Below are 72089 nucleotides of genomic sequence, written 5' to 3' on the forward strand. Positions count from 1 at the left end.
ACCAAGGGGAACACTGTTCTATTAGTCCCTGCACTCTCCCTATAATGTGTAAATAGTCTCACTATGATCTCCATACACTATCCCTGCACTCTCCGTATCCAATATTTCACAGTTAAAGGCTTTCTTAATCACTGTCCCTAGCGCCTGTCACGTCTGTCCCTGCACTCAGTTCACAGTAAAATTGGTTTTATAGGGCTGTGATATCACAGGGGCTGTCTAGCTGCTGATTGTCTGGCTGCACTGCATTATGGGTGATCTCTTGTTCCTGAGCTTCTTACTTTCACTTTGTAACTCATGTTGTGGCCATTTTAAGAAAAAATCGATTCGCTACCACGAAGTGCGAGGAAATTCGCATTAATTGCAAATCGAATATTTCCGAAACTTCTGGTCGAATTCCACTTCGTCAGCTTCAATTCACTTAACACTAATTTTAACGTTCTCAGTCTTCAGGGCTTTTTTCCAAAATGGAAGCTTGTTTAGATGTTCTTCTGCAAACTTCTGATGTTGAATTTTGTGTTGAGGATGCAGGAGAAGTTTTCCTCTGATGATGAAGGCTATATTTAAGCAGGTGTCTCTGAACAGTAGAACAATATATCACAACTCCAGAGTCTGCTTGAGTAAATATTACTGAAGGTCCTGATTTGCCTTTCTAGCAATCCTATGAGCAGCTGACCTCCACTTTTGACTGCCATTTCTTATTTTCAGAGTGTTAGGCAGTTGCTTAGAAAAGCCAATGGCTGCTGTTTTTTGGGACAAGGTTAGAGGAGTCTAGGTATTTATTAAGCTTTGAAATTTGCATCACCTGTACAGTCGTGGCCAAAAGTTTTTAGAATGACATAAATATTGGAAATTGGAAAAGTTGCTACTTAAGTTTTTATAATAGCAATTTGCATATACTCCAGAATGTTATGAAGAGTGATCAGATGAATTGCATAGTCCTTCTTTGCCATGAAAATTAACTTAATCCCCCAAAAAATATTTCCACTGCATTTCATTGCTGTCATTAAAGGACCTGCTGAGATCATTTCAGTAATCGTCTTGTTAACTCAGGTGAGAATGTTGACGAGCACAAGGCTGGAGATCATTATGTCAGGCTGATTGGGTTAAAATGGCAGACTTGACATGTTAAAAGGAGGGTGATGCTTGAAATCATTGTTTTGCTATTGTTAACCATGGAGACCTGCAAAGAAACGCGTGCAGCCATCATTGCATTGCATAAAAATGGCTTCACAGGCAAGGATATTGTGGCTACTAAGATTGCACCTCAATCAACAATTTATAGGATCATCAAGAACTTCAAGGAAAGAGGTTCAATTCTTGTTAAGAAGACTTCAGGGCGTCCAAGAAAGTCCAGCAAGCGCCAGGATCGTCTCCTAAAGAGGATTCAGCTGCGGGATCGGAGTGCCACCAGTGCAGAGCTTGCTCAGGAATGGCAGCAGGCAGGTGTGAGCGCATCTGCACGCACAGTGAGGCGAAGACTTTTGGAAGATGGCCTGGTGTCAAGAAGGGCAGCAAAGAAGCCACTTCTCTCCAAAAAAAACATCAGGGACAGATTGATCTTCTGCAGAAAGTATGGTGAATGGACTGCTGAGGACTGGGGCAAAGTCATATTCTCAGATGAAGACTCTTTCCAATTGTTTGGGGCACCTGGAAAAAGGCTTGTCCGGAGAAGTAAAGGTGAGCGCTACCATCAGTCCTGTGTCATGCCAACAGTAAAGCATCCTGAGACCATTCATGTGTGGGGTTGCTTCTCATCCAAGGGAGTGGGCTCACTCACAATTTTGCCCCAAAACACAGCCATGAATAAAGAATGGTACCAAAACACCCTCCAACAGCAACTTCTTCCAACAATCCAACAACAGTTTGGAGAAGAACAATGCATTTTCCAGCACGATGGAGCACCGTGCCATAAGGCAAAAGTGATAACTAAGTGGCTCGGGGACCAAAACGTTGACATTTTGGGTCCATGGCCTGGAAACTCCCCAGATCTTAATCCCATTGAGAACTCGTGGTAAATCCTCAAGAGGCGTGTGGACAAACAAAAACCCACTAATTCTGACAAACTCCAAGAATGGGTTGCTATCAGTCAGGAATTGGCCCAGAAGTTGATTGAGAGCATGCCCAGTCGAATTGCAGAGGTCCTGAAAAAGAAGGGCCAACACTGCAAATACTGACTCTTTGCATAAATGTCATATAATTGTCGATAAAAGCCTTTGAAACGTATGAAGTGCGTGTAATTATATTTCACTACATCACAGAAACAACTGAAACAAAGATCTAAAAGCAATATATAAGGTACAGGGCATTTAAGAGACCGTGACCATGTGGTTAACAAATATATTTTTATTTAGATTAAGTCAAATAAAATAAATGCAATAAAATACACAATAGATAAATGCTTCTATAATAATATCATTATATTCATGCTATTCAAAAGTCCGCTAACATATAGATTGTCATCAAAGCGGACCTCAGTAGTATGACCAGCAAAAAAATGGTATCAAAATATCTAAAAGTTCATCCAATATTATGTGCAGTCTTTAAAAATAGATACCTGAGTATAGTTGATATGGACCAAGAAATCAAATGTCCCGTATTTAGTAGCAGCGGCGTCCCGCCGAAAACAAGTGAATTACTTGCAAGTAAAATAAATTGTAATCGACCAAACCTTGACTTTTGACCACTCTCCGAAATGTGCCTCTGATTTGTGCAGCACTTGTAGAATCAGGAGATTGCAGGCGGCTCTGTAAATCGCTATCCAAGCCTATAGACCTCCGCTTTTAAATCGAAATTGCGCAATAGTTTAATGACGGGAAATTTCGTCGGTAAAGGTCCACTTCTGCTTCTGTATGTTGGTCAGTCTCCGGTACTTCGGTCTTTCAGTACAAAATTTGGGGGGTGTCGCACCAGACGCGTTTCGGGGTCTAGCTATTTGCCCCTTCCTCAGTGGTATGCTTCACCCCTTCCAAAGCCCCTCTTTTATACTCAAACTTGTGTGATTTCATTGGTCTCTGTTTCAACATCAGGTCTGGTTCATTAATTGCTCAGGTGTGCATTGTTAGTATTCAGTCTTTCGCAATGCCTTGCTGGATAAACTCAAGCAGATATTTTGTAAAACACAAACATTAACTCAAAGTTCTACGTTTATATGTGTTGATGTGTACATCTCATAGGAAAAGATCCAATATGTATCTATTGATGTATTATAAATCTATAAATCTCATGGAAAATGAAGGAAAAGAAAAAGAAAAAGAACGCACTCAAGCACTGTGCGTTACTAATGCGGCTTTTTTCAAATATTATACAATTCACATAGACCTAAAAACGATTTCCCACCAATCAAACATTACTATTATGATAAAACATTAGTAATATCAATTGACATGTTATAAGAAATGTTTAAAATATAAAAATATAAATATAAAAATATAAAAATAGATAAAAAATGGAAACATATGTACAGTGGGGGAAATAATTATTTGACCCCTCACTGATTTTGTAAGTTTGTCCAATGACAAAGAAATGAAAAGTCTCAGAACAGTATCATTTCAATGGTAGGTTTATTGTAACAGTGGCAGATAGCACATCAAAAGGAAAATCGAAAAAATAACTTTAAATAAAAGATAGCAACTGGAGGGGCGTGGCTTGGCCGCTGAGAGGAATGGCCGCTTGATCTCACAGCTCCTGCACCTCAGCGTGTTCAGATAAGCTTCCCAGAGCTACGGACTCTGCCTCCTCTGTGCCTGCATAGGCGATAAAAGCTGGACACCTTCCAGGACAACATGGGCAAGTCGAAAAGGCAGCTTCCCAGGCTGCAAAGCGGAAACCTTGATGGCTTCTTTGAGCGGGGCCCAGCTAAAGATGGCGCGGGCTCCCGCACCGGAATGCATACCTCATCTCCTCATGGCAGTGCGTCGCCGAGAAGCCCTTCTGGATCCGCCTCACCTCCGCTAGAGCCCGACATCCTCTCTTTAACAGAGACTGAGTTTCCTTCGCTCCCACCGACGCCTAGTGACCTGGGAACCCCAGGGGCTACAGCTACTCAGAGCGGCGCTACTGCTGACCTGGCAGGGCTCTCTCCATCTTGCAGCCCCCAGAAACAAAAACCGCGTTTGGACACATCATGCCCTCCTGAGGTCAGTACGGCATCATGGGCACAAGTTGTGATGTCCCCAGCAGTGGTTCCTTTTAATGCATATCAGGCCTCAGATAAGCCCTTAGGTGAAGATTCCATGAAAAATATGCTGATGGCCTTGCACCAGTCCCTGCGTGCAGACATGGCAGGGCTGATTAACCCCCTGGCGTCCAAAGTCAAAGAGACTTCAGATAAGCTTTTGCATGTGGAGAACAAAATGGCAGATTTTGCTACTTCACAGAACAACATTATAGATGCTCACAATGATTTAGCTGATGAACTGGAGACTGTTAAGAGCAAGCTAGCAGATTTGGAGGACCGTTCCAGAAGGAACAATGTGAAATTCCGGGGTATTCCAGAAGAAATAGCGCCCCGAGATTTACAAGCATATCTCAAGAGCCTCATAAAAGCGTTGTTACCTAAAATACCGGTCCCTGACATGATCATCGATAGGGCACACAGACTTCCAAAACCACCACACCTTAGCGCTGATGTTCCAAGAGATACGATTGCTCGGATCCATTTCTTCCACACTAAGGAAGCCTTAATGTTAGCAGCTAGAAACTGCAACAAACTGCCTGCTCCTTTTCAAACAGTCAGACTTTTTGCTGATCTTTCCATGGCGACATTGAGACAAAGGAGAGAATTGCAACCGATCACTCTGGCTCTCAGGGATAATAATATTCCGTATAAGTGGGGCTACCCGCAGAAATTGCTGATCCGTAAAGATGAAAAAACTCACGTGGTGAAATCTGTCTCAGATGGACGAGAACTACTATTGTCATGGGACATTTCTCCCCAGATGGAAAGAAGAGGGAATCGTACCCGGGATGATCGAATATCCGCATTTGGTACTCGAGAGGACTGACTTCCATACACGGAACTTACAAGGTTTCTGATAAAACACAAGGAAGCTGTTACCAATATAGTGCCACAGTCGACAGAGGTTTATTGACATGGAGACCAGATTGCATTCTTCACAACGGGTCTGTTGTCTAACCTTTTATTTTAGGTGCGGTCTCTATGCTGAAGGACTCCGTGTATTTGAGGCTCCTCTCAGCCTCATTAGTGGACTTACGCCACCTTTGTCGCACAGACGGGCTCTGCTGTCTGGTGTTTAACTTCTTCCTTTTGTTTTCCCTAACCCAATTATTTCTCTTCACCAATTGCCACTTTAACCATCTCTCTGTGGCTACTTGTCATTTCTGCTTATTGTTAGGCAGTTGCCTACTGTTATTGGAGTTGGTTTGATAATCTGTTATTGTCTGTCAGACCGTACTAAACTTGGTTCCTCCTTCCACTCATATGGGTCTTAAAATCCTATCACTGAACGTTAAAGGACTTAACTGTCCACAGAAGAGATCATATGTCTGGAAAGAGGCAACCAAAGCTGGAGCGGACCTCATTTGCATCCAGGAGACTCACTTACTACAGGCGGATGCTAAACGTGTGCATAATCGATCTTTTCCTCATGTATTGCATTCTCATTTTAGCAAGAAGTCTAGAGGGGTATTCATAGCTGTCAAGAACTCAGTGGCCTTTACTATCATCTCCTCAAAAGTGGACTCCAACGGCCGATACATCATCCTGGTATGTTCCATCAATAACATCACCTACACAATAGTCAATGTATATGCGCCTAACAATCGCCAAATTACTTTCCTGAGAAAATTACTGAAACAACTAAACTCATTGAAACAGGGAAAGGTAATTGTCTGTGGGGATTTTAACTCGGTGATGGATCGGTCGTTGGACACTTCCAACTTAACCAGGCGTTCTGGAGGGGACTTAGCCTCTCTCTTTCATGCAGAGGGACTCATTGATGTGTGGAGAGCTCAACATAGCGTGGAAAGAGATTACACATTTTTCTCTGCTCCTCATCTCTCATACTCACGTATTGATATGTTTCTTGTAGATCAAGCCACCTTATTGCATACAATTTCATCCGACATTGGGCTCATTCAATGGTCCGACCATGCCCCTATAATATTGACCTTAGAGGATTTATATCAGTTTCCACGTGCTCCCATATGGCGTAACGACACGTATTTATTTTCCAACCCTGATATAATTAAGGAGTTGTCTGCTGAGTTGCAGGAATTTTTCAACTTCAATGTTGGCTCGGTCGCGGATGAATATATCCTGTGGCAGTCCCATAAGGCTTTTATTAGAGGCTCCCTGATTAGATTAAAATGCAAATTGCGGAAAATTAGAGAAAGAGAGATATCTCAACTGCTTAAATCTATTGCAGATCTTGAAAATCGTAATAAGATATTACCGACAACTCAAGTGTCCTCCTTACTGAAGGCAGAGAGAGATAAATTAGGAAGTCTGTTATCTCGTGACTATTCTAGATCCCTGCTCAGGTTGAGGTCGAGATATTATGCCCAGGGGAACAGGGCTGGCAAGCTACTGGCCAGTCAACTCAAGGCCCAGCAAACCAAATCAAAAATCCCATTCCTCATACATCCGACATCTAAAGCGAAGCTTCTAGATCCTAGAGATATTGCTGAACAATTCCGTAGCTATTATCACAGCCTTTATAACCTTAAAGAAACAGTTACTCTACCCGATAACTACTCTGAATTGGTGGAGAATTTTCTGAATCAATCTGATTTACCTACCCTTTCTCCCAACCAGCTTCTTTTGTTAAATGCCCCCCTCACGTCCCTTGAACTCCAAAAAATAGTAGTCACTCTCCCATCCGGTAAATCCCCAGGCCCAGACGGGTTGTCTAATGAGTACTACAAACATTTTTTTCCTGTACTGTCCCCTTATTTACTGGATATTTTCAATCGAGCTCTTGAGGGAACCCCATTCCCATCTGAGATGCTCACAGCCCTTATAGTTACCTTACCAAAACCTGGTAAACCCCCGGACACTGCTCAAAATTTCAGGCCAATCTCATTGCTGAATTCAGATATCAAACTTTTCGCCAAGTTGACTGCCAGTAGATTGTCAGCTATTCTCCCTTCCTTGATCAAAGACGACCAGGCAGGATTTGTTAAGGGTCGTATTTCATCAGATAATACTAGGAGATTGATTAATCTGTTTGACCATGCTGAGTGTAATAATATCCAAATGTTGGCGGTGACGCTAGACGCTGAGAAAGCGTTCGACCGTTTACATAGGTCGTTCGCGTTCTCAGTCCTCCGCAAGATGGGTTTTCAGGGTTGCATATTAAACGCTTTCTCTAGTTTATACGCCTCCCCTATGGCCAAAGTATGGGTTAATGGGGTGTTATCGGTCCCTTTCCAGATCACCAATGGGTCCCGTCAAGGGTGTCCCCTGTCACCCCTATTGTTCATCTTGGCTCTGGAGCCTTTAGCTCAGCGTATTAGAAGAGCTCCCCTTGTTCAAGGAATAAATGTTGGTGGAAGAGACCATAGAATCTCGCTATATGCTGACGACATCATCCTCACATTATCGAGCCCCCTCCAGTCGTTAAGATCCGCTTTTGACTTAATAGCACATTTTGGCACACTTTCATATTACAAGATCAATAATTCCAAGTCACAAGCTCTTTTACTTAATATTCCTCAGATAGATGCCAGGGAGCTAAAATCCCGTTTTTCACTAGACTGGCAGTATATGGAACTCCCATATTTGGGGATCAAGTTGACGTACCCCTGCTCTCTCCTATATAAACAGAATTACGAGCCTCTCCTTGAAACTATGTCATCTGATTTTTCCCTTTACAACATGAAAGATGTATCATGGGTTGGCAGGGTGGCAGCGTTTCAAATGATGACGCTCCCTAAATTGGTTTATATATTTAGAGCTCTCCCTATCCCAGTTCCTGACCAGTTTTTTCGAAAGGCGCAGGCAATATTATCCAAATATATTTGGAAATCATCTAAATCCAGAATTGCCCAAAGACAGCTTTTCCTAAGGAAAAAGGCCGGTGGTCTAGGACTGCCCTGTATAGGGGACTATTACAAGGCTATTGGCTTATCACTTGCCAGGGAATGGTGGGACAGAGACTGCGATAAAGCATGGCATCAAATTGAATCCCATTCACTTAAGGAGGGCTCGTTGAGGGATCTACTCATCAGTATATTGTGGAAGGGGAAAATTCCTGATCTTTCTCTCCGGACAATGAAACATGTAGGGAAGCTCTGGTTACACTTTCATAATACGTGTGCAGACTCTACCGACACCTTGTTTTCACACTTGGATACCCGTTCACTGGAATGGATTTTGAAAGATATCAATCTTAGCAGATGGCGGGATCAGGGCTTCGAGAGAGTTTCTCAGCTTATTGGTCCTGAGGGTGTTCTCTCGTTTAACAAAGCTCAGCAGATGTTTCAGCTTTCAGCTGGAGAGATATTTAACTACCTTAGGGTAAAGCACCTACTGGAGTCTATTATTTCTAAGCCTCCCTCCGTACACGCGGGGATCATTCAGCTTTATTATTCCCGAAACTTACTAAGGAAAGGAGCAACAGGAAATATATACGAATATATGGGAGACAAATCTAAGTTTGCTAAATCCAAACCATTCCTGAAATGGGAGCGAGACCTGGGTCGTACGTTCTCTGGAGAGGACTGGACCTGTGCAATAAGTTTCTTGACCTCTAACTTTAAATGTGTTACACATTATGAAGCTGGGGTTAAGACACTCCTAAATTGGTACTTTACACCCAAGAGGCTACATATAATATACCCTACTTCTTCTCCTCTGTGCTGGAGGGGATGTGGAGTCGTGGGCTCATTGCTCCATATTTTGTGGGCATGCCCAATTATCACTGGTTTCTGGAAACAGGTGTTTGTACTGCTGAGGGAATTATCTGGCCATGACATTTCCCCTTCTCCGGATCTCGCTCTTTTATTTTTGGGTATCCAACGCATTCATCCACCATATAGACCCATCACGGGGCGTGTTTTACTTGGAGCTAAATTAGTCATAACCCGCCATTGGAAAAAAGTGATCTCTCCTGATATTTCAGAGGTGGTAGCGGAGTTGAATAACACTTGTCGTTATGAGAGAATGATTCCCCCCTCAATGCTCCCTCCTGCTAAGTATAGATATACCTGGAGTCCCTGGATTGCACACTCGAAATTCTCCCAATGAGTGACCTTTACAGAACGTGTTTATATAGAGGAAGGTGCATAGACTCACTCTCAGATATCTTTCTATTTGGGTCCCTCCTGTAGTTTAGCCTACTGATATGACAGATACGTTACTGTACGAATTGGTTGTGATACCATGGTGTTTATGTAAAAACACTTCACTGACATGCCTTTGTCCGTTTGGTAATATCATTGCAATATAATATTGTTTTACTTGATCTTGTTTGTGGTTTCTAACTGTCAATGTTATGCCATACTTTCCATGATAATGGAAATTTTGTTACTGGATCTACCTCTTTGGTGGCTGCACCCACCTTAACATGTCTATGTTTAGCCATGATATGCTGATACTTTTGTTGAAACAAATATCAATAAAAATGTTGAAATCAAAAGATAGCAACTGATTTGCATTTCATTGAGTGAAATAAGTATTTGAACCCTCTAACAAAAAAAGACTTAATACTTGGTGGAAAAACCCTTGTTTGCAAGCACAGAGGTCAAACGTTTCTTGTAATTGATGACCAAGTTTGCGCACATTTTAGGAGGAATGTTGGTCCACTCCTCTTTGCAGATCATCTCTAAATCCCTAAGGTTTCGAGGCTGTCTCTGTGCAACTCTGAGCTTGAGCTCCCTCCATAGGTTTTCGATTGGATTAAGGTCCGGAGACTGACTAGGCCACTCCATGACCTTAATGTGCTTCTTCTTGAGCCACTCCTTTGTTGCCTTTGCTGTATGTTTTGGGTCATCGTCGTGCTGGAACACCCATCCACGACCCATTTTCAGTTTCCTGGCAGAGGGAAGGAGGTTGTCGCTCAGGATTTCACGATACATGGCTCCGTCCATTTTCCCGTTTATGCGAATAAGTTGTCCTGTGCCCTTAGCAGAAAAACACCCCCAAAGCAAAATGTTTCCACCCCCATGCTTGACGGTGGGGACGGTGTTTTGGGGGTCATAGGCAGCATTTTTCTTCCTCCAAACACAGCGAGTTGAGTTAATGCCAAAGAGCTCTATTTTGGTCTCATCAGACCACAGCACCTTCTCCCAGTCACTCTCTGAATCATTCAGGTGTTCATTGGCAAACTTCAGACGGGCCTGCACATGTGCCTTCCTGAGCAGGGGGACCTTGCGAGCCCTGCAGGATTTTAATCCATTGCGGTGTAATGTGTTTCCAATGGTTTTCTTGGTGACTGTGGTCCCTGCAAATTTGAGGTCATTAACTAACTCCTCCCGTGTAGTTCTAGGATGCTTTTTCACCTTTCTCAGAACCATTGACACCCCACGAGGTGAGATCTTGCGTGGAGCCCCAGAGCGAGGTCGATTGATGGTCATTTTGTGCTCCTTCCATTTTCGAACAATCGCACCAACAGTTGTCACCTTCTCTCCCAGCTTCTTGCTAATGGTTTTGTAGCCCATTCCAGCCTTGTGCAGGTCTACAATTTTGTCTCTGACATCCTTGGACAGCTCTTTGGTCTTTCCCATGTTGGAGAGTTTGGAGTCTGCTTGATTGATTGATTCTGTGGACAGGTGTCTTTTATACAGGTGACTAGTTAAGACAGGTGTCCTTAATGAGGGTGACTAATTGAGTAGAAGTGTCTAACCACTCTGTGGGAGCCAGAACTCTTAATGGTTGGTAGGGGTTCAAATACTTATTTCACTCAATGAAATGCAAATCAGTTGCTATCTTTTATTTAAAGTTATTTTTTCGATTTTCCTTTTGATGTGCTATCTGCCACTGTTACAATAAACCTACCATTGAAATGATACTGTTCTGAGACTTTTCATTTCTTTGTCATTGGACAAACTTACAAAATCAGTGAGGGGTCAAATAATTATTTCCCCCACTGTACGTCTGTTATCACATGTGCGATTATAATATGTATCATTATTTTGAAATAGGGATTAGACATATAAAATATGCAATATAAATGAATAATATTGTGCCAAAAATGTATACATGGTGAATGATAAGTATTGTGCATCACTTCCATATCTTCGCCTGAGGGTTGCTTGTAAGTGGAGACCCATGTGTAGAGGAGAAACCGAGCGTAATATACATAAACACGCGGTTGGTCGTCAACACATGGGTGCCCACTACATTTATAAAAATCCAAAAAGCTCGAAATCCGCGTTCAAGCCTCTGGGAATCAGGGAGTCGAACTCAAAAATCCGCTTGGTTTCAAGTCTGGACATCCTTTCTATGTGGTTGCCTCCTCTCCACTCCTTCTCCACTTTGTCTATCGCAAAAAATTTAATCCCTGATGGGTCTTGGTTATGACTAACTTTAAAATGGTGTGATAGTGAATGATTATAAAATCCCTTCCGTATATTATTTATATGTTCGGAGATTCATTTTTTAGTGATCTTTTTGTCCTGCCTATATATAGTCGTTTACATGGGCATTCGATAACATAGATCACGTTTTCAGAATTACACGTTAAGCAGTCTTTAATTATATGGCGATGGTTGTTGCTAGTGGATACTACTTTATTAGTTCTTTTTTGAAAATATGTTATTTTGCAGTTCCCACAAGTTCCACATCTAAAGAAACCTTGTAGGCCCATCCAGCTTGAGATGGTGGACTCTTTGATTGTTTGTCTCTTAACTGTGGGAGCCACCTTTAAGCCTAAATTGGGCGCCTTTGAAAACGTGATCCTTGGATTTTGTGGTATTAATGTACCTATGATCTTGTCCTTCTGCAACAAATACCAATGTTTTGCCACAATTTTGCCACAATAGTCGTCACTGAAGGGCAAGATCATCCGTACAATTTCTTTGGCAGGGTCCGGTTGTACTATTGCTTTGTCTTCAAAAAATGAAATCCTGTCCATGCTTTTGACTTGGTATAATGCCTGATCTAAAATTTCACTAGGGTAATTTTTCTCCAATAATTTTTCTCTCATTTTATTGGCTTCAAGGTCAAATTGACTGTCTAAAGTGCAATTCCTTTTAACCCTTCGAAATTGTCCCTGTCGGATATTGATTAGCCAGCTCGGGAGGTGGCAACTGTTAAATAAAATATAACTATTCCTGGCAGTGGGCTTAGTGAAGGTACTGCATATTATATTTTCATTTTGCATGTTGATATTCAAATCCACATATTCTATGTTTACCCGCCTCATTGTGCCAGTAAATTTTAGATTCTTCTCATTAACGTTTATATCTCTCAGAAAGGTTTGTAAATTTTCATTTCCACTTTGCCAAATGAATAAAATGTCGTCGATGTAACGTTGCCAGAGCGCCAGATCCGTCCCCATCCTTGGTTGTATAACCATCCGTTCCCACTCCGCCATGAACAGGTTGGCATAGCTGGGGGCGAATCTGGTGCCCATGGCAGTTCCCTGTATTTGCAAATAAAAATCGCCCTCAAAATTAAAATAATTATGATTTAAAATAAAATCTATCCCTTCTATTATAAAATCAATTTGTTCAGCACCTAATCTTCCTTCTATTGTTAATTGGGATCTAACAGCTTCTTTTCCCTTCTCATGTTCAATAATTGTGTATAAAGATTGGATATCCAATGATCCCATAATCCAAGTGTCTTTAAATTTTAATTGTTCTACTACCTTTATAATTTGTGTTGTGTCCTTGGTATAAGATTCTGTTTTTTGGACCCTCGGTTGTAGCATCTGATCTATATACTGAGATAAGTTGGACGTAAGGGATCCAATTCCTGACACTATAGGTCGGCCTGGGGGGTTCTGCTGGTCTTTATGGATTTTTGGTACACAATAAAACATGGGTATTCTTGGGGTTTTATTTAATAAAAATGTATGTTCCTCACTAGATAAAATGCCTTTTTCTTGGCCTTTATTACAATAAGCTAAAAATTTTACATAAAATTGATTGGTGGGATCGTTTGATAATTTACGATAGGTATTTGTGTCCATTAGTTGATTTAAACATTCTGTATTATATTTGGATATATCTTTTAAAGATCTAAAAGCAGTTTAGCAGCAAACTTTGTGAAAACTAATATTTGTGTCATTCTCAAAACTTTTGGCCACGACTGTAGTGTTGAACAAACCCAAACTGCAAAGTTCGGGTCTGTACCGAACTTTGTGAGTTCGGGTACCCGGACCCGAACTTTGCCCCAAAAGTTTGGGTTCGAATTCGGTGTTCGGGTATTTAATAAAGCTTGTTGAAAGGCTTCAGGGCAGCCAATCAACAAGCTTTAAAGCTGTGGACACTTAGAAGCCATCACAGCCATGCCTAGTAATGACATGGCTGTGATTGGCCGGTGCATCATGTGACCCAGCCTCTATAAAAGCTGGATCACGAGTAGCACCGTCCATAAGCGCTGAGTAGTGCAGGGACAGGAAGCAGGCAGCTGAAGTGAGGGAGAGTGTTAGGAATTTCATCTGGCTATTTATTCTGTGGGTAACCTATAGTGATATTTTGTGGGTGCAATACACCAGCTTTGCACCCCTGACACAGAAATATAATAATTGATCTAGCTGTTAATTCTGTAGGTGACCTATTGTGATTTTATTGTGGGTGCAATTCACCATCTTTGTACCCCTGACACAAAAATATAATAGTTAAAACGTCTGTTAGTTCGGTGGGTAACATACCCATTTTTGGTGTGTGGTACACCTGCACTCAGGACCGGAAAAAAATGGGCATTTGCCCAGGATCCCCTGCTTCAGTCTGGAGAGATTGCAGTGGGACTCCAGAGTGGGGAATTTCCAGGCTTAGGAATCCCTGCTCTGACTCGATATATGAACGTGAATGGGGTATTCCCAAGCATGGTCATTATGTTATAAATCTAATTTAGACTCAATTTTTTAAATGTTTGTGTGGGGATTAGAACTCACTGCATTTCTCTGATGATGATGATGAAACACAGGTGCCAACTGCTGCTTCTTTCTGCAATGTTCAGACCGGCAAGGAGGGCAGTGGTGAAGAGTGGGTGGAAGATGATGTGGAGGATGATGAGGTCCTGGACCCCACATGAAATCAAGGTCATGCGAGTGACCTTTGTGACTCATAGGAAGAGGTGGGAGGGAGCAGGGTGCAAAAGCAGAGTGGCAGTCCCCTAGCCAGTACGCCTGCTACTGCCCATGGCAACCAGGGACTGGGCACACCAAAGCCAGCTCCAAGGAGTTCCATGGCATGGCAGTTCTTCAGACAATGTGCTGACGACAAGCTGCGAGTGGTTTGCATGCTGAGCAATCGGAGCCTGAAGCAAGGCATAAATGTTCTAAACCTGAGCATGACCTGCATGACCAGGCATCTAAATGCAAAGCATGAGCTGCAGTGGAGTACACACCTGAAAAACCACGAAAGATCTCGGGCTCCTCCTCCTCCCACTTCTGCTGCAGACTCAGCCTCTCCCCCCCACCCTCTGGAGTGACAGTGGCACCTGCCACCCCACAAACAGAGGATGTGGAAGCAAGGCCACCACCTCCACCACCGTCACCAAGCATCTCTACATTGTCCCATGGAAGCGTTTAGCTGTCCATCCCCAAACACTGGAGAAAAAGAAGAAGTAGCCCGTACCCACCCCTGATCCCTGGCCCTGAATGCCAGCATTTCAAAATTCCTAGCCTTTGAAATGCTGTCATTCCGTCTGGTGGAGACGGAGATTTTTAAAAACCTTATAGCAATGGCTGTCCCACAGTACGTGGTTCCCAGCCACCACTACTTTTCCAGGCGAGCCATCCCTGCCCTGCACAACCAAGTGACGGACAAAATCAGGTGTGCACTGCGCAACGCCATCTGTGGCAAGGTCCACATAACTACCGATACATTGAACAGTAAGCATGGGCAGAGACATTATATCTCCCTAACTGCACACTGGGTAAATGCAGTGTCAGCTAGGCCTGAGGTGGATAGCAGTTTGGCACATGTCCTACCGCCACAGAGGATTGCAGGATGTTTCTCTTTGCCTCCTCCTCCTACTCCGCCTCCTCCTCTATCACCTCCTCATCCGGTCAGGATAACACCTGCACCACCAACTGCAGCACAGCCAGGGGGAAACGACAGCAGGCCGTTTTGAAACTCATCTGTTTTGGGGAAAAATCTCACACCGCGCAGGAGCTCTGGTTGGTGCCGCTGAGCCTCAAGCCTGGCCTGGTGGTGTGCGATAACGGGTGAAATCTCGTAGCAGCTCTGGGCCTAGCTGGTTTGATGCACATCTCTTGTCTGATGCATGTGCTGAATTTGGTGGTGCAGAGGTTCCTGAAAAATTGCCCTGATATGTCAGAGCCGCTACAGAAAGTGCGGGCCGTCTGTGCGCTCTTTCGGCGTTCTCACCCTGCTGCTGCTCGCCTGTCTGCACTGCAGCGTAACTTCGGCCTTCCCGCTCACTGCCTCATATGCGACGTACCCACAAGGTGAAACTCCACCTTGCACATGCTGGAGAGACTGTGTGAGCAGCCGCAGGTGATAGTGGAGCCTTAGCCGCAGCACGCACGGGTGAGTCGCTCTGTGGAACAGCACCACTTCACCACCAACGAGTTGGTCTCTATGCGGTACGTGTGTGCCCTGTTGCGCTGTTTCGAGTACTCCACCAAAATGGACAGTGCCGATGATGCCGCCCTCCGCGTTACTATCCCACTTCTATGTCTCCTTGAAAAAATGCTTCGGGTGATGATGGAACAGGATGTGGCACAGGAGGAATAGGAGGAGGAAGAGTGATCATTTCCACGGTTATCAGGCAAGTCATTCACAAGTGGCTTGGAGGGTGGGTTCTTGCATCAACAGACTGTCCAGCCAGGGCACAGTTCTGGAGGATGAGCAGGATGATGAGAAGGAGGAACTGTGTTGACAGAAGGGTGGCACCCAAAGCAGCTCATAGACATCACTGGAGCATGGCTGGGAGGATACAAAAGATGCAGACGATACACCTCCAGATGATACACCTCCCACAGAGGACAGCTTGTCATTGCCTCTGGGCAGCCTGGCACACATGAGCAACTACATGCTGCAGTGCCTGCGCAACGACCACCAAGTTGCCCACATTCTAACCAGTGCTGATTACTGGGTGGCCACCCTGCTGGATCCTTGCTAAGAGGACAATGTGCCGTCCTCAATTTCGTCACTGGAGCGTAATCAGAAGATGCGTGAGTACAAGCGCACACTGGTACACGTGCTGCTGATGGCATTCCCACCTGACAGCAGGGGCTCAGTGGAAGCACAAGGTGGAGGCGGAGGAAGAAGTCGCCAACGCAGTTGGGGCACCGCCAGTACCTCAGAAGGGAGGGTTAGCATGGCTGAAATGTGGGAAAGCTTTGTCAGCACGCCACAACAACCAGCACCACCAGCTGATACGGAACGTCTTAGCAGGAGGCAGCATTTTAGCAACATGGTGGAACAGTATGTGTGCACACACGCCTACACGTACTGACTGATGGTTCTGCCCCATTCAACTTCTGGGTCTCCATATTGAGCACATGGCCTGAGCTTGCTCTTTACGCCTTGGAGGCGCTGGCCTGCCCTGTGGCCAGTGTATTGTTCAAACGTGTGTTTAGCACGGCAGAGTGGATGATCACAGATAAGGGCAGCCACCTGTCCAGAGCCAACGTGGACAAGCTCACGTTCATTAAAATGAACCAGGCATGGATCCTACAGGACTTGTCCGTACCTTGTGCTGAGTAGATAAGTATACCGGCCGCAACCAGCCATTTTTATACTCCAGCGAACTTTCTCTTTGCGTTCTCTTTTCCATTTCCCAATGTTTTGGGGCCTTCCCCAATTTATAAAAAAAAAAACACACAACAAAAACCGTGTTGGCTACCTCCTCCACCGCCGCTGCCACCTACACCGACACGTCCACCGCCTTCTCAACCTCCTACTTCACTTTGACCTCCGCCTCCTAGTTCAAGATTATTATTTTTAATTTTTTTCTCTATTCTATGTCATTTTACGTCATTTCCCTATCCACATATGTTTGCTCCTACCCCCATTTTGCTTCCTTTTGCAGCCCTCTAGCCCTTACTACGACTATTTTATAGCTATTTTAGTGCACCAAAGTTCAGGCCCAATTTACTTCAATGGGGTTCGAGTTTGGGTCAAGTTCAGGTCCCGAACCAGAACTTTGACCTGAAGTTCGGCCGAACCCGAGCCTCCACGGGTCCGCTCATCCCTAATCACCTGGAGTTTCCTAACAATGATTGTGAACAAGTCTTAATCTTAATAGGCTATTTAAGGTCTGAGACTTCGGTCAAAGTTATCTGAGCACTCAAATCTCCTTGGGTTCCCAAGATACTTCTTTCCTCTTTTTTCACTCTAATTGTACTTGTACAAAGCCAAAATAATACACTGATATTGCTTAAATTTTGGAAAAGTGTGTTTCATCTTTGACTTTATGCCTTTTGGAAATCATTTCATCTTCAACTTGCTTAACTGTTCACAGTAATAGTAATATTGACCAGGGGTGCCCAAACTTTTGGATGCCACTGGCATTATTTCAATCCAAGATTCAGTAAAACCTGTCATTTATACATTTATATCTCTACTCTGTTTCTACCTTCTGTGAACAGCATTGGTACAGATGGGAGGAGTTATTAGTGATTGATAACATTGTGTGTATAAGTCTGTGAAGGTTCTCATTTATCCAGGTCATGGTATATCTGTAAAGAATAAATCAAGGCAACTGTACAGTACGTCTAGTTGCCTTGATTTATTCTTTACAGATATTGTGTGTATAAGTTTGCATAGAGAGATAGCTGTCAGTCACTGGTAACCCCTCCTCCATGTACTTATAGCCCTTTACAGGGCTGCAGATATCCATGTAGAAATTACAAATTTTATTGAATCTTTTCCCACAAAAATATACATCAATCTGCTCAGCTTCTCCTGCTCTATAACATGCTGCTTTCAGATTGCATTACATTTTTGGTTACAGGTCATCTTTAACAACTTCCCGACCAGCGCCGTAGTACTGTGGTGCGCTGATCGGGCGGGTGCAGGAGTGGACTGTTATTTATGGCGAACTCGGCCAAAGACAAAAAAGAAGACCACTCATCCTGATTCTCTGAGACAAAACATCTCAGATAAGTCTCCAGATTATGGTTAGTGCGCTCAGTCTGTCCGTTCAACTGAGGGTGAAAGGCCAAAGAGAAGGACAATTGTACCCCCAAGCGAGTGCAAAACGCCTTCCAGAATCTGGAAACAAACTGAGTCCCCCTATCATACACCACATTAGAGGGAATACCATGTAGCTTCACGATGTTGTCAACAAACACTTGTGCGAGAGTTTTAGCATTAGGTAGCCCTGGTAATGCTATAAAGTGCGACATCTTGCTGAAGCGATCAATAACCACCAGAATCACAGTTTTTCCTAAGGAATTCGGCAAATCTGTTATAAAGTCCATGGACAAATGAGTCCAAGGTCTGGACGGGATTGACAACGGAAGTAGAGATCCTGAAGGCCAATTATGTGTCACCTTAGCACATGCACAAGTACTACAGGCTGACACATAGCCCTCCACACATTTACGCAACCCAGGCTACCAGAATCTACGAGAGATGAGATCAACCATGGATCTGATCCCAGGGTGTCCTGTAAGAACTGTACAGTGATGTTCCTCGAACACCTTGTGCCGTAATTCAGAAAGAACAAACAACTTTCCCGGAGGACAAGAATCCGGTGCATCTTCCTGGGCCTCCAACACCTCTACCTCAAGGTTGGTATAAAGAGCAGATATTGCTACCCCTTCAGACAAGATAGGGCCAGGATCTTCCGAATAACCCCCCTACCCCCCAGGAAAGCTACGCGACGTTCTTAATCCCAGGGCGATAGGTGACAATGAAATTAAATCTGGTAAAAAACGACCATCTGGCCTGCCTTGGGTTCAGACCTTTAGCTAACTCCAGGTAAGCCAGATTTTTGTGATCGGTAATTACCATAATGGGATGAACCGCTCTTTCCAACCAATGACGCCATTCCTAAAAAGCCAACTTAATGGCCAGCAATTCTCTATTGCCTACGTCATAATTTCTTTCAGCAGCCGAGAGTTTCTTAGAGAAGAATGCACATGAGCGCCATTTACTAGGTGAAGGAGCCTTGTGACAAGACTGCTCCTACCCCTACCTCGGATGTGTCAACCTCCACAATAAATGGCTGTGACACCAGTATAGCAGCAGTATAGGAGCAGAAGCAAAACATTCCTTTACCGCTGAAAAGGCATGTAATGCCTCATCAGACCAGACTGAGAAATCCGCACCTTTCTTAGTCATATCTGTTAATGGTTTATCAACAGTCGAGTAATTCAAGATAAATTTACGGTAGTAGTTGGTGAACCCCAAAAATCGTATGGGCGCTTTTAGATTTTCGGGTCAATCCCAGTCCAACACAGCACCAACGGAGCAGGCAGACCCTCCAGCACAAAACACGAGATGGATTCTTGATGAAAATCACCCACCTTTAAACGGATGTCCTGCACAATTTGTGATAAACATTTTTGAGTGAGTGGAGCAGAATTAATTGCAAACATCAAAATATTTTTGTCTAATGCAGTTGTTGTCAAACCATGCATACGAACAAACTGACCATCAACTAGGTTAACCCCTGCCCCACTGTCAATAAGCAACTCAATTCCCACAGTTTTGGAGTCTAGCGCCACCCCGGCCAACAGGAGAAATCGGGTACTACCAGTAAATGAAAAAAGTATGTTTTCTGGCTCCTCACCCACATCACCAATAGTAAGTTGGGGATTAAACATTTTTTTTTTTTTGTTTTCAACTTGATACTGACATATATTCACAAAATTTCCCTTCTTTCCCAAAGAAAAAACAGACTCCCTTACCAAAGCTCTTCCCAGCAGTTCCAGGAGTAGCTCCTCCTAACTGCATAGGCTCGTCACAAGGCGTAACCACAGGTGTCTCTCTACCATAAGTGTCAAAGAAATCCGCCACATTATTCGACAGTACGTTCTCAGGGTGAGGAACCTTCTGATAGGACCGCCTCCTTGATTTTAAAGCCCAGAATGAGCACAGATATAAGTGAGTAAATTACAAGTTTTGCTAAATCTTTTCTCCTAAAACTATATATCAATCTGCTCAGCTCCTCCTGCTCTATCACATGCCGCCTTCAGCTCAGATACCATGTTCAATGTGACCTGTTCCCTTTAAATTAGAGTATATAATAAAGAAAAGTGTTACATTAAGATAAAAAAAAAATCCCATATAGAATATTTACTGCTTTAGGAAAGTCATGACTCTTCCTAGAATGAGACCTTTATGGTATGTACATATGTATACAGATCACAAGTTAAGGATGCTGTTTTATTTCATATGGCATTATGTATCTGCACAGTATCTCCTTAGTTCCAGCTGCAGAAACAGCTTTACTTACAGTCAATCTATCTTGAAGAATAAGAAACTGAACTGAATATTAATAGTCTGGTATTTTCTACTATATCAATCCTTATTATTTATGTGGCTTCATATAATAAATGTGTCTTATCTTCTCACTTTCTTTTGTTAGAGCTTTTTGAAGCCTTTATTACATTTACCGTATATTTCTGTAAGAATACACACCTGTAAAGAAGACCCGTAAGATGGATGGTAATAGAAGTAGAGTGCTGTAATTAGAGATTATTTCCAGAAAATGGTCCAACTCTCAGAATCACATTGTGGCCTTCTTAAAGCAGAATGTATTTCACTTCATTCAAGGGCAATGGGCAGAGTCCTGGAGATTGTTCCTTATATAATACTACCCTTTTCTGCTGCAAAGTTTATTATTCAGATATATTTATTCTAATTGGTACTAGTTTTATACCAATCTAAAGAGTCGTCATTGTTTCATTACTTTTCTAATAAATTAATAGTACAAGAGGTGCTTAGAAATTTTTTAATTTATGAATTTAAAGAAAAATTCTTCCCTTATATTCTCATATCCCCTGCCTCTTGCTCTGATTACTCACTTTCAATTAATTGTTTAAGGGCCCTATTAGACCGATGATTTTCAAGACAATTATCGGGAATAAGCATTCACAGGAACACTCGTTTTCAATACTTAGGACGTATAATTGAGCAGTCGATAAGCCTTATGAATATATCGTATGGGAAGCTCACTAGAAGTTAGCCTCACTATTAGTACGTCTAGTATTTCATATACAGTCCTGATCAAAAGTTTAAGACCACTTGAAAAATGGCAAAAAATCATATTTAGCATGGCTGGATCTTAACAAGGTTCCAAGTAGAGCTTTATCATGCAACAAGAAGAAATGAGAGTGAGACAAAACATTTTTTGAGCATTCAATTTAATGAAAACAACGAATAAACTGAAACAGACTGTTTTTCAGCTGATCAAAAGTTTAGGACCACATGCCTTTGAAAGGCCAAATCTGTGCAAAGATGTGGATTCATTGTCATTTTCTGTCAGGTAGTCACACGTTGTGATGGCAAAGGCAAAAAAACTCTCCCTTTTTGAACGTGGTCGGGTTGTTGAACTGCATAAGCAGGGTCTCTCACAGCGCGCAGTAAGACAGTCATTTGGAATTTCTTAAATTCTTAAATGATCCTGAGGGTTATGGAACAAAAAAGTCAAGTGAAAGACCCCAAAAAAATTCAACAGCACTGAGCCGGAGGATCCAATTGGCTGTCCGTCAAGACACTGAACGATCCTTGACCCAAATTAAGGCCCTTACTGGTGCTGACTGCAGCCCCATAACCATCAGACGGCATCTGAGACTGAAGGGCTTCAAAAACAAAAAAGTTTCAAAGACCTCGTCTTCTTGAACGCCACAGAACTGCTCGTTTGGACTTTGCAAGAGAGCACCAAACATGGGACATTCAAAGGTGGAAGAAAGTTTTATTCTCCTGATGGTTTCCAACATTACTGGCATGACAAGCAGATCCCACCTGAGATGTTTTCTACGCGGAGGGGGCGCCATAATGGTCTGGGGTGCTTTTTCCTTCAGTGGAACAATGAAGCTTCAGGAAGTGCAGGGGCGTCAAACGGCCGCTGGCTATGTCCAGATGTTGCAGAGAGCATTCCTCATGACTGAGGGGCCTCATCTGTGTGGTAATGACTGTGTTTTTCAACAGGACAAGGCTACAGTACACAATGCCCGCAGGACAAGGGACTTCTTCCAGGAGAATAACATCACTCTTTTGGCCCATCCTGCGTGTTCCCCTGATCTAAATCCAATTGAGAACCTTTAGGGATGGATGGCAAGGGAAGTTTACAAAAATGGACAACAGTTCCAGACAGTAGATGGCCTTCGTGCGGCCGTCTTCACCACTTGGAGAAATGTTCCCACTCAACTCATGTAAACGCTTGCATCAAGCATGCCGAAACGAATTTTCTCAAGTAGTTCGGGACCTAACGCTAAACCTACCTGGGCCGTATGGGCAATACCAGAAGCCAGTGGGCGAATTACAGGAGCAAAAGGTCTGACTCACAGCACACTCAAAGTAACCTCCAGCATGTGACCATGCATACAATGGGAGGAGGCAGAGAGCTCTGAGACCCACCCAAGACTGGCTGATATAGCCTGGGCCTCACATGTGCACCAGAATGCTGCCTGTGGATGGAAATAAAGGAACATTCAAACTAGGAGTTTATACACCTCCAAAAGATTCAATATACAAATTACAGATTGGCGTGGTATTAAAAAGCAGGAAGTGCTCAACCCCATATGCAGTGGTGCATCTATACAGGGGGGGCAGATCCTGCACTTGTGGCCCGCTGCTAATGGCAATCCCCAGCAAAAATGCATACAATGGAGGATGCCTGCAGCGGACCCCAGTTACTACAATGGACATCCTTTGCAGGATAGCAAATGTGTGGATGTGATAAACAGTAAAAGTAATATAAAAAAAACAAAGACAGGTGCACTCTGCGGTCTTTCTAACCTTCATACTGGTGTAAAATTGAGAGATTAGCCAAAATATCCTGCTTGGAGGACATGTCTGAGCCCGAGCACCGCGCCAAGGTTTCTCAAGTAGCTCGGGGCCTAACGCTAAACCTATCTGGGCCATATGGGTAATACCAAGAGCCAGTCGGCGAATTACAGGAAAACAAGGTCCGACTCACAGAAATCTCCCAGTAACCTCCAGCATGTGACCATGCATACAATGGTAGGAGGCAGAGAGCTCTGAGGCCCACCCAAGACTGGCTGATATAGCCCAGGCCTCACATGTGCACCAGAATGCTGCCTGTGGATGGGAATAAAGGCACATTCAGACTAGGAGTTTCTACAACTCCAAAAAATTCTATATACAAACTACAGATTGGCGTGGTATTAAAAAGCAGGAAGTGCTCAACCCCATATTCAGTGGTGCATCTATACCGGGGGGCAGATCCTGCACTTGTGGCCTGCTGCTAATGGCAATCCCCAGCAAAAATGCATACAATGGAGGATTCCTGCAGTGGATCACAAGTACCACAATGGACATCCTTCGCAGGATAGCAAATGTGTGGATGTGATAAACAGTAAAAGTAATATGAAAAAAACAAAGACAGGTGCACTCTGCGGTCTTTCTAACCTTCATACTGGTTTAAAATTTAGAGATTAGCCAACATATCCTGCTTGGAGGACATGTTTGAGCCCGAGCACCGCGCCAAGGTTTCTCAAGTAGCTCGGGACCTAATGCCAAACCTACCTGGGCCGTATGGGCAATACCAGGAGCCAGTGGGCGAATTACAGGAGCGCAAGGCCCGACTCACAGCAATCTCCCAGTAACCTCCAGCATGTGACCATGCATACAATGGGAGGAAGCAGAGAGCTCTGAGGTCCCGAGCTGCTTGTGAAACCTTGGCGTGGTGCTCGGGCTCAGACATGTTCTCCAAGCAGGATATGTTGGCTAATCTGTCAATTATACACCAGTATGAGGGTTAGTAAGACCGCAGAGTGCACCTGTCTTTGTTTTTGTTATATTACCTGTACTCCAGTGGCCTAAAATAAAAGATTTCTAGGCTCCAGCGGCCACATTTTTGACTGTTTCCCTTTAAGCCGCATAAAAATAGCCCCTAATTAAAATGCATTTTTTTTTAGGGAATTTTTGCCATTTATCCCCCTCTGGTATGTCACTTTCCATGTTGTGGGATGATTTGTGCATTTCTTGTAAGTATTTGGTGGCTGCAATAATGACCTGAAGATTTTTCTAACTTGCAGTTCGCGAACATTTGATCGCATTAGCGAATCGTCCTGGTCGATGTTCGTCCATCACTAATCAGTGAATCCTGGAGTGCTGTCTAAATTGTATGTCTGGAAAAAATTGACCCTGGGGTGGAGAGAGGGTCAGAATGAGACGAGCACCTGGTAATAGCCATTTAATTGATGAGTGCTGTGACCACCCGGATTATACTACATCGCCAATGAGCGTTACCATGACCACTCGTTAGCAATTTTCTTTAAGAGTCTCAGCCCGTGTAAAGGCCCTTACGGTGGTCTGTCCTTCAATAAAAAAATGACTTCTTCCTTGCATTATGATTTTTTTTCCCCCAAACCAACCAAATATGCACATCAGGTAAAAAGAAAACAGGCTGTGATGCGTGAGGTTTCTTTGGGACATTTTAGTGGGTTTTTCTCTGTCTAAATTGTTAAGCAGCACATTCTATGACAGCAATGGGATACACATAATGTCAGGATGTCTTGTGCATCACAGTTTTAAATCCCTGAGGTCTGACCTGAGGCATTTTCAGCTGTTCATCCACATAATCCAGCATGTGCTTGGTATGCATTTATTTCAATCACTCTAATGGTGACATTGAATTAGTATATAATATAGATTCCAGGCTATTCTTTTGTTTCAGTGTGTTAGATAGGTAAGTAGCTGTGTATTGATTAAGTAGAAGCTCTGTTAGTGACAGTGTGATCAGTAGAGTGGCAGCAATATATGCAGGTGTCAGAGATATGAGTCCTCCAGCCATCTACTAAGCCAATATCTTCACCTGTCAGTTATATTGTAGAAAGGGCTCTGTCCTCGAATCCAGGATTTTGTCCCAAGGACAGGTGAAATCTCCCATCCACAAAATTGCAGAAAATGGCCAGCTAAGATTGAAAAAAAGAGGCAATTATATTGTAGAAATTTGAAAGGGAAGGGGTATATATGTAGTTGCCCCTCAATTTACACTGAACTAAGGATACCATATTTTCAACATGCAATGTTATTTTCTGGGGCATTGGAACTTGAACCCACATTCAACATACAGTAGTACAATTTCATAGCCTCTACCATTCTTTAGCACATGCAAATGAAGTCTCATCCAATCGGCATGGGCATTTTACTGATAAAATACCTGTGTTACTGAAGTGCACGCACTGATTGGCATTCAGATAGCACCTCTTTGCAATACAGTGCCGTTCTACGGTGCCTTGAAAAAGAATTCATAACCCTTGAACTTTGCCACATTTTTTCACGTTACACCCCGAAACTTAAACGTATTTTATTGGGATTTTATGTGGCAGACCAACACAAAGTAACAAGTATGTGTAAAGAGAAAAGAAAATGATACATGGTTTTCAAAATGTTTGTACACTGACAACCCTAAATAAAATCCACTGTTACCAATTGCCTTCAGAAGTCACCTAAATAGTGAATAGACTCCACCTGTGTATAATTTATTCTCCATATAACTCCAGCTGTTCTGTGAAGGCCTCAGAGGTTTGTAGAGAATATAATGACCAAACAGAATCATGAAAACCAAGGAACACACCAGGCAGGTCAGGGATAAAGTTATGGAGAAGTGTAAAGCAGAGTTATGTTATAAAAAAAATGCCTAGCTCTAAACATCTCACTCAGCACTGTTCAATCTATCATCGGAAAATGGAAAGAGTATGGCACAACTGCAAACCGACCGAGACATGGCTGCCCACCGAAACTGACAGCCCAGGCAAGGAGAGCGCTAATTTTACAGAAGCAGACAAGAGGCTGATGGTCCCTCTGGAGGAGCTGCAGAAATCCAAAGCTCAAGTGGGAGAAACTGGCCACAGGACAACTATTAGTCCTGTACTCAACAAATGTGACCTTTATGGAAGAATGGCAAGAAGAAAGCCAGTTTTGAAAGCAAGCCATAAGAAGTCCTGTTTGCAGTTTGGCACAAACCATGTAGGGGGACACAGAAAACGGGGAAGAAGGTGCTCTGGTCATATAAGGTCAAAGTTTAACTTTTTGGCCCAAATACAAAACGCCATTTGTTGCAGAAAACTAACATTAAAACATGGTGATGGCAGCATCATGCTGTGGGGATGCTTTTCTTTAGCAGGGACAGGAAATCCTGAAGGAAAATCTGGTAGAGGTTGCAAAAGAGTTGAGACTGGGGCAGAGGTTCACTTTCCAGCAGGACAAAAACACTAAACATACAGCCAGAGCTAGGATAAAGCATATTTATGTATTAGAATGGCCCAAAGTCCACACCTAAATCTCTTTGAGAATCTGTGGCAAGACTTGAGAGGACTCCTGCATAATGGAGACCTGACGGATCCATTATGCTGGCCATAGACTACTATTATGATGAAATGCATATTTGAATGCCTCTAAAGGCATTCCGTTATGTATTCCATCAAGGAATTGCGTTATGGTCCGTGGTATCGGAAACCATAATGTTATTCAGCACATACCCGAACTCGAACCTACAAAACTGAAGTTCGCTCATCACTAGTAGAGACATATCCCAAAAGACTTGCAGCCGTAATTGCAGAGAAACACCACACTGTCCAGATTTTTATTTATAAAAATTTTGAAAACAATGTATCAATTTCTTTTCACTTCACACATACTTGCTACTTTGTGTTGGTCTATCACATAACATCCCAATAAAATACACTTAGGTTTGTGGGTGTAAGGCTATTTTCACACTTGCGGCAGTGTGATCCGGCGGAACTGCCTACCGGATCCGCCGATCTGGATGTGACTGAAAGCATTTGTGAGACGCATCCGGATGCGGATCCGTCTCACAAATGCATTGCAAGTACGGATCTGTCTCTCCGCTTGTCATGCGGACAGACGAATCCGTCTTATATCTTTTTTCGAATTTTTATGCGCAGACCGGAAGGACAAATCCGGCATTCCTATAGGGAAAAATGCATTCCTATAAGGAAAAATGCCGGATCCGGCATTCAGGCAAGTCTTCAGTTTTTTTCGCCGGAGATCAAACCGTAGCATGCTATGGTTTTATCTTTTGCCTGATCAGTCAAAATGACTGAACTGAAGACATCCTGATACATCCTGAACGGATTAGGGCTCTTTCACACTTGCGTTGTTGTGTTCCGGCATAGAGTTCTGTCGTCGGGGCTCTATGCCGGAAGAATCCTGATCAGGATTATCCTAATGCATTCTGAATGGAGAGAAATCCGTTCAGGATGCATCAGGATGTCTTCAGTTCCGGAACGTAACGTTTTTTGGCTGGAGAAAATACTGCAGCATGCTGCGCTTTTTGCTCCGGTCAAAAATCCTGAACAGTTGCCGCAAGGCCGGATCCGGAATTAATGCCCATTGAAAGGCATTAATCCGGATCCGGCCTTAAGCTAAACGTCGTTCCGACGTTTACATAGTAACATAGTACATAAGGCCGAAAAAAGACATTTGTCCATCCAGTTCGGCCTGTCATCCTGCAAGTTGATCCAGAGGAAGGCAAAAAAACCCTGTGAGGTAGAAGCCAATTTTCCTCACTTTAGTTTAGGGGAATAAAAAATTCCTTCCCGACTCCAATCAGCCAATCAGAATAACTCCCTGGATCAACGACCCCTCTCTAGTAGCTATAGCCTGTAATATTATTACACTCCAGAAATACGTCCAGGCCCCTCTTGAATTCCTTTATTGTACTCACCATCACCACCTCCTCAGGCAGAGGAGCTTTTTCTGAATGGTTACCATGGCTCCCAGGACGCTAAAGTCCTGTTTGCCATGGTAAAGTGTAGTGTGGAGAGGGGAAGCAGTATACTTACCGTTCGTGCGGCTCCCGGGGCGCTTCAGAGTGACGTCAGGGCACCCCACGCGCATGGATGACGTGATCGCATGGACCCGCAACGCCCGTCTGAAAGAGGCCTTAGACATTTTATTAGTATGCTCATCTCAGATACACTCCCCTTCTCCCCCCTTAGGCCCCATTCACATGGCCGTATTTTTTGTCTGCATCCGATCCACATTTTTGCTGATTGGAAGCGCACCCATTCATTTCAATGAGGCCACAAAAAATGCAGACAGCACTCTGTGTGCTGTCCGTGTCCATATGTCCGTTCTGTAGTCCCGCAAAAAAGATAGAACATGTCCTATACTTGTCTGTTTTGTGGACAAGAATAGGCATTGTTACAATGTTTCCGCAGAAAAATGGATGCCACACTAAAGTCATATGTATTTTTTGCAAATCCACATTTTGTGGACCGCAAAATACGTATGGTTGTGTGAATGCACCCTTATCCACATCATCATCATTTATCCATATGGCCTGTAAGAATACTGGTGGCATTTTATTTTCCTCAGTGTGTGTGCTACAAAGACAGCTTTCTATAGTGTCTAGTCTTGTAGAGAATGGGGCCCTTGTACACATGCTCACTGGCTTCTGGACACAGCAAGCCACACTTCTGCTAGAGTCCTGTCACTTAGTTTATAATGTTCCTCTCCTCCTGAAGACATCATGCACAAGTGCCCTGGCATCCGTGAGATGCTGGATCTCTCCTTGCATGCACTCCAAGTCAATCATAGAGATGAGCAAATTTCTTTAAATATGCTTAGGCAGGGGTGCACCTAGCCTTTCTGCTGCCTGAGGTGAAAATTTAAAAAGCAACCCATCCCCCTCCCATACCAAATTCTCAACCTAACCTCTTCCCTCCTAACATTACTTATATCACTACAGAACATACAGGGTAATACAACGCCACATACCTCTTACATCCAGTGACCTCTCCTTTGATGTAGATGTTCTCTTTCCTCATTTTCTCCTTTCAGACCTTCAGACCAAACCACCATTTTTCAGCCATTTCTCGTCTCTGCAGTTTGACCAAAAAAATCTTAGGCCTCTTTCACACGGGCGTTACGGGAAAATGTGCGGGTGCGTTGCGGGAACACTCGCGATTTTTCCGCGCGAGTGCAAAACATTGTAATGCGTTTTGCACTCGCGTGAGAAAAATCGCGCATGTTTGGTACCCAAACCCGAACTTCTTCACAGAAGTTCAGGTTTGGGTTCGGTGTTGTGTAGATGTTATTATTTTCCCTTATAACATGGTTATAAGGGAAAATAATAGCATTCTGAATACAGAATGCTTAGTAGGTGATCAATTGAGGGTTAAAAAAATAAATAAAAATTAACTCACCTTCTCCTCTTGTTCGCATAATTCCCGGTCTCTTCTTTACTTCTTTAATGATGAGCTGTGGGGTAAAGGTCCTTTGGTGACGTCAGATCACATGCTCCAATCACATGGTACATCACCGTGGTGATGGACCATGTGATTGGAGCATGTGATCTGACGTCACCACAGGTCCTAGCCGGTAGTTCATCTTTTAAGAAGTAAAGAAGAGACCGGGAACTACGCGAGCAAGAGGAGAAGGTGAGTTAATTTTTATTTATTTTTTTAACCCTCAATTGATCACCTACTATGCATTCTGTATTCAGAATGCTATTATTTTCCCTTATAACCATGTTAATAATAATAACATCTACACAACACCGAACCCAAACCTGAACTTCTGTGAAGAAGTTCGGGTTTGGGTACCAAACATGCGCGATTTTTCTCACCTAGCAACCATGCGTGAAAATCGCACCGCATCCGCACTTGCTTGCGGATGCTTGCGATTTTCACGCAACCCTATTCACTTCTATGGGGCCTGCGTTGCGTGAAAAACGCAGAATATAGAGCATGCTGCGATTTTCACGCAACGCATAAGTGATGCGCGAAAATCACCGCTCATCTGAACAGCCCCATATAAATGAATGGGTCGGTATTCAGTGCGGGTGCAATGCGTTCACCTCATGCATCGCATCCGCGCGGAATACTCGCCCGTGTGAAAGGGGCCTTAGTTTACTACTTTTCCATCATCCTCCCATCTTCTGGACAAATCATCCTACCACCCCCAATACTGTGCCTTTGTGTTCCCCAATATTATACTGCAGAAACAGATATACCCCCTGATAATACTAGTACCATGCAGATAGTGCCTTTCAATAATTATTGGCGTGCAGTGTCCTAAAATAACTGCGCCAAGCAAATAGTGCCCCTGACACTAATAGTATAAACATAAAGTCCCCCAAAAATAAATTGTGGTAACCTGATACTGTGCCAAGGTGCCCCCACAGTAATAGTGCTCCCAAAAGTCCCACCAATAGTAATAATTATCTGCTAGAGCACACATGGTAGTAATAGTGCTCCTATAGTGCCCCCAACATGTCCCCACTGTGCCCCAGAAGTAATAATGCTCACATAGTGCCCGTACTAGTAATAATGTTCCCCATAGACCCCCAGTAGTAATAAAGCCCACCATAATGCCCCCAGTAGTAATAATTCTCCTTATAATGTGACAGTACAAAAAATGCCCCTTACAATGTGTGCCGCTGCAAAAAAATACCCTCTTTTAATTCCCCCAGTTTAGCTAATGTCCCCATAGTGCCCTCATTATGTGCCAGTATAAAATACTCCTATCGAGTGCCCCAAGTAAATGCCCCCATAGTGCTCCTCTCCCCCCTTCCTCCTAGTGCCCCACATAATGAACCAATATAAAATGCCCCTATATAGTGCCCCAGTAGATGCCCTCATTGTCCCCCATAATTTGCAAGTATAAAATACCCCTTCTTATTCCCCCTTGTAGATGACCCCATAGTACTCCTCTCCCCCCCTTCCCCATAGTACCCACCATAATATGTCCCAGTATAAAATACCCCTATACGGATCCCCACATATAAAATACCCCTTCTTTGTGGACTCAGTAGATACCCCCATAGTGTTCCTCTCCCCCCTTCCCCCATAGTGCCTCCCCATACAAAATACCCCTTCTTTGTGGCCTCGGTAGATGGCCCCATAGATGCCCCCCAATAATGTGCCAGTAAAAAGTGCCCCCATAGATGCCCCCATAGTGCCCTCCAAAAATGTGCCAGTAAGAAGTGCCCCCCATAGATGCCCCCCAATCATGTGCCAGTAAGAAGTGCCCCACATAGATGCCCCCAATCATGTGCCAGTAACAAGTGCCCCCCCAATCATGTGCCAGTAACAAGTTCTCCCATAGCGCTCCTCTCCTGTATTGTACCATATAAAAAAATAAACTCAAATACTTACCTCCATAAAGCTGGCAGCGATGCGATGCAGGCCTCTTCCGGCCTGTGTCCCATGCTGTACGGCGGTGCGATGCCATCATTGCGCCACTTGCACCGGCCTCTGATAGGCTGCAGGCCTAGTGCCTGCAGCCTATCAGAGGAATGGGGAAGGGAGACGCCTCTCCCCTGCCCCGCCGCTTCCATCTGTATCTCTGTCCTGAGGACGGCGATACAGATGACTATGCAGATGAGCGCTTTCACAACGGAGGTGCTCATCTCCCTCCACTTGTCACCAGGGCCGGGCCGCGCCGCTGGAGGCCTTGCGGTTCGACCGGCGGTCGTTTCGCGGCGAACTTTGCTCGTTCACTGTTCGCCGAACAGGCGAACATATGGTGATATTTGCACCAGCCATATTCTTTTACATTGTGAAGAACTTTGACCCATGACACATCCATCAGGTGGTACAGGACAGCCGATTGAGAAATTTCAGCACATGGACATACCCCTTACCTTATAAATAAACCATTTTACATTCAGTCTTTTGCCAGTGTAGGGAGAGGTTGCTGTGTGGAGCAGGGACAGACTGTTAGGGACACAAATCGCTAGCTAATAGGGCCACAAAAGTCCTTTTAAAGGGACACTGACAGGGCCAATAAGCATATTGAGGTATATATATGGCAGTACAGGTCTTATAATGGGTATTACAATCATCTAAGTATCCCCCCTGTCCACATTATACATACAGTAAACTTAAGTTTTATAACCTGCTCCAACGGTCTTCAATCTGCCCAAGGGGCGGCGTTTCACCTCTCTTGCGCCCAGCCAGCCTCCCCCAACTGCCGCTTTGAAGCGCCGCCCAGCTCATGAATATTCAGTTTGCTGGGCGGCTTCTGCGGTCCCCGCTCTGAAGCGCTGCGCTTAACAGTGCCCGGCGCATGCGCCGGATCTTGTGAAGTCCGGTACAGTAAGCGCCGCCCAGCTCATCAATATTCACTTCGCTGGGCGGCGCTTACTGTCCCCGACTTCACAAGATCCGGCGCATGCGCAGGGCACTGTTAAGCTCAGCGCTTCAGAGCGGGGACCGCAGAAGCCACCCAGCAAACTGAATATTCATGAGCTGGGCGGCGCTTCAAAGCGGCAGTTGGGGAGGCTGGCTGGGCGCAAGAGAGGTGAAACGCCGCCCCTTGGGCAGATTGAAGACCGTTGGAGCAGGTTATAAAACTTAAGTTTACTGTATGGAGCGAACCATATTGTAAATTCAATGTGGGGAGCCATGATGTCATGGCACCTAACATTGAATAATTAACGGTTTAATAAATATTTATTACTTACCTGCTTGGAAATGGTTTAATCCTGAAGCTGTAGGTGCTCGTGTAGTTTTGGGAAGTGTTGATTGGAGAACTCAGTAACTGAATCTTCTTGAACCTATAAAAGAGCAGAAAATAACGGTTACAGCGCATTCACGTAAGTATACTTCAAGATACATACCTGCAGTTTTCATCGCGATGGAGGATCTTCTAAAGCAACTTATCTACAAAGCGGAGAGTCAAGGAGGGGAAGCATGGTTGAAGAAATGCTTACAAAGTGCTCCGGTACAGCAAGAAGATCTTCTTCTATCCACAGATCCCGTCTGCTGCGTAGGACCTGGCGCGAGCTCCGATCTCATCGATTCATCTTACGTTACTGGCGCGCGCATGCGCAGTAACACAAAGTCTTTATCTCCGGCCGGAAAACGACAGAAGAAGGACAAGAGGGCATATTCTCCTTCTCAATATGCGCCTCCTCCTAAAAACAAAAAGATTCTCACATCAGTTAATCGAGTGGGCAGAAATTTCAAGCGTCGTCATCTTCAATCAACTGTCGCACAAGATCCATCTCCTGCCACAGCTCCAACTGCCGATCATCCTCATGCAAGATCCGTTACTGGTGAGCTTAACTCATTAAAAAATTTAAGTGACTGCAATCCGCAGGGCACTATCATTCAGGATACCAATTCATTTAGCATCGATTCTTCACATCCGAAGATTCGCTTGTTTAATGAATTTTTATCATATTTATCTAAACAGGAAGAATCTCCTTCTAATGTATGGTCTGATGTGATTAATGTCAGCCAATTTAATGCAATCAATAGTGTAACTGAAGATATTTCAAACAGTCAACCTTCATTTAATATGTGTAAAGTATCTAATCTGAACCCGGATGTGTCAGTTGTTCCTGAACTTGAATTTAGTTCAGGAATAAAGGAGACATCTGTGAAGGAAGCTCTCACTTGTCAAATTTCTCCTTTAGGATTTCATTTGCCTTTAAGTTTGAAGGAAAAAATATGGAGAAAAGAATATATAGACATATTTTCTTTGCTTCCTTCTTCAAACGAAAACGTAAAAAATGAATCAAAGGACAAAAAATCAGATTCTGAAAATGAAAAAAGAAAAACTTATCAAAAATCTTTTTTCAACTGGCTGCAGGCATTTGGTATATACGCAGCAGTTTTAGGTGAAAAGCACCCTAATTTATGTACTGGTTTATTTTACCATCTCGACTGTATTTTAGAAGCTTATAAAAATTTTGGCGGTATGGGATGGTGTAATTATGATGAATCTTTTCGTCAGAAGCTTGCTGTTTATCCAAATCTTACTTGGGGCAGCAAGGACGTTGGACTTTGGTTAAACCTCATGCTTCCTAACAAAAATCATAATTTTCGTCAATCCAATTCCCATACCGTCAAAAAAGGTATTTGTTTTGCATTCAATGAATCAACATGTAAATGGCAACATAATTGCAAATACCGACATGAATGTTCTTTCTGTTCCGGTGCTCACTCAGCCACCAAATGTTTTAAGAAACAGGGAATACATTTCCCAAATTCCAACAAAGAACTTCAATCATTTAAGCAAGGTGACACCTCTGAATTTATCAAGACTAATTCAGTGGCTAGGTCATTATCCAAACAAATTGATGGCTAACCTATTATCTGACAGTTTTTCAAATGGTTTTTTCATACCTGAATTTGCTGGTCCGGGTTGTATTTTAGTTGACAACGCATTATCTGTAAAACATAATATTGATATTGTTAAAGAAAAAATTTTATCTGAAATTTCAGCAGGCAGAATAGCGGGTCCCTTTAAAATTCCACCATTTAAAAATTTCCGTATTTCTCCTTTGGCACTAGTCCCCAAAAAAGAACCAAATTCTTTTCGTCTTATTCACAACTTATCTTACCCTAAATATAGTTCTTTAAACGATGAAATTGATAAAAATAAAGCAAGCGTGAAATATTCATCTTTTGATCATGCTTTGTCATTTCTACATAAAGCAGGACAAAATTCTTTTCTAGCTAAAGCTGATATCAAATCAGCTTTTAGGCTATTACCCTTAAACCCTATTGGTTATAATTCACTAGGTTTTTATTTTCTGGATAGATTCTTTTATGATATGGCCCTTCCCATGGGATTCACTCTATCATGCTTTTATTTTGAGGCATTTTCTACTTTCCTGCACTGGGTTGTAGATATTCATTCAGGTAGTGGATTCATGATACACTACTTGGATGATTTTTTATTTATTGGTCGTAAAGACTCTGATGATTGTTTGAATCTTTTGAATAGATTCATTGGTATCACTAATTATTTCAACATTCCATTAGCCTTAGATAAGACTGTTTATCCAACTACATGTCTGAAATTTCTGGGCATAATCATAAACACCGTAACTATGGAATTTAGTATACCAATGGAAAAAATTCAACAAACAACTCATCAATTAAACTGCATACTCAAAAAAGAAAAAATTACGCTAAAACAACTCCAGTCACTTTTGGGTTCTTTAAATTTTATTTCTCGGGTGATTCCAATGGGAAGGGTCTTTTCTAAAAGACTTTATGCTGCCACTTCAGGTAAGTCCACACCAAAATCTCATATTAGGATCACAAAACAATTAAAAGACGACATTTATGTTTGGTCGCAATTTCTATGTGAATTTAATGGTCATACCATTTGGCAAAAAGAATTTGTTGGTTCTGACACTTTATCTCTATATACCGACGCATCTGGTGCTATAGGTTACGGAGCTTATTTTAATAATTGTTGGTCCGCAGAACGTTGGCCAAAAAATTGGATCATTAATTCAAAATATTCAAAAAATTTAGTTTTCCTAGAATTATTCCCAGTTTTAGTTTCTTTAACAATTTGGTCCAAAAATTTCCAAAATAAGAGAATTCTTTTAAGATCTGATAACATGGGAGTAGTTTTTTCTATAAATTGTTTATCTTCCAAATCTCCATTAGTTTCATCTTTATTACGAAAGTTAGTTTTACTATGCTTACAAATGAATATTTGGATAAAAGCTAAATTCATTCCTGGTAAAGCTAATTATCTTGCTGATTATTTGTCCCGACAGCGCTTCAAGGAGTTCTTCTCAATGGCACCGCGAGCTTCCCGATTGGGAATTCCATGTCCCACTCAGCTTTGGGAGATAACAGACGATTAATTGATGAACTAATTTCGAGTTCATTAGCCAAAAATACATGGGCAGCTTATACTGCCGCATGGCTTGAATGGAAGTTTTTCTGTTTATCTCAAAAAATTTCCTTTATTGAATTTAATCCTGATAATTTCATCAAATTTATTCTTAATCTTTATAAAAATGGTTTACAGGCTGATTCTATTTCTAAAAAATTGTCAGGCATTTCTTTTTTCTTCAAACTAAATGGTCACAATTCTATTTTAAATAATTTCATGATTAAACAAGTTATTAAAGGAATTAAAAGAAATTCAGTTCCCAAGGAAAAAATTAGACCTTTATCTATCGAATTACTACAAAAAGTTTTAAATAAGTTAGTATCTGTTTGTTCTTCTGAATACGAAGTCTTTTTGTTTTCAGCAGCTTTTTCGTTAGCTTTTTTCGCTGCGCTAAGGATAAGCGAGATTGCTGCTGACAATAAAAATTCAAATCCTCCAATTTTACAGACAGACATAAATATAGAAAATAATATTTTGAAACTTCTTATTAAAAAATCCAAAACTGACCAATTTAACAAAGGAATTTGTTTAATTTTAAAAAGTTATCCTATTACTTCAATCTGTCCGGTTAAAAATATTTTAAAATGGCTCCAGGTAAGAAAACCTGATTCCAATTCTTTATTTAACCACATTGATGGCTCACATTTGTCTAAATTCCAATTGAATTTCATTTTTCAAAAATGTCTCAAGGATTTAGGTTATAAAAATTTTAAATTTTCTGCACACTCATTTCGAATTGGTGCAGCTACATTTGCAGATCAATTAGGTTTAGATAGTTCTATTATTAAACGTATAGGTAGATGGAGGTCCAATTGTTATAAACATTATATTCGGCCTAACCTTGTTATTCATTAATTTTAGGATCTTCAAAAGTTATATGGATCTTTGGGGACGAATTGATTCAATTGGCTGAGAGAAGATCTTCTTTTAGACTTTCTACGGTTAATTTAGGTTTCCCCAAGGACTTTTCTATAATTTGGTTTTCTTTCCCAGGCATAAAAATTTCTAATATTTATGAGAAAATCAACATGTATTCAAAAATGTCTAAACCTGATCTAATTATTTTACACATTGGTACTTCTGATTTGGGTAAATGTAAAACTCACTTATTAATTTATGAATTAAAAGATTTGTTAGGTAATATTAGTCAGTTACTTAATGACACCGTCATTATATTTTCGGATATCATCCCCAAGTTTTCTTGGTCAAAAAAGGAATTATCGTTTTTAGAAACAATTAGAAAAAGAATTAATAAAAAAATGGAGATTTATTTAAAAGAACTAGGACATAGTTCCTACAGACATGTTGAACTCGAAGGTTTTATTAGAGGAATTTACCATGATAAATATGATCAATTATCCGATATTGGATGTGATATATTTATTTCGGATTTACAGAACATGATTGATTTTGGTATTAATTAAGGCTTGCAATGTTTATTGGGCCACTTGGTGTTTGATGTGGCGATGTGGGGGTTAAGTCACTCTTGTGAGTGGACTTTGTTGATATGGAGACTGGTTTAAATATTTATGATTATAATTGATGATTAAAAGTTTTATTATTTAACCAGTAATTATTTAATTGGTAAAGTAATAAGCATTGCGGCCTTTAAATACCCAACAATTAAATAAAGATACTTGTTTAATTCTAAATTGAGTAATGGTTTCTTTTATTCATTGGTTATTTTAATGGGGCATATGACATCATGGAGCGAACCATATTGTAAATTCAATGTGGGGAGCCATGATGTCATGGCACCTAACATTGAATAATTAACGGTTTAATAAATATTTATTACTTACCTGCTTGGAAATGGTTTAATCCTGAAGCTGTAGGTGCTCGTGTAGTTTTGGGAAGTGTTGATTGGAGAACTCAGTAACTGAATCTTCTTGAACCTATAAAAGAGCAGAAAATAACGGTTACAGCGCATTCACGTAAGTATACTTCAAGATCCCTCCCTCCCTTCCCTATTTTTCTGTCGCTCTGCTTATTGACGGGGGTTAAGTCACTCTTGTGAGTGGACTTTGTTGATATGGAGACTGGTTTAAATATTTATGATTATAATTGATGATTAAAAGTTTTATTATTTAACCAGTAATTATTTAATTGGTAAAGTAATAAGCATTGCGGCCTTTAAATACCCAACAATTAAATAAAGATACTTGTTTAATTCTAAATTGAGTAATGGTTTCTTTTATTCATTGGTTATTTTAATGGGGCATATGACATCATGTATAATGTGGACAGGGGGGATACTTAGATGATTGTAATACCCATTATAAGACCTGTACTGCCATATATATACCTCAATATGCTTATTGGCCCTGTCAGTGTCCCTTTAAGGACTGGTATAGGTGTGCTATCGATAGGTGTGATATACTGAGGGGTGTGATACACTTATAATATACTTTCTAACATAGAAAGTATATTATAGTGCAATTGTATTGTGCAGCAGTTGTGTGCGGTTCTGCTGCGATACCGGATCTACACAGAGTGCCAAACGCTATTGGAACAAATAATTTCTACTGGTGTGATTTACCAGTTGCCCCCCAAAAAACTGATTGAGGCAGGGGTGTTATATACCAATAATATACTTTCTATATACTACATTTAGGTAGTGCAGCATTTGTTTGCGGTTTTGTTGCATTACCTCAGCTCACAGAGTGACAAACGCTTTTGGAACAAATAATTTCTGGTGTGAAATACCAGTTGTCCCCCCACAAAATTGATTGAAGCAGGGGTGTTATTTACGCTAAAATCATTTGCAGTCATTTCTTGTGAAAGAGCATAGGGTGGTATTTCAGTAATAAACAAAACATTTAAACGCACTGCATGGTTGCATTCATGGTGAAAGAGTATAGGGGCTCATTTTATTAAAAAAAAAATAATAATAATACATATGCATTGCTGGTGAAAGCATATAGTGGCCTATTTCAGTCCAAGAAGAAATATATATTTTCAGTTTACTTTTGCAGTTATTTATGTTGAAAGCGTATAGGGATATATTTCAGTAAACAAAGAAAAATATATTTTCAGTTCACTGTTGCAGTTATATCTGGTAAAGCCTTTACTGGCATATTGCAGTATAAAAAGAAATACACATTCGCCATTCGCTGTTGCACTTACATCTTGAATAACATTTATTGACGTATATCAGTAGAAAAATAAAAATATATTCAGATTTCCCTGTTGCAGTTATATGAGGTAAAGCCTTTAGTGGCGTATTTCTGTACAAAAATCAAGATATATTCAGCGTTTAGCACTGTAGTTATATGTGGACAAGTCCTTTTTGAAGGGACTGTAAATAAATGATTAAAGCCAGGTCCTCCCCAGCAGCTGATAACAGTGCCTGGGCTGTGTGCACTTCTCCCTGTCCCTGCGCTTGGCAGACGCTCCCTCACTCAGCAGAGCTGGAGAAGTAAAGTTGAATCAGCGCAGACCAGGGAAGGGAGATCTGCCATCTGCTCAGTGTATAAATGAAAGCAACATGTGGTAAGAGGACCCCTTTGTGCTGCAGGAGATTAACCCTTTAGGGGGGAGGGCTCTGGTTACTGACACTTTTAGGGGGCTATTGTTACTGGCTAGTAAGGGCAGGCGGGATTAGCCTCAGGGTGAGGGCAGTGGCGGCCATCTTAACTAAATTGTGAAATTGCAGTTTTATGCAGACTGGGCTGAATCTTTTTAAATATGGGGTAAGTCAGTCTAATAGTAACTGATTCTGGAATATCCTGTTATTAGTAACTACATATATGAAAATTGAAATTAGGGTCTAAGTGTGACAGTTATCCTTTAACTTCCTCATCTCTTCATTAACACCAGACACACTAGGAGTGAATAAACGTAAATGATACTGACTACCTGTTAAGGGCATTGATCCGTCCAAACCATGAGATTGGGAGAGGGGACCACTTCTGTAGACTGGCTGTGAGAGAGCTGATGACAGGTTTGTAATTAAGTCTGTATAAGTGAGCTGAGTTGGCAGGAAGGCTAATTCCTAGGTGTTTGATGGAAAGAGTAGCCCATCGAAATGAGAACGCGTCATTGATGCGGTTGACCTCCCGCTGTGGAAGAGTAATATTCAGGATTTCGAACTTTTGCATATTCACCTTGAAATTACTAAGGCGGCCGAAGGTTTCAAATTCCCGAAGGACCGAGGATAAGCCGACCCCTGGAGAGGACAAGTACAGGAGGAGGTCATCCGCAAACAAAGAGAGTTTATGTTCAGTTCACCCTACTTGTATGCCTTTGATGGACTGGTTAGATCGGAGGGCGTTAGCCAAGGATTCCATACATAGGATGTACAGAAAAGGGGAGAGGGGACATCCCTGGCTTGTCCCGTTTCGTATCTCAAACGGGCTAGAGAGCAGTCCATTAACCCCTACCTGGGTTGAGGGGGAGGCATATAACGCCATAATCCTGCTTATCATTTTAGACCCCAGTCCTATGTGTTCCAACGTCCTGGACAGAAACTGCCAATTCACCCTATCAAATGCCTTCTCGGCATCGACTGAGAGAAGACACAGAGGGGTTCTAGACTGTCTCGCCTTGCTAATGATACCAATTGATTTCAAGGTGTTGTCCCGTGCCTCCCTACCGGGTGCAGCCACAGGGCTATCAATTTCGCATACACCTTCAGATCTACAAACCGGATTCCAAAAAAGTTGGGACACTAAACAAATTGTGAATAAAAACTGAATGCAATGATGTGAAGATGGCAAATGTCAATATTTTATTTGTAATAGAACGTAGATGACAGATCAAACGTTTAATCCGAGTAAATGTATCATTTTAAAGGAAAAATACGTTGATTCCAATTTTCACGGTGTCTGCAAATCCCAAAAAAGTTGGGACAAGTAGCAATAAGAGGCTGGAAAAAGTAAATTTGAGCATAACGAAGAGCTGGAAGACAAATTAACACTAATTAGGTCAATTGGCAACATGATTGAGTATAAAAAGAGCTTCTCAGAGTGGCAGTGTCTCTCAGAAGCCAAGATGGGTAGAGGATCACCAATTCCCACAATGTTGCGCAGAAAGATAGTGGAGCAATATCAGAAAGGTGTTACCCAGCGAAAAATTGCAAAGACTTTGCATCTATCATCATCAACTGTGCATAACATCATCCGAAGATTCAGAGAATCTGGAACAATCTCTGTGCGTAAGGGTCAAGGCCGTAAAACCATACTGGATGCCCGTGATCTCCGGGCCCTTAAACGACACTGCACCACAAACAGGAATGCTACTGTAAAGGAAATCACAGAATGGGCTCAGGAATACTTCCAGAAACCATTGTCAGTGAACACAATCCACCGTGCCATCCGCCGTTGCCAGCTGAAACTCTACAGTGCAAAGAAGAAGCCGTTTCTAAGCAAGATCCACAAGCTCAGGCATTTTCACGGGGCCAGGAATCATTTAAAATGGAGTGTGGCAAAATGGAAGACTGTTCTGTGGTCAGACGAGTCACGATTCGAAGTTCTTTTTGGAAATCTGGGACGCCATGTCATCCGGACCAAAGAGGACAAGGACAACCCAAGTGGTTATCAACGCTCAGTTCAGAAGCCTGCATCTCTGATGGTATGGGGTTGCATGAGTGCGTGTGGCATGGGCAGCTTGCATGTCTGGAAAGGCACCATCAATGCAGAAAAATATATTCAGGTTCTAGAACAACATATGCTCCAATCCAGACGTCATCTCTTTCAGGGAAGACCCTGCATTTTTCAACAAGATAATGCCAGACCACATTCTGCATCAATCACAACATCATGGCTGCGTAGGAGAAGGATCCGGGTACTGAAATGGCCAGTCTGCAGTCCAGATCTTTCACCTATAGAGAACATTTGGCGCATCATAAAGAGGAAGGTGCAACAAAGAAGGCCCAAGACGATTGAACAGTTAGAGGCCTGTATTAGACAAGAATGGGAGAGCATTCCTATTTCTAAACTTGAGAAACTGGTCTCCTCGGTCCCCAGACGTCTGTTGAGTGTTGCAAGAAGAAGGGGAGATGCCACACAGTGGTGAAAATGGCCTTGTCCCAACTTTTTGGGGATTTGTTGACACCATGAAATTCTGATTCAACAAATTTTCCCTTAAAATGGTACATTCTCTCAGTTTAAACTTTTGTTCCGTGATTTATGTTCTATTCTGAATAAAATATTAGAAGTTGGCACCTCTACATCATTGCATTCAGTTTTTATTCACGATTTGTATAGTGTCCCAACTTTTTTGGAATCCGGTTTGTACGTTTAGCAAGGAGAACGGACGGTAATTGGCGCAGAGAGCGGGGTCCTTTCCTGGCTTAGGGATCACCGTAATATGAGCACTAAGGGCTTGGGAAAGGGGTTAGATCCAGAGATGTGGTTAGAGGCCCGTAAAAGTACAGGGGAAAGGGCCTCACCAAGTATCTTATAAAAACGAGGGGTTAGGCCATCTGGCCCTGGGCTCTTCCCTGTTTTAAGATCCTTTATCACACATGAGAGTTCAGAAGCCGAGAAATCTTCCTCTAGGCTTGGGATCTCAGTATCAGGGATGCGCACTGGATTGAACTGCAGTAAGTATTGCTGTATGTCGGTCAGGTCAGACTCGTGATCGCAGTCCCTCCCTGCATGACGATTCTATAGTTTTTTGTAGTAGGCTCTAAATTAAGAGGTGATGTCCGACGGAGCGCGGACCAGGCCTCCGGTGGATGAGTTTAGTGAAGGCACGTGGGTGAGGGGCATGCGAGGATGTAAGGCTCTAGCCAGCCACCTAGCACATTTATCGCCATACTCGAAGAAACCATATTTAATCCGGTCTCGTATACAGAGCGTTTTCTGGTCGAGAATTTGGAGTATTTGTTGACGGGTTGAAGAAATGTCAGCTTTAAGCTGGTCCGAGGGGGAGATTTTGTTTAGGGCCTCTCCACTATCCAGCTCCGCAAGAAGGGTTGTAAGCCATTGTGTACGCTCTCTTTTCAGTCTGGCTCCGTGTGATATGAACACGCCCCTAAGAACGCATTTTAAAGCCTCCCATTGTATCAGTGGTGAGGTAGCGTCCGATTGATGAATTTGAATGAAATTAGTGATAGCGAAGCGAGCAGCTGTCAGACAGACCTGATCATTAAGTAAATTTTCGTTCAGCCGCCTGGAAAACGGGCGACGTCCAAGTGGGAATGGGCCCAGGACGCCATATACTGGTGCGTGGTCAGACCACAGGAAGCCATCCATAGAGCAGCGAGGTCCGGAATCTAACAGCTGTTGGGAGACAAACAAGTAGTCTAGTCTACCGTAACTGTTGTGTGCCTGAGAGTGGAAACTATAGTCTCTAACCCCCGGATGCAGCACCCTCCATAAATTGACCAGACGAAGCAAGGTCAGGTCGGCTCTAAACCGTCTGTGGGATACCGGGGAGATTGAAGACCTACTGGTAGACGAGTCCAGTGAGGGGTCCATCGCCATGTTAAAGTCGCCCCCGAGTATGATGGACGAGCCATCTGCGAAGCGGGAAAGACGGCTCAGCACCGTAGTACCAAAAGCTACATGCCCCTGGTTGGGAAAATAAATGTTAGCAACCGTATAAACTGAATGATTCACAGACAGCTTGAGAAAAACATAACGCTTTTTGTGGTCAATACTAGAAGCTAGTACCACTGGTCGAAAGGTTTTATGGAAAGCGATAGACACCCCTCCAGACTTTTTCGTAGGATGAGGACTATGGTACCAAGTGCTGTAGTAACCATGCGTACACTTTGGTATTGACTGGGCCTTAAAATAGGTTTTCTGGAACATAGCTAGCATGACCCGCTTGCGGTGGAAGCGGTATAAGATCTGACTTCTTTTCTCGGGTTTATTGAGGCCCCTAGCATTATAGGTACAAAAGGAGAGGTGGGACATTATTAGCGATGGGAATGCACCTAGATAGCTAGGCGAGGTTGATAGTAATGCAAGGGCGGGAGGGGGGGTTCAGGGAGGGAAGACACACTGGGGTTAGCAAGGAGAGGTGGGGACACGTAAGTAAGCTCCTATAATAAACTAAAAGGGTGACAAAGGTCACAGGCGGCACAGTGTCGCAATCCCTATGTGGGAGGTGAAGAGGCCAAGGGTCAGTAAGCGGCCCTACTGGTCTCCAGCTACATAACAATAGAGTATCACTAAAATGACTAAAATGAACAGAGCAAAGTTAGCAACAATAACAAAAGAACAAAAGTAGAGTGCTGAGGCATTCAATCGAGGGACTTCAAGTCTGATCCAGAATCAGCTGCTTTAGGCCGTAGGTTTCTGGTTGCGCCGGGCCGACCTCTGTGGCTTCGGATCCGCTACCTGCAAAGATTCCCGTCTCTGGAGCGGGGGCACAGTTGGTGTATGGGGCCAATCAGGCAAGTCCAGCCTTGGAAGATTAAATGTGGACAGGAGCTTTGGAAGATCCGCAGGAGATCTGAAGACCGCTGACTTTCCTTCTTTTTTGTCGAGAAGCTGGAATGGGAAACCCCATCTATAGATGACAACGTTGTCTCGTAGGACGGTCAGGAGAGGTTTCATAGCTTTCCGTAGCAGAAGGGTGCACCGGGCAAGGTCCAGCAGAATAATACAGTCTGGGGCCGTATTGGAGACTTTCTCCGCCAGTCTGGCGGCTCTGAGGGTAGCCTCTTTTTCTTTATAAAAGTGGATACGGCATATAATGTCGCGCGGTTGGGCAGGGTCCGACGGTTTCGGGCCTAGAGCTCTATGAATGCGGTCTATTTCTATAGGCCTGTCATCCGCTCTGTTTAGTAGTTTGCTAAAATAGTTCTGGGCCCACGACTCCAGTTCCGGCAGGTCAATTGTTTCAGGGACCCCTCTAATACGGAGGTTGTTCCTCCTATTTCTGTTTTCAATATCTTCTAAGTGGGCCAGCACTTTTTGCAATTGGGCTGCTTGATCATTTATAGCTGCTCGGTGTGCGTCCAGTGCTATAAAGATATTTTCTTGGGTGAGCTCAACCTCCTCCACTCTATGACCCACATGCTTTAGATCCTGGTGCAGCATTGCTAAGTCCTGCTTGTGGGAGGCCTCCATTCTGCTCAGGAGGGCATCTATCTCATTTTTAGTAGGTAGGGCCCTCAAATGGGACTTCCAGTCCCACTCCTCTTCCTGCTGGTGGGAGAGGGGAGACCCTCCTAGCCGGGGAGACATGGAGAGGGATGGGGTCTGGCCCGGTGAAGAGTGGATGGACGCCCCTGTGGCTCTAGATGGGGCAGGGGAGGATGGGTCCACGAACCTGGGACTCACCACGGCTGCATATGTGGCTGGGGCATCTTTGTGCTTGCCATCCCCCCGATTGCTGCGTTCTGAGGAGGGTGTCCGTTCACTGCAGGTGTCTGGAGGTGCACTGGGTTCCCACGCTGCCTACGCCATCTTGGATCCAGCGTTCCCTGCTGCAGCTGCTCCCTGCTGATTGGGGGAGCCGAAATAGCGGTCAAGGGAGCCCGGGTCACACTCAGACGGTGCCGGGGTTGATGCTGGAGCCTTCCTGCGTCCCATAGTGCGGGTGAAGCTGGGGATCGTGCTCTGTTTTGCCGGTAAGAGCTGGAGATGTTCGGGAGCTCAGGCGCTGTGCTACCTACTCTGCCATTGGCAAGCTCCACCCCCCAAGGTGACATTTAGCAAGAGTTTAAAGTGCCCACATATAGCACATAGTGGGACACTGCATCAAGATGAATCAGGTATGGATCAGCCAGGATTTCAACATGATGCCTGATGCATCAGACTAGATCATCCATGGTGCCACACCAACATTTTGACAAAAGAGACCGTTTTCTTCTGGCTACCTGCCTCAGCTACTATTCTGATGCTGTTACCCGCCTGATGCCAAACATCTGATGCCAAGTGCTCCTTCTTTCACCCACCATCTTCAGCGAGTACTAGTATTGCAACTCACCTCCACACTGTCACCTTGCCACTCTGTGGCCTACTGATGCTGCCATGTCCACACTATGTCACCTTGCCACTCTGTGGCCTCCTGGTTCTGCCATGTCTACACTATGTCACCGTGCCACTCTGTTGTATCATGCTGCTGCTATGTCCACACTATGTCACAGTGCCACTCTGTTGTATCATTCTGCTGCTGCCATCTCCACACTATGTAACCTGGCCACTCGCTGGCCTCCACATACTGCTGCCAACTACATACTCTGTGATTGTGCCACTCGGTGGTCTCCTCATACTGCTGCCACCGCCACACTGTCATTGTGCCAATCTGTGGCCTTCTGATGCTGCCGCCACCTCCAGACTTTGTCATTGGGCCACTGTGTGGTCTCCTCATGCTGCTTCCACCTCACCACTCTGTCATAGGGACACTCTGTGGACGTCACATGCTGTTCACACCCTCCCCACTTCATGACTGGGCCACTATTTTGGCATTCGGCCTGGCTGACATCATCATTTATTTGACCTTTCTTCTTATCTGTCAGAAGGAAGGAAAAATGAGACGCACTACAGATCCTGTCTGTGTAGCAGCTGTAAGGCCTGTTTGGTCCCATCAGAATTGGCTTATGATTTGGTAGTCAAAAGCAGGAGTGGGTACAAAACACAGAAGACATGCAAATATTCCATTCACGTGTCATCTCTGTTTTAGATACACCCCTGTTTTTATTGGCATTAGCAATACTGAGCAAATGCTGACCAAGTGAAGGCGTATGCTCTAAAGACAGGATCTGTTTTTTGTGGGTTATTGTTCTGACGGATCAGAGAAAGGGCAAATTAATCTGTGATGTCAACTCAAACTTACTGCTGACATCCTCTCCACTCTGTCAGGGGGGCTCTACTTGTATAAGTGTGCAATAGAACAGGTTCTGTAGACATCTATGTGGAATCAGCTGACAAGGGTGCAAAAGGAGTGCACTTCTTCTTGACACTAACATCGACCTATAAGGCAGAGTTCATACTTGAGTTATTAGGCCAGGTTTGGCAAATTTAAGTATACTTTATTATAATTTTAATCAAGTTTTGGTTTAATAAAATTAATGTTAAAATATATAATAAATTTAATAATAAAAATAAAATGTTGCGTAAGACAGGAGAGAATCGGCCAGTCTTCTGTTTATTCAACGACGTGGTGTTGCAATGGAGAAAGCATTAAAAAAAAAAATTACTCTCCACCTAGAGCCGGATCCTGTCAAGATTGATGCAAGTGCGGTATTGGCTGCTCATCCAGCATTATACTTCTGGGGGAACCTGCCTGGCATGCTTAGGCCTCTACTAGCGACAGACAATGAGAAGAAGACAAAGTTCAAGATTGCTTGGAGCCCGGAAGAGTTGCAAATTTAATCACGATTCAAACCAACCATGGCCCAGTCTCTTCGTCAGGGGTTCCCAGTCATCATGGAATGGAAAGGAGGGCATCCTTATTATATTTAATAAATTTAATAATACAATTTTTAATAGATTTTATAATAAAAATTAAATTTTTCCTAACACAGGAGGAGGAGGACATCCTGTGGTGCACGGAGATGGAGATGGTCTTCGGATTCCCACACAGACGTCTCAGAAATGAACCTCGGCTTCCAAAAGCAGCTCCTGGGAAGATCATGGAGCGTCCCGATCATCCGTCATCTAATCGCCCCACTTTATTTTGGAAGTGTATAGAACCCGTGTGTGACCCCCACGCTGCAGATTGATCATGGAGACACCGAATTTTATAATATATATGGAATTAATTTCATAATAAAATATTTAATAAATTTAATAATAACATTTAATTTTTTTCTTAGGAGAGAATCGGCCAGTCTTCAGTTTATTCAACGACGTGGAGGGTGTTGCAATGGAGAAAGTGTTATGGAATAGAATGGACACTTGCTTGTCACTTACAAAATGGTATCTGTCCGAGAGACAACCCCCAGTATGCATTCTATGATTGAAACTATCTGCAGCAAACACTTGAAACTGTCAGGAAGTTTATAATACATATGCCTTAAACTTATTTCCTGTTTCCATTCCTTCTTGCTAAAAGACCAATCATGTGAGCCGACTCCTCCCACTTATATGGAGGGTATATACTGTGAAGCCCCCACCTAATAAATTAGAGTTATGCTTTGACCTTATATAGAGTGTCAGTGTTATTTCTCTCGCCGTGCATGCACGTATCTATCTTTCTAATTTGGAGCAGTGTATAAACCTACCTGACCATTGATCAGAGCCAGAACAAAAGCATTCCAAAAAAACAATTCCTACACTTGGAGGCGAATCCTGTCAAGATTGATGCAAGTGCGGTATTGGCTGCTCATCCAGCAAGATACGTCTGGGGGAACCTGCCTGCCATGCTTAGGCCTCTACTAGCCACAGACAATGAGAAGAAGACAAAGCTTGTTCTTTTCTGTACATTGAATGAATAATTTTTGTGGCCTGTACTCCACTGGCCTGCAGTAAAATTGATATCTAATGACTGTCTAATATACCTCCAGCCACATAATCACTTGATGTTTTCTGTCCGGTGAATGCCTAATGTTTGGGGCCTGTACTCCCATGGTGTAAAATAACATTTTTCTAGGCTCCTGCATGGCACATTTTTGAGAGTTTGAATTTAATACGCATAAAAATGGCCCCTGATTAAAATACATATTTTTTTGTGGGAATTTTTGCCATTGATCCACCTCTGGTATGTCACTGTCCATGTTGTGGGACGATTTGTGCACTTTTTGTAAGTATTTAGTGGCTGAAAATATGAGTTGAAGGTTTTTTAGGTTCACCTGCCATTAAAGTGAATGTGGCCCGCCGCGAATTTGTGGTTCGCGAATATTTGATCGCGTTCACGCGTTCGCGAACCGTCACAGCCGATGTTCGTCCATCATTAGCGATCGCCTCACCACGCCCTAATTGGTGGTGCGGCCCTGTCTTTAGGCTCTGATGGGAAATAGATGGATAGCCATAAGGTGTCTATGAGTTCTTAACATAGCATATATAATATGTCTTCTTGTACATACAAATAAAGTGTTTTAGAAGATTTCCTGTTGCTTTTGAGCCTGAAACTTCTTCCATGGTGCCCATAGTTTCATATACCTATCATTAGTTCTGTTGGCTAGGCTAGTTAGCTCTTCGAAAAGGCACATTTGGTTCATTTTTGAGAGCCATTCCTGAAATGATGGAGGCTCTTTACTGAGCCAGTGAATAGGTATGAGGGCTTTCGCTGCTGCTAGTATATGGGTGATTAGGTTTTTCTTGGATGGTAGATATGACGGACTTGGCCTTGCTAAAACAATTTGATCGAGTTTGAGGGTGAAAGAAGCTGAGCAGACCTTCTGGATAGTTTCCTCAATCCGTTTCCAATATGTGGTAATAAGTGGGCATACTATATATGGGACAAGGAGCCAACATGTGTCTCACATCTCCAGCACTCCCTAGATTGCGATAGATTATGTATATAGAGATAGTCTGGAGTTCTGTAGTCCACCGGGTTAGTAGTTTGTAATGGTTCTCTTGTAACCTGGTGCATGTCGAGAAACCATGTGATGTACGAAGAATAGTTTTTATCTCCTCCTCTGTTAGAGTAATGTTTAACTCCCTTTCCCAGGAGTAGAGAAATGCTGGTTCATAACCAGCTTGTGGGGCAATAAGTAGAGAGTAGAGTTTGCTTACTTTCCTCTGCTGGGAGACCTACTGATAAAATGGTTTCTAGAGGTGTGAGTTGTCTTTTAAAAGAAAAGGCCTGTAGGAAACTCTCAGCTACTCTCTTGAAATGTGCTATATGGAGCGGGTTAGAAGGTGTATGTTCCAACAGCTTCTGTAGTGTTTCTTGTGATGGCATCACATTAGAGTGGAAGAGATCCATTACAGGGATATCTCTGAATTGCTCCCAAAAATCTGAGTAAGGTGAGTCAATATTAGTTACAACAATAGGGAGTAGGTTGGACTGGAGTAATGGAGACAGGATAACCAGACTTGACATGTGCCTTTCAGTAGTGGGTCGAGGTCTGTGCATCTAAGAATACCTGCTGTCGGCCACCATAAGGTTTTCTGTAATGAGGAGCCCAGAGAATGTTGTGCCAGAATCTCCAAATCCAATTGTTTGCTAGGCTTGATCAGGTCCACCACAAACAGAGGCTGAGCTGCCCAAGTGCAACCCCCCCCGGGGCGTTGCTTGTAATTTTACCCCATCCAGAACCCCATCAGACCTCAGATCAGACGGAAAAGAATATTATCTTTATTTAAGAACTATCTTACTGCACTTCAGGGCAGACTCTCGCGCTCTATCCCTGCTGGGGCCTGGGCTGGGTCGTGACACAGTGCTGTGCTGCTGCCCGCGCTGCTCCTGGTCTCCAGAGCGCGCACATGTGACCTGACTGCATACAGCGCGTCAGGTCAAAGTGCGCGCTGTACGCAGCCAGTCAGGCAAGCGACTGAGCAGAGACCAGAGCAGCGGAGCGGCCGAGCCAGGAGGCGGAGCGGGGAGGGAGCACGTAAGTCAGTGCCAAGTGCTCACTACTCCCTCCGTCCTCCAGCGTGGCCGGCAGCCCGGCAGGCGCGGCAGGCGCGGCAGCAGCAGCGACGTGGTCAGTGGCCTGCCTGCCGCCCAGAGGCTGGGGAGCTGGCCTGCGCCCTGAGGCTGGAGCCTCCCCAGCCTCTGTGTCGGCCCGGCCCTGGCTCCAACTATCTGTTTAAATGTATAGCTTTATAATAAGATGCTATGTCAGGTAGGCCCATTCCCCCATAAATCTGTTGTTTTTTGAGCAGAGTATAGGGTAATCTGGGTCTGCGTCTTTTCCAGATGAATTTAGAGAACATAGATCGAACAGAGCTGAAGAAGCTGACTGGCACATGGGTTGGTATCATAGTGAGTGTATACAATATTTTTGGGATAATGTATGTTTTTAGGAGGTTCTTGCGCCCCATCCACGAGATGAAAGGACATTTATACTCTCATAATAGATTTTTAATCTCAGTTAGTAGTGGGAAGAAATTGGAGCTACACAATTTAGAGAGTTGACTAGGCAATTTAATGCCTAGATATTTTAGAGCGTCCGCTACCCATGGGTAGGGTGAGTGTTTTTATGCTAGGGCGACCTTCTTAGGAGGGAGTGTAATATTCAATATCTCTGTTTTTGAGACATTCATCTTAAAGTTGGATAGTGAGCCGAAGTCATCTAATATTTTGCTAAGTAGAGGTAATTCTGATACTGGGTCTGACAACAAAAAGAGCAGGTCATCCGCAAAAGCAACGCTTTTAAGTTGCATACGTCCTATTTTAAAACCCATGATGGCCTGATTCTGCCTAACACCTTGTAGAAGGGTTTTAATCACTAGAATGAACAGGGAAGGGGACAGGGGGCATCCCTGTCTTGTTCTGTTTGTTATTTTGAAGAAAGGTGACAGGGTACCATTTATTTTTAAGCGAGCAGTGGGTTGCGTGTATAGCGTAAATATGGCCTTAATTAACTCAGGGGGGAAATTGAACTTCCGCAGGGTAGCATCCATGAAGGCCCAGTTAACCCTGAAAATTGCTAAGTAACCATGGCAACCAGGACTGCAGTAGCGTCCTGGTTGCCATGGTTACCGATCGGAGCCCCAGCGATTAAACTGGGACTCCGATCGGTACTCTCCGCTGCCACCAATGATGGGGGGGGGGTGATTTTAATTAGGGGGAGAAGAGGGGAGGCCGCACTGGTCACATTTAATACTGGGAATCCGCACTGGCCACCAATGAATATAGAGGGAGGGGGGCCGCACTGTTCACATTTAATACTGGGGAGGGAGGGGGGCCGCACTGGCCACCAATGAATATAGAGGGAGGGGGGCCGCACTGGTCACATTTAATACTGGGGAGGGAGGGGGGCCGGACTGGCCACCAATGAATATAGAGGGAGGGGGGCCGCACTGGTCACATTTAATACTGGGGAGGGAGGAAGGGGGGGGGGCGCACTGGCCACCAATGAATATAGAGGGAGGGGGGCCGCACTGGTCACATTTAATACTGGGGAGGGAGGAAGGGGGGGGGGCGCACTGGCCACCAATGAATATAGAGGGAGGGGGGCCACACTGGTCACATTTAATACTGGGGAGGGAGGGGGGCCGCACTGGCCACCAATGAATATAGAGGGAGGGGGGCCGCACTGGTCACATTTAATACTGGGGAGGGAGGGAGGGGGGGCCGCACTGGACACCAATGAGTTAAATACAGGGGGGAAAGGGGGGGAAGTCATGTACACAGTTCTCAGTATATTCTAACTTGAAGCGTCCCCATCACCATGGGAACGCCTCTGTGTTAGAATATACTGTTGGATCTGAGTTTCACGATCTAACTCAAATCCGATGGTATATTCTAACATAGAGGTGTTCCCATGGTGATGGGGACACTTCAAGTTAAAATATACCATCGGATTGGAGAAAACTCCGATCTGATGGTATATTAATAGGGGACTCCTGACTTTACATTGAAAGTCAATGGTGGACGGATCCGTTTGAAATTGCACCATATTGTGTCAACATCAAACGGATCCGTCCCCATTGACTTGCATTGTAAGTCTGGACGGATCCGTTTGGCTCCGCACGGCCAGGCAGACACAAAAACGCTGCAAGCTGCGTTCGGGTGTCCGCCTGCTGAGCGGAACGGAGGCCAAACGGTGCCAAACTGATGCATTCTGAGCGGATCCGCATCCACTCAGAATGCATTGGGGCTGTAAGGATCCGTTCGGGGCCGCTTGTGTGAGCCTTCAAACGGAGCTCACAAGCGGAACCCCGAACGCAAGTGTGAAAGTAGCCTAAGCATTAGATGGCTGTGCATTACCTCTTTATGCAGTGCAGATAAAGTGCAATAATAGTTCAAATGAAAGGATATATTACAATAAACATAAAATGCAGTTCAACAAAGTAAAAAAAGTATGTGGAAACAACGGCATAAATCACAGTGCAAGTTAACCCTTCCAAGTGCACTAAAATAGTGAGTTGATGACTTTGCATAGTAGTAAAAGGGGAAAAAATCTCCACAAACATCCATAGTCCACAGTACCCTTGCCCCAGAGCACTACACAACTCTCTAAAATAAACTTGTACAGTGGACAGGCACTTCCATTCTCAAGATTGGGAACCCCCACCTGTCACATACACAACGACCCAGCATTGATCTGTCTCCACTCACTCACTCTTGCTCTCACTTTCAAATTCAGGTGGAAAATCAAGTATAAATCACACACTAAGCACAATCCACACACCACTAAATACGGCAAATGCTGCCACCATTTGTTGTTACAGCCGACGAGATGTCAATCCATTAACACGTAAGTACACACCAATTTCAAGCATCTCTCTGCTAAAGTCTAGAGGTCAGAGCTACAAGAATTGAATATTAAAGCTTTAAGGCTTTAAAGGGAGTCTGTCACCACTATATGACCATATACAGCACTTACATGGCGCTGTAGCACACCTATACATGATTCCAATGGTACCTTTGTTATATTCTTTAGACATCCAGAAGCAGGAAAAACGACGTTTATTTCATATGCAAATGAGCACTCGCAAGTGCCCAGGGGCGGCGTTCAGTGTGTAGGTGCCCAGGCTGCTCTGCCTTTTTAACCATTACTCCTCCCCCAGCCTCTTCCTTTGCCCGCCCTCCTATACCCTTGTATCATCCCTAGGTCCGGCTGAGATCCCGCGCCTGCGCACTACTTCGCCGGCTGGGGCATGCGCACTAGTTGAATTGATGCCGTACCCAAAATGGGCATTGCAGTGTGCATGCCCCGGCCCGGCGAAGCAGTGCGCAGGCGCGGGATCTCGGCCGGACATAGGGATAATACAAGGGAATAGGAGGGCGGGCAAAGGAAGAGGCTGGGGGAGGAGTAACGATTAAAAAGGCAGTGCAGCCTGGGCACCTACACACTGAACGCCGCCCCTGGGCACTTGCGAGTGCTCATTTGCATATGAAATAAACATTGTTTTTCCTGCTTCTGGATGTCTAAAGAAAATAACAAAAGGTACCATTAGAATCATGTATAGGTGTGCTACAGCGCCATGTAAGTGTTGTATATGGTCATATAGTGGTGACAGACTCCCTTTAATACAAAAAGGTACAGTACTACAGAGCTTGCAAAAATATAAAAAGAAGTGAAAATAAAATAAAATGCAAACGGCAAAACAGTTATAAAACAAAAGAGAGAAAATAACAGGAAATCTAACACTTACAAGTTTTATGTGCTTTAGGGGTAGGCACAGCAAAATAGATGCATACCAGGGATGAAACTACCATCATAGCGGCTGTTACGGGGCCTGCAGTGGCAGGGGGGCCTGGTCTGTAATGGATGTTATCGATCATGACCTGGGCCTCATTCCCCAGCCTGTATTCAGCCCAGCAGGAGTGATGCAGTGACATCATTGCACCTGTTGGACTGAGCATAAGGGCACAGGGGCCAAGGATCATTCCCCGGCCTGCCCTAGCTTGTGCATTCTCTCAGCTCAGCAGGGACATTGATATCTTTGCATCATGCCTGCTGAGAAGAGTGCAAATAGGTGAGTATTATTGTATTTTATTAACAACACAAGGGTTTCACTAAGGGGGCAAAACTACTGTGAATGGGGCAGTAAGAGGCCATAACTACTGTGTGGGTCACTAAGTGGGTATTACTACTGTGTGTGGGCACTAGGGACAGGATAACTACTTTGTCAGGGCAATAGGGACCAGATAACTACTGCATGGGGGCACTAATGTGGTATTTTACTGTTAGGGTACTAAGTGGACATTATACTGTGTTGGTGGGGGTTGTATGGTGAATGTATGCGGTCTTGGCAAACTGTGGGAGGGGGGTTGCGGTAAAGTTCAAAAATATGCTATGGGACCTGGCCTTTTCTAGTTACGCCCCTGATTTATACTGCATTCTTGGCTGTTTTCCAGATATATGAATACTGATTTATTGTTTCAATAATTTATTAGTCAATAGCGTGGGTTATTACTGGAGAGTAGATTATGGTGGGGAAAGGAGGACCTGGAGTATAAAATAACTGATTTTTCTGTAACTCCCCCACTATGGTAGATGAGGAGAAGTTCACTTTGCACAAAGGCCAATAAGATAATGGCAGGACTATGTTCTCATCACGGGCATCTATGCCCCTTTTGATGCATGGGTTGCATCCAAAGGGGCATAGATGCCCGTGATGAGAAAATAGTCTTGCCACTTTACAAATCACTAGTCAGACCACACATGGGGTACAGTGTACAGTTCTGGGCTCCTGTGAACAAGGCAGACATAGCAGAGCTGGAGAAGGTTCAGAAAAGGACATCTAAAGTAATATCTGGAATGGGTGGACTACAGTACCCAGAAAGATTATCAAAATTAGGGTTATTCACTTTAGAAAAAAGACGACGGTGATCTAATAACTATGTATAAATATATCAGGGGTCAGTACAGAGATCTCTCCCATCATCTATACATTTACACTTACAATTGAGGCCAGGAAATGTAATCTTGGTTCCATCAGACCAGATAATCTTGTTTCACACAGTCTGAGAGTCCTTTGCATGTTGAGCTCTTTGAGCTCTACAGGCAGTTCATTCCTCCTCATGACTTTGTTGTGATAAGCAGCTGTGAGACCTTCTATAGACACAGGAGTGTATTTCCAAATCATGTCCAATCAACTGAATTTACCACAGGTGGACTCCAGTCAACATGCAGAAACATCTCAAAGATTATTAAGAGAAATGGGAAACACCCAGAGCTAAATTTCAAGTGTCCTGGCAAGGGGTCTGAATACTTATGTCAATGTCAAATTTTAGTTCTTTTCTTTTTAATAAATTTGCAGATGTTTCTAAAATTCTCTTCACTTTCTTATTAAGGGGTATTGGGTGCAGATTGATGGGGGAAAACCTTTTTTTTCTTTTACTTTAGCACAAGGCCGTAACATAACAATATGTGAAAAAAGTGAAAGGGTTTGAATACTTTCAGAACACACTGTAGGCCAGTCTGGAAAACTGACCCCTAATTGTTAAATCTTCAGCAACTGGTCACACCAGTTAATGTATCACATAGACTTATATTCAATTGCTGCAAGTCCTAGTACTTTGTGATCCCAGGCCTTGATAAATAACATATAATTCTGCAGAGTCTTCCATTACAGAATTATTGTATCCCTTTATTGCTCATACAGTTACAGTTAAAGCTTTTGTTATCCCCTTCAGTTATTGCATTGAATAGGTTCTTCATTTGGAATGAAAGAAACATCTTCAGCGGTTTAGATAATTCACTTCATCTGGTGGCCGGCAATGTTAACAATCACATCATATAGCAGCACTTAGAGAAGATGAAAGGAGACCCTGGGGCACTACAACTGCAGTTTAGAATGCAAGTAAAATACATTTGGAGTGGTATGTTTTATCATCTTAGTCTATAAAATGGTAAATTATCGATAGCATAGCAAAGCTGACTGTTTTAAAGTACTTGACGTGTCCATTTGGAAAACGTATAATACTGTAACTCAGGCAATGTTCTTCAAATAAATTGCTTAAAAAATTAAATGCAAGAAATGCTGCGGGGAAATAAAACAAATGTCAACAACATCAAAGAAACCTGAAAATGGTTTTATGAAATATGGTGCATGTCTCTTTCATTTTGTATTGTTGTTCTGTATTAGAGAACACAGTTATGTTAAAGAGAAGTCAAATGTGAGCCTGTCTGGTGACATGGACTGGTAACCAGAGGAGTATTGTGTATAACCCTATGGCAGTGATGGCAAAACCTTAAGAGACCGAGTGCCCAAACTGCAACCCAAAACCCACTTATTTATCTCAAAGTTCCAACATGGCAATTTAACCTGAATACTAGAGTCCAATAGTACATCTTCCATGCACTTTATCATTTAGCTATATTAGCCTGCCTATATTCAATGCTCTACCTGTGCAGTTGAAAGTGCGTCCTGCGCTGATGAATGGCAGGAAAAGTCTAAGGGATATTGGTACACCATAGACTTTTTCCAGGGTGTGGGTGCCCAAAGAGAGGACTCTGAGTGCCCCCTCTGGCACCAGTACCATAGGTTCCCCACCACTGCCCTATGGAATATATTAGTGCTTAAATACACTCTTCAGCTGTGCTTTTCTAAGGTCCATCTGCCTTAATACCTTCATTACCTTTTTTTTTCTCAATGGTGATTTGTTATTTGAACTGTATAATCATTCTACTCTTGCTGCATTGGAAACTCTCTCTTCATGCACTGTGTTCCTAATGAGCCTGCAACAGTTGTCATACACAGCAGCCAAAATGGAGAGGTAAATTTGGTTATTTGGGGGTGAGGAAGTCCCTATTGATTCCTTGGACCCTACAAATGGTTTGGAATAAGCTTAAGAGGATTTTGAAAGTCTCCTACTCCTTTGCTTTCACCCCTTTGTGGGAGAACAGGAATTTGATGGAATTCTTCAAAATCACAAACTTTGTTTATTGGCTACGTAAGGGGGGTGGTTAATGTGTGTCATCTTTTTGCATGTGGACACTTTAAATCTTTTTCTGATTATAATTTCACTGATAGTACATTATTAGATGTGTTTATGTATTCACGCTTAAAACACGTGTATGAGGCCTCTAGGAATAAAGGTTATATTTGTCCACGGGAGAATGTATTTTTTGATTACTGTTATGCCCAGACAGATGAGAGGGTTAAGATAGCTAGCCTATATAGTAAACTTCGAACAGCACTGGCAACTGTAACTCTATTTAAAAGCTCAAGAAAATGGGAGCAAGAGCTGCATTGATCACCACTACAATGGTCTAGTATATATAGGAATGTAAGAAAGGCTACATTTTCTAATGCCCATAGATTAATCCAATTTAAGATCCTCCATCGGTTGTACTATACGCCAAAGACCCAAGCGAAATTTTCCCAAAATAAAGGCCAAGACTGTTGCTGCCCTAAATGTGGATATGTGAACGCGGGTTTCAGGCATTTACTTTGGGAATGTAGTAAAATAAAAAGGTATTGGGAACAAGTTTTTGTATCCCTACAGTCCTCTTCGACATATAGCCCTGGGATGGGGACAGTGTTGCTGGGAGATTACGCTCTAGATATGGAAGTTCTGGCCCGGGTTAGACAGATCTGGATGAGGGGTTTGATGGTGGCAAAAGTTATTTTAGTTAGATATTGGGGTTCTGTCTCCCCATCTTCGTTAAATGAATGGATTCTGTACCTTCAACAAATTAAAGTTTATGAGGATATGGAAAGTAAACGGAGAGCGGCACGTATGACTGTTCAGACATAGTTACTAGTGAAACTGTGTCGGTTTTTATTACAGTTGTAGTGACGACAGCCAATTGGGGGGTGGTTATAGTCTTATTGTGTGTAGTAATTGTGAATTTACAGCCCTATTTATAATCTTTGTAGGATTTTGTGACATGTTATAGGATAGTTGACTATTGTTTTATAGTGGCTACCCTGTATTGGCTGTTTTTTCTATTATAATATGTGTTGTTTTGTTGTTTTGTATTAAGAATAAAATTAAATGGAATTAAAAAAAAAATGGAGAGGTAAAGCTTCAGGAATGAGGGAAAGAGCAGCAGCCTTAACCAATGAATGGGACAGAGTGTGTGTCTCAGACTACCTCAGATTCCTGTAGATACTGTGGCTAGACTGTAGTCACAGATCACAGCTATGCCCTAATGGAGCTGAGATAAAAAGTAGCCAAGCAGCAAAAACTAAGGAAAATTAATAGCAAGTAATCATCATCTATATATACTTACATATCACTTTGCATCCTGAGTCTAAGAGGGTATATAGGGTATATCCAAATATGTTACTGTCACTACTATTAGGAAAAGAGATTGGAGTGTGCATTATAATGGGGGCTTCAACTGGTCGGTAGTTGCAGATATGTACAACATTGTGGACTATGAAGGTACTTAAAATGACCCTCTAGTCTGGCATGTGAGATTACAACATACCTGATACTTTTGTCCTCAGGAAAGAATCCTCCTCCGAAAGGTGTCTAGCAGCAAATTTCTCCCCAATCCCATTTACAGCACAGTCTTTTACAGCTTTGTGTATCTCTATAACACATCTTCTGAGGTCTTCCAAAAGTTGTTTGCATTGAGACATGGTTAGCACTAACCAGTCTTTCCTAAGAAGAATACATTTGCCAGTAACCAAGCTTTATGTGCCATTATTTTATGGCAATGCAACTATAAAATCCATGCCTCTAATCTCATCTCCTTTATTGAAACACCTTCTGCAAATTAAATCTCTGGGATGTCATTAATTTTACTTAAAGAGGTTATCCCACAAATGTAAAACTCTTTTTACTCACTTATCTGCTTTTTTGAAGGACTTTCTTCCCTTTCTGTGGACTCAACTTGATCAAGCATGTATGGCAATTATCTCTTTCTCCACTGTCTAGATTGAGATATACATATCTATCTATCTATCTATCTATCTATCTATCTATCTATCTATCTATCTATCTATCTATCTATCTATCTATCTAAGAATTTAGAAGGAGGGATGAATGGCTGATGTCTTTCCCATCAACATAAAAATATCCCACTAACCTGTCCGTTGTCCTGCTACTGCAGCTGTGGTCCCAGTTTTGCTGAACCTACTCCATACGTGGCTCCATCTGCCTTCTGATCGGAGAGCCCGCAGTGAAATTGCAGGACTCCGATCAGTTACAATGATAGGGTGGGGCCTGCTAAAGGTTCCCAGTCCTGTCATGATAAACTGCCTATGAAAAATAAATCACTGCAAAAGGTGCACTACAACAATATGCAAATGATAATATATAGCTAAACCCTCCCGCTGATGTTAAAAATTAGATTTTAGCCAATATATTCCGGTCAAGAACATATCGGAGCCTGCGCACCCTGTCAAGGTATCTCAGTGTAGCGTGGGACCTAATTGCTAATGGCAATCCCCAGCAAAAATGCATACAATGGAGGATGCCGGCAACGGACCACATGTGCCACAACAACATCCTACACAAAAATGGATATATGTGCGGAGGAGACTATAAGAATAGATAAATCACTGCAAAAGGTGCACTACAACAATATCGTATATGAAATACAGCGGCTCACCCCTATCACGTATGGATAGGTGCTCACCCTCTGGTCCTACCCTCAGGACCTAAGAGAAAAGTAAAACGTGTGAAAGATGAGGGGGCACACACACACGGGAAACACTGGATGGTTAGGTGAATATGATTTAATATTCTAAAAACAAACCCCTAAAATATACATAAAACATATACTGTAACAACCTATAAATTTACATATATGTCAATACTGATGGCAAAATCATATAAGCGCTGGCGTGAACACTGCTGTGGGTATTGTGAAATCACAAACAGTCCATACAGGCAATATCCCAATTCAAATGGTAGTGCGTACACCCTCCAGTATGTAGATTCGTATATGCGCAGACGTGCAAACTACTGTAGGTGTGGTGAAGTCACATATAGTCCATACACGCAATAGGGAAATAACCGCACAGTATGTTCCAATAGCTATGGTGGTGTTGGATATCCAGAGAACACACCAGTGATTCTATGGACTATGTCCAATTAACACACTGACGTCCAATGTTCATAGGTCAGTGGAGCGCAGTTGGATAAACTTCCCAGTTACTTACAGTATCCAGCCGCTTGCGCTCACCCGGTCTCTCCCCTCCTTGCTGCCTGGCCGCAGCGCTGATTTCCCAGGTGGCCGTACCTGGCCGACTGTGGCGTCCCACGTGACCTGGTGATCTGGGGTTCCGGGCGGACGCTTCAATGACGTCACTGCTATGCGGCGGCAATTTCAAATTCGGAAGTGAATCTCATGCGCTTACAGCTTGGTATCCAGTTTCTTTAATCTTTAGCTTGAATCCACGCTCACTCTGTAATGCCAGACGCGTTTCAGGGTCTTACACCCCTTCCTCAGTGGCCACCGAGTGAGTGGATTCTCACTCCTTTTAAATGGTATTGACCCTCCCACAATTGTGCTTTTTTTCAGCTTGTTTCAATATGTGGAATGGATTTGGTTGCTATTTGCATCACTTTTGCAATTTATGCTTAAAACATAAAACATAATTAAAAAGACATGGTAATAAATATTGTTCCCCACATAGTAACTACAATGTTAAAACATTAAAACAATGTGCTCAGAGTGGAGCTGCAAGGTCAGGGATACATTTCGTGGAAAAAACGCATCAAAACCGCAGCCATGTGAACTGCGTTTTACATGCGGTTTTTGTAATCCAATGTTCTGTAGGGCAAAGTGATCCCTCCCAAGGGACTTGGACCAAAACCGCATCAATATATTTCAATTTTATCTGTGGCTATATGATTTGTTGATTTGTTCCTCAAAATTCATGTGTTGATCGGGTAATTGATAGTTATGTATAAGAGGAGCCGTCCCGTGGGGAGGGGAATCACGGTGTCAAATTATTGATCAAACTGCGATATCTCATCCCCACCGGACAGCCCCCCGCAATCACAGGAAACCGAAAACCTCCATCTCAGCATTTAGACCCTTCGGTATAATAGTATCATACTCGAAGATTCTACGGGATTCCTGTCGTGACATGTGTGCAATATGGTTGCCTCCTCTCCACATTTTTTTGACCCTCTCTATGGCAGTGAATTTTAGGCCAGTTGGGTCACAATTGTGTTGAATTTTAAAATGTTTCGATAGGGAGTGTGTTTCTAAACCTTTCTTGATGTTTGCCACATGTTCAGCTACCCTTTTTTTGAGTGTCCTTTTGGTCCTACCTATATATTGTTTCCTACACCTACATTCCAACAGATATATAACATCGGTAGAATCACAGGTGAGGCATTCCTGTATCTCTACACTGAAGGAATTTGTTGTGGATTTTACACAAGTTGTTTTTTTAGGGAAACTTGTAATCTTGCAATTTGTGCATCTGCCACATTTAAAAAATCCATTGGTTGTTAGCCAGTTGTTCTTTTGTTGCTGTTGCCTATCCTTTTTGCCTTTCACAGTTGGGGCTATTTTACCTGCCAAATTGTTTGCCCTTGTGTACGTTATTTTTGGTACATCGCTCAAAAGTGGGCCAATTAGTTTATCATTTAGCAGATGTCCCCAATGTTTGCGAATGCTTCTTTCCATCACTCTATATTGTGAGCTAAATGGAAGAATAATTCTTAGTGTTTCGTCTCGTGGTTGTGATGCCCCTATCTCAAAGAACCCCTCTCGGAAGGAAACAATATATAGGTAGGACCAAAAGGACACTCAAAAAAAGGGTAGCTGAACATGTGGCAAACATCAAGAAAGGTTTAGAAACACACTCCCTATCGAAACATTTTAAAATTCAACACAATTGTGACCCAACTGGCCTAAAATTCACTGCCATAGAGAGGGTCAAAAAAATGTGGAGAGGAGGCAACCATATTGCACACATGTCACGACAGGAATCCCGTAGAATCTTCGAGTATGATACTATTATACCGAAGGGTCTAAATGCTGAGATGGAGGTTTTCGGGTTCCTGTGATTGCGGGGGGCTGTCTGGTGGGGATGAGATATCGCAGTTTGATCAATAATTTGACACCGTGATTCCCCTCCCCACGGGACGGCTCCTCTTATACATAACTATCAATTACCCCATCAACACATGAATTTTGAGGAACAAATCAACAAATCATATAGCCACAGATAAAATTGAAATATATTGATGCGGTTTTGGTCCAAGTCCCTTGGGAGGGATCACTTTGCCCTACAGAACATTGGATTACAAAAACCGCATGTAAAACGCAGTTCACATGGCTGCGGTTTTGATGCGTTTTTTCCACGAAATGTATCCCTGACCTTGCAGCTCCACTCTGAGCACATTGTTTTAATGTTTTAACATTGTAGTTACTATGTGGGGAACAATATTTATTACCATGTCTTTTTAATTATGTTTTATGTTTTAAGCAAAAGTGATGCAAATAGCAACCAAATCCATTCCACATATTGAAACAAGCTGAAAAAAAGCACAATTGTGGGAGGGTCAATACCATTTAAAAGGAGTGAGAATCCACTCACTCGGTGGCCACTGAGGAAGGGGTGTAAGACCCTGAAACGCGTCTGGCATTACAGAGTGAGCGTGGATTCAAGCTAAAGATTAAAGAAACTGGATACCAAGCTGTAAGCGCATGAGATTCACTTCCGAATTTGAAATTGCCGCCGCATAGCAGTGACGTCATTGAAGCGTCCGCCCGGAACCCCAGATCACCAGGTCACGTGGGACGCCACAGTCGGCCAGGTACGGCCACCTGGGAAATCAGCGCTGCGGCCAGGCAGAGAGGAGGGGAGAGACCGGGTGAGCGCAAGCGGCTGGATACTGTAAGTAACTGGGAAGTTTATCCAACTGCGCTCCACTGACCTATGAACATTGGACGTCAGTGTGTTAATTGGACATAGTCCATAGAATCACTGGTGTGTTCTCTGGATATCCAACACCACCATAGCTATTGGAACATACTGTGCGGTTATTTCCCTATTGCGTGTATGGACTATATGTGACTTCACCACACCTACAGTAGTTTGCACGTCTGCGCATATACGAATCTACATACTGGAGGGTGTACGCACTACCATTTGAATTGGGATATTGCCTGTATGGACTGTTTGTGATTTCACAATACCCACAGCAGTGTTCACGCCAGCGCTTATATGATTTTGCCATCAGTATTGACATATATGTAAATTTATAGGTTGTTACAGTATATGTTTTATGTATATTTTAGGGGTTTGTTTTTAGAATATTAAATCATATTCACCTAACCATCCAGTGTTTCCCGTGTGTGTGTGCCCCCTCATCTTTCACACGTTTCACTACAACAATATGCAAATGATAATATATAGCTAAACCCTAACACTGATGTTAAAAATGAGATTTTAGCCAATATATTCCAGTCAAGAACATATCGGAGCCTGCGCACCCCGTCAAGGTATCTCAGTGTAGCACGGGACCTAACGCTAACCTACCTGTAGTGTGTGAACACTGTCTGATAGGTGCAAAAGTCCGACTCACAGCCAAAGCTCCCAAAAACCTCCAAAGTAGGATCACAAATACAATGGGAGGAGGGAGGAGGCTGTGAGCCCCACCTATAACAGGCTCATGTGACATGGGCTACCAGGTGCACCAGAATGTTACCAAAGATGAAAACCGTCACATTCCATCTTTGGCTGTGAGTCGGACTTTTGCACCTATCAGACAGTATTCACACACTACAGGTAGGTTAGCGTTAGGTCCCACGCTACACTGAGATACCTTGACGGGGTGCGCAGGCTCCGATATGTTCTTAACAGGAAAATATTGGCTAAAATCTCATTTTTAACATCAGCACTCGAGCACAATGGAAGTCAATAGGAGAACCCGAGCATTAAACTGCACCGCCTGCTCTGAATAGGGGAGGGTGTCTGGTTCATAGGAAAAGGTCAGAAATTGATGGATACACCACCGAAATGGCAGGGTAAAGGCATGGGGAGGATGTCTGGATGCATCTTGGACTCCCAGGTCGCTCCTGGGAATGATGTTTTCCGAGTAGTACGCCACTTTTGGAGACTGACAATAATACGCACAAAACCGTAGATAACATCGTTTTTAGAGGAAAAATTGTTAGGAAACATTCTTTCCTGTGTATTTACTTGTATATAAAGTGCAAGTGCTACCAAAAATTACAAGAAAGAGGCACTCCGATACAACCTGTATATCACATAATGGAGGGCCTCATTAACATTGTGGTACAATTGTTCAGTAGGACTCCTACACTCATAAAGTCTATGCACTAAGTGAAAGGGCTTCCAAAAATTACAAGGAACCGGCACTCCAATACACCCTTTATTACACATAAAGGAGGGCATCATACAACTTTGAAAAATTATGATTGATGGCCTGCTGGTGACTCTCTTAACCCCTTAACCCCTTAAGGACCGGGCTCATTTTCACCTTAAGGACCAGGCCATTTTTTGGAAATCTGACCAGTGTCACTTTAAGTGCTCATAACTTTAAAACGCTTTGACTTACCCAGGCCGTTCTGAGATTGTTTTTTCGTCACATATTGTACTTCATGTCACTGCTAAAATTGGGTCAAAAATTTTAATTTTTTTGCATAAAAAAATACAATTTTTACCAAAAATTTTGAAAAATTAGCAAATTTCAAACTTTCAGTTTCTCTACTTCTGTAATACATAGTAATACCCCCAAAAATTGTGATGATTTTACATTCCCCATATGTCTACTTCATGTTTGAATTGTTTTGGGAATGATATTTTATTTTTTGGGGATGTTACAAGGCTTAGAAGTTTAGAAGCAAATTTTGAAATTTTCAGAAATCTTCAAAATCCCACTTTTTATGGACCAGTTCAGGTTTGAAGTCACTTTGTGAGGCTTAGATAATAGAAACCTCCCAAAAATGACCCTATTCTAGAAACTACACCCCTCAAGGTATTCAAAACTGTTTTTTCAAACTTTATTAACCCTTTAGGTCTTCCACAAGAGTTAATGGCAGATGGAGAAACAATTTTGAAATTTCTATTTTTTGGAAAATTTTCCAATATAATCAATTTTTTCCAGGAGTAAAACAAGGGTTAACTGCCAAACAACACTCAAAATGGGTTGCCCTGATTCTGTAGTTTGCAAAAACACCCCATATGTGGTCGTAAACTACTGTTTGGCCGAACGGTAGCACATAGAAGGAGGGGAACACCATATGGGTTTTGGAAGGCAGATTTGGCAGGACTGGTTTTGTTTATACCATGTCCCATTTGAAGCCCCCTGTTGCACCCCTAGAATAGAAATTTCAAAAAAGTGACTCCATCTAAGAAAGTACACCCCTCAAGGTATTCAAAACTGGGTTTACAAACTTTGTTAACCCTTTAGGTGTTCCACAAGAGTTAATGGCAGATGGAGAAACAATTTTGAAATTTCTATTTTTTGGAAAAGTTTCCAATATAATACATTTTTTCCAGGAGTAAAACAAGGGTTAACTGCCAAACAACACTCAAAATGGGTTGCCCTGATTCTGTAGTTTGCAAAAACACCCCATATGTGGTCGTAAACTACTGTTTGGCCGAACGGTAGCACATAGAAGGAGGGGAACGCCATATGGGTTTTGGAAGGCAGATTTGGCAGGACTGGTTTTGTTTATACCATGTCCCATTTGAAGCCCCCTGTTGCACCCCTAGAATAGAAATTTCAAAAAAGTGACTCCATCTAAGAAAGTACACCCCTCAAGGTATTCAAAACTGGGTTTACAAACTTTGTTAACCCTTTAGGTGTTCCACAAGAGTTAATGGCAGATGGAGAAACAATTTTGAAATTTCTATTTTTTGGAAAAGTTTCCAATATAATCAATTTTTTCCAGGAGTAAAACAAGGGTTAACTGCCAAACAACACTCAAAATGGGTTGCCCTGATTCTGTAGTTTGCAAAAACACCCCATATGTGGTCGTAAACTACTGTTTGGCCGAACGGTAGCACATAGAAGGAGGGGAACGCCATATGGGTTTTGGAAGGCAGATTTGGCAGGACTGGTTTTGTTTATACCATGTCCCATTTGAAGCCCCCTGTTGCACCCCTAGAATAGAAATTTCAAAAAAGTGACTCCATCTAAGAAAGTACACCCCTCAAGGTATTCAAAACTGGGTTTACAAACTTTGTTAACCCTTTAGGTGTTCCACAAGAGTTAATGGCAGATGGAGAAACAATTTTGAAATTTCTATTTTTTGGAAAAGTTTCCAATATAATCAATTTTTTCCAGGAGTAAAACAAGGGTTAACTGCCAAACAACACTCAAAATGGGTTGCCCTGATTCTGTAGTTTGCAAAAACACCCCATATGTGGTCGTAAACTACTGTTTGGCCGAACGGTAGCACATAGAAGGAGGGGAACGCCATATGGGTTTTGGAAGGCAGATTTGGCAGGACTGGTTTTGTTTATACCATGTCCCATTTGAAGCCACCTGTTGCACCCCTAGAATAGAAATTTCAAAAAAGTGACTCCATCTAAGAAAGTACACCCCTCAAGGTATTCAAAACTGGGTTTACAAACTTTGTTAACCCTTTAGGTGTTCCACAAGAGTTAATGGCAGATGGAGAAACAATTTTGAAATTTCTATTTTTTGGAAAAGTTTCCAATATAATCAATTTTTTCCAGGAGTAAAACAAGGGTTAACTGCCAAACAACACTCAAAATGGGTTGCCCTGATTCTGTAGTTTGCAAAAACACCCCATATGTGGTCGTAAACTACTGTTTGGCTAAACGGCAGGACATAGAAGAAGGGGAATGTCATATGGTTTTTGGAAGGCAGATTTTGCTGGACTGGTTTATTGACACCATGTACCCTTTCAAGCCCCCTGATGCACCCCTAGAGTAGAAACTCCATAAAAGTGACCCCATCTAGGAAACTACGGGATAAGGTGGTTGTTGTTTTGGGACTATTTTAGGGGTAAATTAGATTTTTGGTTGCTCTATATTACTCTTTTTGAGGCAATGTAACAAAAAAATTAAATTCTAAAATTGTTTCTACATTCGCTATTTAGTTTTGTGGAACACCTAAAGGGTTAACGTAGTTTGTAAAGTAACTTTTGAATACCTTGAGGGGTGTAGTTTCTTAGATGGGGTCACTTTTTTGGAGTTTCTAGTCTAGGCTACATCAGGGGGGGCTTCTAATGGGACATGGTGTCAAAAAAAAAACTGTCCATCAAAATCTGCCTTCCAGAAACCATATGGAGTTCCCTTCGTTCTATGCCCTGCCGTGCGGCTATATAGCCATTTACGACCACATATGGGGTGTTTCTGCAAACTACAGAATCAGGGCCATAAATATTGAGTTTTGTTTGGCTGTTAACCCTAGCTTTATTACCGGCAAAAAGGATTCAAATGGAAATTTTGCCCAAAAATGGGTGTTTTGGCACCGTTTTTATTTTATATTTTTAACACCGTTCATCCGAGGCGTTTGGGCAAAAGTTATTTTTATAGCGACGACTTTTACGCACGCGACGATGCCCAATATGTATGGCTCTCAGACTTTGGAGACACTAAGCAGGCATCCTAAAAACTGCGGCCCTCCAGATGTTGTAAAACTACAATTCCCACCATGCCCTGCTGATGGCTGTAGGTTATCTGGGCATGCTGGGAGTTATAGTTTTACAACATCTGGAGGGCCGCAGTTTGAGGATGCCTGCACTAAAACTAATATTTTTTTGGGAAAAAAAAAATGTTTCCGTGTCTCCAAAGTCTGAGAGCCATAGTTTTTTATGTTCTCTAGTGGACTGTTGGGGATTATAAAAATTTAGTACTCCATGGAAGTGTGATACTCCCTGAAGCAATCGATAATGCAGAGGCCCGGATGATCGGGGCACGTGTCACACTGAGTGGTGGTGTCCTTCCGTATCCCCCTCTTGTGACACACTCTGCACTTTTTTTTGGGTTCGTCCCTTCTTTCCAGTATGGGGGACCACACCTGGAAAGTGTTGGCCAGGGACGATCCGGGCGCCTCCAATTCCCGAGGTACTCCGGCCTGCTCTTTCCCGGTCCGAAAAGATCAGGGCCTTGAGGACTGCCTCATAGAATTGGAGGAATGTCCCTGTGCTGCCAGCGCTTCGGGATAGTACAAAAGAGTTGTACATGGCAACCTGCACCAAGTAGACCGCAACTTTTTTGTACCATGCCCGGGTTTTGCGCATGGCGTTATATGGCTTGAGGACTTGATCAGAGAGATCAACTCCTCCCATATACCGATTGTAGTCGACGATACAATCGGGCTTGAGGACCGTTGCCGCGGTACCTCGCACAGGGACTGGGGTGGTGCTGTTACTGTGGATTGTGGACAGCATAAGGACATCCCTCTTGTCCTTATACCTGACCAGCAACAGGTTTCCACTGGTAAGGGCACAGGTCTCACCCCTGGGGATAGGTACCTGGAGGGGGTAGGCAGGGAGGCCGCGTTGATTTTTCCGCACGGTCCCACAAGCGAACGTGGATCTGGCGGCAAGGGACCTGAACAAGGGGATACTGGTATAAAAGTTGTCCACGTACAAGTGGTAACCGTTATCCAGCAGTGGGTACATAAGGTCCCACACGAGTTTCCCGGTAACACCCAGAGTGGGGGGACATTCTGGGGGTTGAATACGGGAATCTCGCCCCTCGTACACACGAAATTTGTAAGTGTACCCTGAGGTACTCTCACAAATTTTGTATAGCTTCACGCCATACCTCGCCCGCTTTGTGGGAATGTATTGGCGGAAACTGAGTCTCCCCTTGAACGCAACGAGAGACTCATCAACCGCGACCTCCCTTCCAGGTACGTAGGCCTCCATGAATTTGGCCCCAAAGTGATCGATGACCGGCCGTATCTTATACAGCCGGTCATAGGCAGGATCACCTCGGGGTGGACATGCTGCATTATCGGAATAATGCAGACATTTCCGGACGGCCTCAAACCGGGAGCGTGTCATGACCATACTGTACAGTGGGGTCTGGTATAGGACGTCCCCACTCCAGTATTGCCTGACACTGGGTTTTTGGACTAGACCCATATGCAGCACGAGGCCCCAAAATGTCCTCATCTCGGCTGCACTGACCGGCGTCCAGCCACCGGGTCTAGCCAAAAATGAGCCTGGGTTTTGAGCGACGAACTGTTGGGCGTACAGATTCGTCTGCTCCACCATCAGATTCACCAGTGGGTTACTGAAAAAAAAACTAAAATAGTCAATTTCAGTAAACCCCACTGTGGGAATCTGGATTCCAGGATTGCCAGCAAAATCCGGAATCTCAGGCTCAAAGTCCACTGGGGGACACCAACTAAGTTCATCGGCAGGGGGCTCCGGTGGACTTATTTGGTGGGCCGGGAAACCAGTACGAACCCCAGGGCGGCTCGTACTAGGGTGGGCCACAGGATCCCTAGCATGTGGGGCCCCTGGCTCCGCCTGGCGGCGTCTCCGCCGCCTCGGTGGCTCATCATCATCCGATGATGATGAGGAGGATGCGGATGACAAAAGGAACGTGGGGTCATCCTCATCCTCACTGGGGCTCTCAGAGTCGGAGGCAATCTGGGCGTATGCCTCCTCGGCCGAGAACATCCGGCGGGCCATGGGTGTGTGTGCGTGTATGTGTGCGTGTGTGGAAACCTTTATTATATGTGCGTGTGTGTGGGGGCAACGGGTGTTCACGTACTAAAAAAGGCAAAAAAAGAAAGGGCAAGTGTTAGGAAAAAAAAAGTTCAAATTTGCTGATCAGCGGTACAACGCTGATCAGCGGTCGGTGGGGTGGTGCGGTGGTGGGGTGGGCGATGCGCTAACAGTGGACGGACGCTAAAAAGTGCCGGCCAGTCAGCGCACGCAGAAAAAAAAAAAGTGGTGGTGAGGGGAAGGGGGGCTGGTGGGGGGTGGGGGGGCTGGTGGGGGAAGGGGGGGCTGGTGGGGGGTGGGGGGCTGGTGGGGGGGGGGGGGGTGCGGGGCTGGTGGGGGGGCACAAGTGGCAGGGGGGGGTCTGGGGTCTGATGGATCAAAAAAAGTTTTGAAATAAAAGAACTTTTTTTTTTTTCTAACTTTTCCCTTCTTTCCCTGCCTAACGATGCCTCTCCCTCACTGACCCTAACCTACCTGGGTGGCGATGGGTGCAGGAGGGTGATGGATGGCGATTAGGGGGACGCAGGAGCTGGTGCCGAACGGTGCTGCACGGTCAGGGTGCTGGACAGGAAGAGGAGGGGAGAGAGGAGCGCAGGAAGTTTGAATCTCGCGCCTCTCTCCCCTGCTCCAATCAGCACCCTGGACAGCGGCGTTCAGCACCAGGGCCAGCACCGCCTCTCCAAATCCTCGGACTGCGATAGGTGGTGTATAATTACGCCACCGATCGCAGTCTTTTTCCGGTTCATCGGGTCACAGGACACCCGAATGGACCGGAAACGCAGAAAACCGCAGGTCTGAATTGACCTGCGGTTTTCTGCGATCGTCGATACGGGGGGGTCAAATGACCCCCCCCTGCATTGTTACGGGATGCCGGCTGAATGATTTCAGCCGGCATCCCGTTCCGATTAACCCCCGCGGCGCCGGAATGCCGATTTTAAGTCAGGACGTACCGGTACGTCCTGTGTCCTTAAGGACTCGGGAAATAGGGCGTACCGGTACGTCCTATGTCCTTAAGGGGTTAAGGACGCAGGGCGTATCGGTACGTCCTATTTCCCGAGTCCTTAAGGACTCAGGGCGTACCGGTGGGTCCTAACTTGAAATCGGGATTCCGGCGCCGCGGGGGTTAATCGGAACGGGATGCCGGCTGAAATCATTCAGTCGGCATCCCGTAACAATGCAGGGGGGGGGGGGTAATTTGACCCCCCGTATCGACGATCGCAGAAAACCGCAGGTCAATTCAGACCTGCGGTTTTCTGCGTTTCCGGTCCATTCGGGTGTCCTGTGACCCAATGAACCGGAAAAAGACTGCGATCGGTGGCGTAATTATACACCACCTATCGCAGTCCGAGGATTTGGGGAGGCGGTGCTGGCCCTGGTGCTGAACACTGCTGTCCAGGGTGCTGATTGGTGCAGCGGAGAGAGGCGCGAGATTCTAACTTCCTGCGCTCCTCTCTCCCCTCCTCTTCCTGTTCTGCACGAGCACCCGGCAGCATCGTCCAGCACCAGCTCCTGAGTCCCCCTAATCGATATCCATCACCCTTCTGCACCAATCGCCACCCAGGTAGATTAGGGTCAGTGAGGGAGAGGCACCGTTAGGCAGGGAAAGAAGGGAAAAGTTAGTTAGGAAAAAAAAAAAAAAAGCACTTTTATTCAAAACTTTCTCTGATCCATCTATCAGACCCCAGACCCCCCCCCCCTGCCACTGTAGCCTAGACTAGAAACTCCAAAAAAGTGACCCCATCTAAGAAACTACACCCCTCAAGGTATTCAAAAGTTACTTTACAAACTATGTTAACCCTTTAGGTGTTCCACAAAACTAAATAGCGAATGTAGAAACAATTTTAGAATTACATTTTTTTGTTACATTGCCTCAAAAAAGAGTAATATAGAGCAACAAAAAATCATATTTACCCCTAAAATAGTCCCAAAACAACAACCACCTTATCCCGTAGTTTCCTAGATGGGGTCACTTTTATGGAGTTTCTACTCTAGGGGTGCATCAGGGGGCTTGAAAGGGTGTAAATAAACCAGTCCAGCAAAATCTGCCTTCCAAAAACCATATGACGTTCCCCTTCTTCTATGTCCTGCCGTTTAGCCAAATAGTAGTTTACGACCACATATGGGATGTTTCTGCAAACTACAGAATCAGGGCAACCCATTTTGAGTTTTGTTTGGCTGTTAACCCATTTTTTCCAGTAATAAAGTA

This window comes from Bufo bufo, chromosome 2 (assembly GCF_905171765.1).
Source record: "Bufo bufo chromosome 2, aBufBuf1.1, whole genome shotgun sequence".
NCBI classification, from domain to species: domain Eukaryota; kingdom Metazoa; phylum Chordata; class Amphibia; order Anura; family Bufonidae; genus Bufo; species Bufo bufo.